The sequence below is a fragment of the Dipteris shenzhenensis genome, chromosome 9 (assembly GCF_047967505.1).
Source record: "Dipteris shenzhenensis isolate YYH24624 ecotype China chromosome 9, Dip_SZ_1.0, whole genome shotgun sequence".
In the NCBI taxonomy this organism is placed as follows: domain Eukaryota; kingdom Viridiplantae; phylum Streptophyta; class Polypodiopsida; order Gleicheniales; family Dipteridaceae; genus Dipteris; species Dipteris shenzhenensis.
The window spans coordinates 11,761,688-11,833,776 of record NC_141604.1 but is presented as its reverse complement, the minus strand read 5'-3'; the positions used below and the strand labels follow the sequence as shown (position 1 = coordinate 11,833,776).

At 41.2% G+C, this 72,089-nt stretch overlaps 2 protein-coding genes across 2 annotated transcripts; one reads left to right on the top strand and one right to left on the bottom strand.

Annotated features, from left to right (window-relative positions):
- The first annotated feature begins 4,561 nt into the window (after positions 1-4,561).
- Positions 4,562-8,590, top strand: LOC147898201 (putative protein phosphatase 2C 50). The gene is made up of 5 exons (XM_087378869.1): positions 4,562-4,817; positions 5,140-5,444; positions 5,529-5,673; positions 7,493-7,748; positions 7,897-8,590. The coding sequence occupies exons 1-5, from the start codon at positions 4,562-4,564 to the stop codon at positions 8,402-8,404; spliced, it is 1,470 nt and encodes a 489-aa protein (XP_087234995.1). The 3' UTR covers positions 8,405-8,590.
- A 16,360-nt stretch (positions 8,591-24,950) lies between these two features.
- On the bottom strand, positions 24,951-51,587 carry LOC147898200 (protein kinase and Mad3-BUB1-I domain-containing protein). The gene is made up of 21 exons (XM_087379708.1): positions 51,398-51,587; positions 51,156-51,215; positions 50,927-51,071; positions 50,688-50,845; positions 50,526-50,613; positions 50,376-50,424; positions 50,233-50,293; positions 50,010-50,148; positions 49,841-49,887; positions 49,696-49,742; positions 48,552-49,606; positions 43,448-43,558; positions 43,264-43,348; positions 42,591-42,694; positions 38,047-38,118; positions 37,870-37,959; positions 37,593-37,750; positions 37,399-37,450; positions 37,177-37,311; positions 25,894-26,015; positions 24,951-25,700 (listed from the first exon to the last, which is right to left on the bottom strand). The coding sequence occupies exons 1-21, from the start codon at positions 51,520-51,522 to the stop codon at positions 25,511-25,513; spliced, it is 3,093 nt and encodes a 1,030-aa protein (XP_087235834.1). The 5' UTR covers positions 51,523-51,587; the 3' UTR covers positions 24,951-25,510.
- Positions 51,588-72,089: the final 20,502 nt, after the last annotated feature.

The window sequence follows — 72,089 nt, the reverse complement described above, 5'->3', positions numbered from 1 at the left end:
CATGACCTCAATCCCATATGCAATAAACTCAGTGCATAGCTCCTCATGATCTTTTGCTCGATTGTTATGGAGCTTCAATGCTATGTCCTTGACACCGCCTCTAGTGAATAGGGTGCAAATGGTAGGGCGAGGTGAGTGTGATAAGTCCGGGGCTGGTTGGTTGGGAACGTCATACAAGCTACGTGCGTAGGTGTGTCAAACTTGAGTGTCAGTGAGGGTTAGAGGTGATTTCCGCTCAAGGAACTTGCATCAAATGGAGCTACTTTACACTTAGACGTATAATGACACTCCAAAAGGTAGGGCCATGGTGGGATCCCCACCTTGTTTCAAATACAAACGTGGTCGCTTCTCATAGAATGATGTTTTTTATTTTATGGATTTTGTCAGCTTTTAATACCGGACCAACTGTCTAATGTAGAATAAACACTCAATACCCTCTTATGTAGAACAAGCCCTCAATACTCGAGGGCCTTGATATTTAGAAAGGCTTCTTTTTAGTTTTACACTTGATTGGTGCTAGCAATTGACACTTAATCCCAACATACACACAAGCAGATGCTAGGACTTATAGTTACATAAGCTATCAAGGTACTTCTTTTGTTTTCAAAGCCTATTGAGATGTACATCAGCCCTAGGCTATGAGCATGAAGAGATGCTGGGGATCTTGCATGTTTCTTCAAAAGGATTCAATGGGATCCCATGTGTGCTCACTCAATCTTATCGCTTGTGTTTCTCCAATAGGGTGACTACTAGCACATCGATTCTGCTTAATACCTTAGGATAGTTGATTCAATGGGATCCCATTGTGCTCACTCAATCTTATCGCTTATGTTTCTCCAATAGGGTGACTACTAGCACATCGATTTTGCTTAATACCTTAGGATAGTTGATTCTTGGAGACAAGCTTGCAACTTCTCCCTACTTCCAAGTCCTATCATCTCTAAAAGAATCCAACTACAACTCATTTTGATTAAGAGGTTAGTTGTCTTATCAATTTGACTGCCCTTCTTAGTTGAGCTACCTTTCCTATCCATCATAATGGACATGAGAGTGGTGCCATGTCCCGATTGACTCCTAGAATTTGTTTGTGATTGTTTCCTAGAATCTACCATGATGGTTATGGTTACAAACGTTGTCTCAAGTCTTTAGCCTATGAGGTCAACTCTTGAATCAATGCCTTGAATCATCTCAAGGAACAAAAACCTACTTCATCAAAATAGCTATCGACGAACATCACCAAATGTTCTATAATTTTTGAATCATGAATGATTGTTGGATATCTTTAAGAAAAGCAAGCTAAAAATAGCATCCAAGTTATAAAATTTCATGCTAAAAATGAAATTCTATGACAGCCAAAAGAACACCTAGCAACAACAAGCACCATACCATCTAGCCTCCACCATACACATATGATTGCATTGATCTTGTCCTCAAGCATTGGCACAAGAGGTGGAAGCCTTGTTCTTCAAAATAAATATGGATGAATTCCAAAAAATTGCTATATATTTTTGGAATCATGAATAATTGTTGGATATCTTCAAGAGAAAACAACAACAACAAAGCCTTTAGAGTTTGTCAAACATGATGAGACACACTTGAAAACGAACTATAATATGTTGGAGCACTTGCAAATATTATAGCTACTTGTCAATGAGACCCTTACGGTGTAGAGGTAATAGATGGAAAGCCAAGCATCACTCTTCTATCTTTTGATATGTATTAGATGATGTAAGGGGAAAACCACTAATACTCATGATCTTAAGTGGGTATTGTCTAATATTTTGGACCCTTGCATGATAATCTTGTGCTTGAGGAGGTAAAACATAGTTCTAGTGATAGCAATGCTAAAGAAGATTTATCAATATGAGATGTTTTGCAAGAACTATTATGATCTATTGCAACAATTATGGACTGTTTGTCAAAATTGGTGTATGTTGATAGTGTTGCAATGAAACTTTATTTTTAGAAAAGATTTGTTAGTATAAAATATTTACAAAAGCATTACATGTTGTGATGAATCTAATTTCTTTTTAAAACTAGTTATTTATAAAAAGAGGTGCAATGCAACTACTTATTTATGGAAAGAGGTAGAATGTGCTACATTGATGGATGTACTTTAGAAAGTTCATGTTCACATTACTTTCGATTCAATAATAATACACATTAAAAGTGAGAAAAAAATATTGCACATTTATATCCACACATCAATTAGAAAATGTTGCATCCATGTTAAAGAACGTTGAAAAGACCACTCTCATTTAGGTCACCTGTAGCACATATGGTATAGAGTCTATCCAATAGTGTTTGAAATCATTTGGAAATGGATGACAACCCAAAAAATATCATACTCCTTGTCATCTACATAATATCGATTTACACTAAATTTGATAGTGTTCGAAATCTAAGTGCAATGGGTGACAAGTCAAAAATTTTACATTCCAATTTCACCTGTATGAGCATAGTCTGTAGGTTATGCAACCTATCGTGCAACCAAGTCCATGAAAAAAACAAAAAAATGAATAGTTATAAACATGAAAATACCATCCTTAGTGTCATGGACTTGGAGTGGGAGGGACACTTAGTGGGCCACACATGATGGTGGTTCGATAGCACACACAATGACACAACACAAAATTACTAATGATTGTGATGAGATTGAGGGTATTGCAAACACAAAGGATCATGATCATACTAACTCCCATTTTGTGGATGGGATGTGCAAATTTATGGAGGCTAAAAAGAGGTCCATCACATGAGTACATGCCAAGCATGCCCATTTCCTAAGCATGTTAAAAAGACATTCAATGTATTAAAGACAAGAACTATGAACCAAAACTATCAATTGGAACTATGAACTTTTCATATGTGTAGTTTCTAAACATTCATGTAGAACTTATTGAATCATAAATGATTACACCTCATAAGTCCCTAAAAATATTCTTGTGAAAAATTTATAGGAATACTATTTCATTGCATCTTTATAAATACAACCATTTGGCCAAGGTAGATAGATGTACACTACCTAAGTATGCTTGCTCTATATATTTCACAAAAATATTATAGAATCATCTAGACTTAGCAATCATCAATGACTCAATGCCCAACTTGTAGAATTTGGATTGTAAGTTGCTCTAAATACCCAAGATATCATATAGCTCACATGCCATTAGAGCATTTCAAGTAGAAAAGCACTTTTACTCAAACTGACACGTTGTGTTACTTTTTTACAAAGTTGTCTTCTTGTAAATCTTCCCTATTCTTGTTTTAAGTGCAAGGAAAAGCTGAAAATTATACAAACCAACCAAAGGTTGCTTGGCACCATGTATCTCGTGGCACTTTATTAGTTATCCATTTCAATCTTTCATTTAAAATGATAAAACTATTGAAATAGACAAATCTTATGCTCTTATAGATTTGTCCCTATTTGACATCATGTTTTGCACTTGGATCTTGTTTGCCTCGAGTCAATAAGGGAAATTTGTCATGTGTCTTGTGATACATATGAATTGTACATAAATAAGTTAATATTAGTAGAGATTCATGTATGTAGTGACTCACAACTGATAAGAAAAGAGTTTGGCAATGCTGGTGACAAGAATTACTTGGGATAATTACAAATGGTGGCGGTGTGGTACAGGAGAAGCGGCACAGAAGGTACAAGTAATAGGTGGTGTAAAAGGTTAGTTAAAAGAGGTGGGGAAGGGGATCGCGCATTTAGTGATGTGATGACTCCTTTGGGCTTGGAGATTCTCAACTTGTCTATTTTGATTTCAAAAATATGGCCTAAGGATGAATACTAGTAGAGATTCATGGTGTCAAATGTGTAGATTCTCAAGCAACCAACAAGGTACGCATGTTTGGCAAAGCAATGGTGGGTAGGGCAATGATGGTGAGAGGCAATTACTGGAGATATAGTTACAAACTGTCAAGGTCACGACTGGTGGAGATCAGATCTCCACCATCTGATCAAGGCGGCCTAAAGTGCAGAATCTACCTCCTCAAAACAGGCGGACCAGACAGTGGGCCAGTAGCCATGTGGCGACGTTCCATCCCTCTCTGCTTCCCTTGATAGCTGGAAAGGGCCATGTGTCACCGTTTTCGATCAAACTCCGGTCAGATTCCGATTCCTGGACTTCGGCCGATCGTCGGGATCCTTCCTATGTCCTCCCTGAAATGGACTCCCCAAGGCCCTTTCCAACTCGATGAGTGTGTGGGAGATCTCTACTGGAAACTATCAAAGGTGCAAGTCAAATGTGAACTACCCCCATAATCCCTCTATGCATGACTATGCCATAGTGACTACGCATGACTACCCCGTGATCCCATAGTGACTATGCATGACTACCCCTATAATCCCATAGTCCCATAGTGACTATGCATGACTACCCCCATAATCTGTATGCATAACTAACCCCATAATCCCACTATCCCATAGTGAGATGCTCTCTCTCGAGAAACTCCAATAGGGTGGATGTGTTGAAGATGATGACCTTAGTTTGGTGAGAAATGGAGGGGTGAGTTGAACTATGTAAGGGGAAGAGGAAATGGTAGTTGATAGAGGATGGCAAACTGTCATCTTCTTCCTCTTCCTCTTCCTCTTCTTCTTCTAAGCTTTCTCTGTTCAACCATCGCCATAGCCATCGCCATAGCCGCCGCCTCCTCCTCCTCTTACCTCCTCCCCTCCCCTCCCCTCCATCCTCTCCCTCCCCCCCTCTTCTCCCCCCTCTCCTCTCCCGGCTCTGCTTCCCTCACAGGACGTCGCCCTTCCCAGGAGGATCGCCTCTTTTCTGCTCCTCGAATCCAACTTCCCTCCTCTGGTACCATCGCATATGCCCGCCGCCCTCTCATTGAGTAATTCACGCGCTTTGGGATTCTCGATCTACGTTTGGAACGAAGAATTGCGCGAAGGGGACAAGGAGGGCAGAGAGAGAGAGAGAGAGAGAGAGAGAGAGAGAGAGAGCTCCCCTTCTTGGATGTGATTGATATTAAAGAATCGACGTAGAGACAGAGAGAGAGTTCGATAATCGAGCTCCCCTTCTGGGGTATGATTGATATGAAAGAATCGATTTACTTTTCAAACGGAGACATAACTCTGGTTCGAGTAAGAGAAATCATTCCTGTCCTTTTTATGGCTTGCAGAGGGGAACCTATCGCACCTCAGAAATGCGGGCTTGTTTGCCGTTTTCGACGGCCATTTAGGTGTTGATGCGAGTGAGCTTGCTGCCAGCTCTATCAAGCAACGGTTTCTTCATCACGTCTTCCATTCGTTCGGGAAGCTGGGGTCACCGACGCTGTTGTCTTCTAATTCCGAACTTCTGGGCCGCCAGTCTGATGGAAACACGATTACTTCCAACTCATCCGCCGCAGGAATACCTTATGGCGGAAAATTGCTCGAAGAAGCCCTGCGTCGTGCAATTTCAGATCTCGATTCAGCGTTCCATGAGGTGAGGCACTTCAATCCTGATAACACTCAGCCTCAGGTTGGAGCCTTTTGCCGACTTTAACCCCTGGACCTGACGCCCCAACAGGAAGCAACCCAACGGGGTCTTCATTCAGGATCAACCGCGTGTATTGCATTGCTTGTGGACAGACAAGTCCTTGTCGCCAACGTTGGTGACTCCAAGGCACTCATTTGTTCGACCTGTGCAGGTGCAGCACGCAAAGAGAGATCTGGTAAGCATCCCTCTTTGTTTTTAAAAAAATACTTTCCTCCTTGTGTCTGTCCTATTGGAAGTCGGGGTTCGTTTGGTACTGATCCATTTTGCTAAGTTCAATATGGTAGCATAGCAATGAAAAAGTTAAGACAGAAATGGGCAAACACGAGATATTGAACTCTTTCAGAAATGGGCAATACACGAGATAATAAATGGTAATTAAAGTCTTTCGAAAGAAAGAAGGCACGTTTGTTCTGAATGCTCTGAATTTTTTGCTCTTATTATGTTCTGAGGGGGACTTTTAACGGGCTGATAAAACCCCAAATACTTGTCGTCTGACCGATTTAACATCCAGCCAACCGTTCCCTTAATTAGTCCACTTGCAGGTTCACCATAAAGACACAAAATATATCTTGAAACACAATCAGAAAGATTACTTTTTAGATATAAGATACAAGGTAGGATTTGAGCTAGGAGTCTACAGGTTTGCTGCTACGTGGATGTGGGTGCATATATGAAAATTTCAAAGCTTCCGATTTCATATGGCTTTGATAGCGCTTGGTAAATTCCTTCAATCTCTGTGTAGATGAATTAAAGGTTGAGGCTTTAGTCATGGTATTTGTTTTTTCCATTTTCACTTTTCTCAGGTGTAGTCATTCACAGATAGTCTTTAAGGGAGTTTGAAGCCAGACATGGTCTGTTACGTCGTGTGACGTATCATGAACTGTTGCAAGGCCTCAGGGAATCCTGCACGAGAAGTTATACTGTCAGTGAAGAGAGGGAAGGAGGCAGCCTACGGCCCAAATAATTGACATACACCTTTTCATTAGAGTTGGCCATCTCCATGCTTCCTTCTTGTGCTAATAGCATCGGGGACAGCCTTTCTCCTAATTACCTCTAGCAAATAGTCTGCCATAGAAGTCGCACTTGTAATTACCAATCTCTCTGTGGGACAGCCAGCACCCCACCACAATACGTGGCAGCATGCATTAGCATAGGTTCCAAGCCCCGTTTTACTTCTATTCAACTCGACACATTCCCACACATGTTGGGACCCATAGGCCCCAACACATGCATGCCTCACAGGGTGTCAAAATTACCAGCTACTCAACACCCGCAAGGGCCAAACACCAATAAGGCTGCAACCTGCAACAAATATCTGCTCGGGCTAGTCATCATGAACTTGCCATAGGAGGTTCACTTACCACATGTCACAATCACTAACCTATTCAAGTAGCCAGCTGATGAAACTTGGGTTTACTGCCACTTGTAGCCAGCGGATGGAACTTGGGTTTAATGCCACTTGTAACCCTTCTCATTATTGCCTGTAAGAGGGACTTCTCGGAAGAACAATTAGCGGGTCTAGGAAAAAATATCTTTGTGGTGTCCTTTCAAGGGCAACCTCTCATGTGGATTTATTGGGGTCCTAGAGATCCATAGGGGAGTCTGGACCCTGTGCTAGTACATGCAGCCATGCAGTAAGGTGGACTCATGTATGCAAACTGATTTGTGATATTTGGTGGGTAGATTGGGCTATAATTCCTACATTCAATTTTAGAGAGGATGCCCACACATTGCTTGACAGCCCAGGGGTGAAATCCTTGGAACTCAATCTTACCCGCACATGTGATACACATGTGATAAATGGCCACATCTGGGGTTACTATCCATACAGGGTACCAGATAGCACGACAGCCTGTGGACTCGCATCCGGCAATGTGGCAATATGTCGCACGTCATGTAGAGCAAATTGTTAGGTTTTGAAACTTGCTTTGGTTATTTTACATTAACGTCAGCATGTTTTTACCCCCTTCTTACAAAAGTTTTCTTTTTGGCAGGTAAGGATCTAAATGTTATGGATCAGCGTCTAACGAGGTCAAAAAAAAAGAGGCATCAGATGGCAAGAGGGAATTTGGAAGCGGCTCTTCCTGGGGGCTTATGTGCTCTGGAATTAAGTGATGATCATAGGCCTAGTAGGTCAGATGAAAAAGTTCGAATAGAGGCTTCTGGAGGTTTTGTCACAAGTGGTTCTCTCTCACGTGTAAATGGGCAATTGGCTTTGTCACGGTCCATTGGTGATATACAGTTCAAAAGGTGTCTTATCCTCACTTGTTTGTAGTTTTCGAGTGACATCAACTCTAATTGAGTTCATTGGCTCATCAGTTATAGATCTCGTGTGGAGACTTAGAATGTAACCATAAATGCCACTTTTTGATGCTAACTTTTTGCCTGTCTGGTTCAGGTACGGTGTTACTTCAGAGCCAGAGCTTTCAGGCTGGCACCATATCTCTAAGAATGACAAGTTCCTTGTTCTGGCCTCAGATGGCATATTCGAGAGAATGAGCCCGCAGGAGGTATGCAGCGTGCTTCATGCAGTCGAGATAGGACAAGATATCATGGGAGTAATGGGTGGATTGGAAGCAGATCCTTCATTGGTTGCATTACCTCTTCCAGGACGGGAACTTGCAGAATCCAAAGCAATTCAGGATTTGCCCAAGGTTGGAGCTGATCTGCATTCTGCCACACCTGTTGGTCATGTTGTGACCATGGATGAAGGTTTCAGTGAGGACAGTACAAAGTTAGAAGGCTGGAATGCTGACACGCTTGCAAGAGCGTTTTTGAGAGGTAGGCCTGGTATGGCTCAGGTCATGGCACAGATCCTTGTAGAAGTTGCCTACCGTGCAGGAAGTATGGATAACCTATCAGCAATTGTCATCCCACTCAACCAATTAGTGTCTGAATATCCTTGATTGTCCAATTAATTATATTTGTAATCATTCTATAGGGTGGGGGTACCGGATGATAAAACTAACACCGAAGTTTAGGACAGATTCCCAGCAATGGTAAAAGGTGGGACTTTAAAGGTTGTCTGCATACTAACTTGGAAAGGCCTTTAAAAGCATCCAATTATAGTTTAATACAAGATTCTTAGCTCAGCCGGCTCATTCATCTGAAATAAGGCCCTGAGGAAGGAGGTTGACTACTCAAAAAGTGTCTGTAAAACATATGCCTCCAATAATGACTTGTTCTTCTTCGACTAGGAATATGTTGATTCAAGAACAAGGGATCATTTTAACCATTTGCAGGAGGTCGACCATTACCCATTGAATCATTTGCAGGAGGTCGACCATTACCCATTGAATCAGTCCAACAGAGCCTTTGTTCCAAGGCTTTTTCAAGTACAATGTAAACATAAAAAACTTCTCATTCAATTTTCAAGTACTATATTATTATTGAATGATCTGTAAACATCGACACTTTCTGAGTTTGTTCACTTCAAGTAGGAGGTGTATGTTCCCTTTAAATTTTTCCGACCCTAGCCTTGGTAGTAAAATCTCCGAATACTCATGTTGCTTATTATCTTATCATATAAAATTGGATGAACGGATTAAGAGACACTTGCGTGTGCATAGATTGTATAGGGGCCCCCCTTTTACAGGTTAGTTTTGGATCGTAACTTCTATATAGATGGTATACCTTTTACAGATTAGTTTTGGGTCAGTCATAATCTTCGGTGCCTATCTTTATCAGATCTTTCCTGGACCTTGGAGCAGCCAGATAGAAACTCAGTGTGCTGCTATGTGTTCCAACTTACAATCAGGAAATTGGAACTGTATGGATCCTTGTGGCCTACAGAAATTATCAAAGCATAGAGAGCAGCACTTTCCGGTGGGTCTTTCTCTTCCATTGAGTCTCTTGAGTAACAAACATGCAAATGCATATGAACACAATTTTCATTAACTCGAGTTTTAAAGATAGGATGTTTAAATCTTGTGGAGCTCTTTATCTGATTCTGCCTTCTCATTTCATAGTTATCGGCGTCTCTTTGTTTCTCGAGGTGCGAACACTTTAGTGGGCCTTTATATGCTTGGTAGCCTATAGGTATTATGGGTGCTATAATATTATCCACGTCTCTGAATGCAGCAAGCTTTTGCCAGTCAAATGAGGACTGGTTAAATTTTGTTGGGTGAAATACAGGAATAGTATGTCCCCCCATACATTGAAAAATGGGAAATTCCCATTAATTAGTTGTTGGGATGAGAAGAGGGGTGAAAAGGAGCATTTTCAAATTTACATTGGAGAGAGAGAGAGAGAGAGAGAGAGAGAGCATTGAGCATTGAGTGAGTCCCCCCTTACTTTGTGTTTGCACTTTTTCCCCCCTTGAAAGCCTAGTGTTTGCACTCAAGTTGCCAGGAGTGCAAGGATGTATGTGTTCGCGCATGCACACGCATTGGTAATTGTGTGTATGCATATATGTGCAAATGTGTGGTGCATACATTCACCTACGCTTATATGATCCATTTGTATATGGGTATATTATATCCTCCATTTGCATGTGTGCATGACATAGCCATGATATTTATCTATGTCATTTTGAAATTTGATTGAGCATTAAACATGATCCCCGTGCTAGTAGAGCAGCCCGTCTGGCTAGCTTGCATAGTTAAACAAACTTTGTAAGAGTGTGTAGTGGAAGGCAGTTGCTCATAGCTACGTTTCCTTAGGTTTGCAACTCTGTCATGAAATGCTCCAACAAATTTGGTGCCAAACTTGGGCAATTCATCGCCGCGGGAGAGACGGAAAAAAGGGCTCTCCCCATGGGCATTTCAGGGCCAAGCTGCCTACAGCCAATGCCTTTGGAGCTTTTCTGTCAATTGTAGATTTTGTGTGAGTTGTTGCAGGTTTTTCTAGCCGAGCAGAGCATGGGAACAAGTTTGGTCGAATGCCAGAAAACACTGATGTATGCTCCGTGAGCATTCCACAGCACCGCGCGGGAATGAGCTCTCATGAACTCCTTGCTATTCTTCTCCCCTCTTCACTTCCTCACAGCTAGGGCTCAATGCACACACAACAAAAAAGTGCAGTTGGTGCTTTTGATTGCATTTAAGGGAGGTCTCACTTGTAGGGAAATCTTGATTGGTTTGCCCATCCAAGTCTATACCGGCAAGGCCCTGTAGGTTGTAATCCATGGCAAGGACCAGATGGCAACTTTCTATTGGCTCTATGGGAAATGATGCTCTAGTGTTGGAAATGGCACCTTTTTTATGGAGTTGCAAATCTGGGAATCAACCTGTTTCTCCCTCTCGAAAAATGTGCTAACATCCAAAAGTCTCCACCAGTTGTGCATCTTGGGCAACGTGGCCAAAAGCCAACGTCACTCATGGGAGTGATGCTGGCTTTGCAAGAGCGTTTGCCGGCTATCCTTGCTTTGAAGTAGAGGAGTTTGATTATCTCTTAACTGACGAGATAATGTGGACATTCTTGTGGAAGACAGAGACGTTCCCTTGTCCCTCGAAGGTGCCACAATGTTGCAAGCACTACTAGCTACTGTAGGAGCTAGGCAAGATCACAACCTCAAGGACTTGGCCCTCGGTGTTTTTGTCAAGCCGTGAAGCCACAAGTTTTTGGAAACATTCACAGACTTCTCTCGTGGTGATGTCGTGCTCTCCCTTTCGAAGAGCATCTCCGATTGCCCAGGGCATGCTTTGCCTTCAATTGTGACTCGGTCAAGGTTGACCTACATCAAAAACCAATACCTAAAAGAATCCTTGCCAGTGTTTCCACAAGGGAGTTGTCGCTTGAGAAGGTCGCCATGTCCTTGCACCGCCTTGGAATAGGGGGGCCTCTTCATCACGTAGTGGCCATGTACAGAGTGGGCAAGTCCGCTCTAGGAATGGTGAGGTGCACACCCATTGGTTTGATCGGAATCATAATTATTTGATGAAGATGCATGCAGTGGTGGATGCTGACATGCGGTTCCTAAACATCATTGTGGGGATACCTAGATGTTGCAATGACATCACAGTGCTCCGTAGTTCAACCTTGCTTTACAAGAGCCACGGTAGGACATATTCGTAATGGACCCAACTACATTCATGTGAATCACATCATTCGAGAGTACATTCTAGGGGGACAGATGGTATATGGATCTACCTTGTTGCTCATCCCGTACTTCCACGCCACTTAGTACTACTTAAGGACTACTTGATGATAGTACTTATGGACTACTAAGCAGCCCTTAAGACCACTTTTGACTACTGAGAAGTCTTAAAGGCCACAAATAGTACTTCTAGACCACTTAGAAGTACTGAAGGACCACTTAATAGGGGCTTAATAGTACTTCAAAACCACCTAATACATATGTAATTGACTATAATTAGGAGTATCTTGGAGTATTCGCATCTCCTGAAACGGAGGATGAAAAGAAGTTCAACTACAAGTTGTCATCCACTCGCATAGCGGTGGAGTGGACTTTTGCGAGACTGAAGTAAATGTGGGGTTCCTCCACCAAACTATGAAATGTCCTTACGTGGAATTCTTGCCTAAGATCATTGCCGCAGCTTGTGCGCTCCACAATAATTTCATAGATTATGATGTGGGGATGTCCATGTAGGGCTTGCTTCATGTACTCCACCACAAGTCCCTGCAGTTCAGACAGCAGCACCCTTGTGACATGCAATCTTTTAGTACATGAGAGTTGGGCTCACGAGAGCCTCTACCCATGTATCTTCTGTCATTTTCCTTTTGTGCATTGAACTTGCAAACCATCTTCATATCAAAGAATGTAATGAATGTTATAGCTTAAATATGGTGTACATTTCTCATGCTTAAATATGGTTATGTACATTGAAAATGGTTCTTTATGGTTATGCATTGTCAATTGATTGTATATGGTTATACATGAAAAATGGCTATAGAGTCGCATATAATAACATATATGTACATGTAGTACACGCATAGATATGTAGAGTCACATACATACACACATAGACATATACAGACACATAGTATATATACAAATAGATTAGGATATATAGAGCTCACAGTATTCATAGGTCTAGTATATTTATATCCTCAAAACATAGATCTTATATAGACACATACGGTGTATACACATAGATTAATATATGCATATAGGGAACATATACATATAGGTAGCATATACACATAGGTTAGAATACATATACTCCTACATGCATAGCATACATATATAGATATATAGAGTAGCACATATATACTCAAACATAGGTCTAGCATACATCCACACATAGAGTAGAATATATACACACACACATAGAGTAGCATATGTACCTACGTTGTGTACATATGTGTAGAATACATATGGTAGTATGTTGTTTATTGTACGTCGCTATTGAATCTTTATGTGGCATCTATGTTGCTTATTATACATGTGCATTTAATCTTTAATTTCCTACATATTCTTGTTTATGCTTATATATGATTACATAAATGGTTATTTATGTTTGCGCACATGCATATCTATAACTTTGATTTAGTTTTGAAAAGCTGCATGTTACTAGTGACAAAAGCATAGTTCACATATGTACAATAACTATGTGAAACATAGAAACTATTTTACAAATAGATGGAGTGACATTCTTAATGTATTATGTAAAGCAAACAACATGAAAGTTATAACCAATTCGAGACAATTACGCGGTGCAAATTCATAATATATTATGCAAAGCACAACTCCATACTAGGAGCTCGTAATCTCCACAAAAAGGCTATGTAACGGAGAGTCCATTCCATAACACAAGAGATTACTTATTACAACCATACTAAAATCCAAATGCAAACATCCTAACTCACATCCAAAGCCCAACCATCCATATAGAGATCTTCCAACCACTATGAACCCAAATCGGCCAATGCCGAACCATGAAATCAAACACATCATGAAACATCAAAAGAAGAAAAATGCAAGGTCTACATGTTCCCATCTCTACCCTGAAGTAGCAAAGCATCAATCGATTCTGAGATCCTACTCAAAGCTTGGCACATAGCTTATGTGCTCTCACGCTACACTTGTAGGCTCATCTCCTCCATTGCCTCCCTCCTTCGAAGCCTTGTCACCTCGTGCTTCTCCTTGGTAACCTTAGCATCCATGAATTGAGTGCTCCATGAAGTCTTGCACTTCTCCAGCATCTCCACCATATTTTTGGTCATGTCCACCAACTCCTTCAAGTTGCCAGCAATCTACATGGCCTTCTTTTGCCACACTCTTGTTGAGCCAATATCTTCATCTCCATCCCATGCGGACTAGTTGTCACTAAAAATTTGAGTGCCACAGCTTGCTTCCTCTACAAAACAAGAAAGAAAGATGGAAGTTAGAAAGCTTCGTTTTAAAATAAGAGAAAATATTCATGACATGCAAAGATGGAAGTTAGAAAACTTTGTCATATCCACCACCATGCCTCTTCATTGGAAGAGGATAAGCAGACTAGGGTTAACATCACGATCTCCGCCAAAGAAAGAGATGAGCTTTGTATAGTTCTTTGTTCGTGTCATCCATAAGAAGGCAAGCTTCCCTCCTCTCCTCAACCATCACATTCCAATAATAACTGGAGTGTCTAGATGGGATTGCACGTTTGTAGTCATAGATGCGATGAAAGAGGCCGCTCAAATTCTCCCATTTTGACTTGCATTGTGTCTTCAAATTATGGACTCTACAATGCAAAGGTCCAAAATATAGTGCCATTAGTCCCTCATGCGGGAACATATTCCACTCTCGCGGCATCCAATCTCCACCTCCTTTTTCTTTTCTATGAGGATAAGCACATCTCAAATTTGCCAGTTTTAGTGTCCTTGCAATCCTCATTTGATAGGGGCAACCTGCATGCCTTGCGAGTCGTCTGATGAGATGAGAATGGGTATGGAAGATAGACGAGTAGCTTGGCTAGCCAAGCTATGAGGGAGGTGGTTAGCAGGTATACCACCTATTGCTAGAGAGGGATGGAAAGGAGGATGAGCAGATGGAGTATTGACGGATAGCAAGCGAGAAGAAGATCCATGATAAATGTGAGTGGATGGAAAGGAGGGATTTGGAGGGCATGAGGGATTTGTCATTGAATGTGCATGAAACATCTAATCACTAGGAGGTGGAGGGCCAAATAACAAGTTTCTTGCAGCAATGATACCCTGATCCCCCCCAGCAAGACCTCCTCCATGAGAATCGCTGACTCCATGGCATGAAGAGGAATCGTCCTGATGCACAGGGTGGTTGTCCTCCTCATGCAAGGACATCTCACGTCTATATTGCCCTAACATGTGCTTGGTACAAACTCCTCATTCCCATCGCAATAGTCATCATACTCATTGAGATCAAACATGGAAGGCGTGGACTTATGATTGCATCGCTCGAGCCATGCAGAGAATGTTGGAGAAACAGAGAGGCGTGAGGGATGCTCATGGAATGTGGGAAGGTGTATTTCCCTCCCCATGTATTCATGCATGGCAAAGAGCTTGTGGCTCTCATTTGCATGCAATGAAGTTGATTGAAGGCTATAGCATGGTTGCAGTCGACTACATGGATGGGGATGAAGCCCTCCGTTTGGGGGCATGATGGCCAAGTGGCACGCCCAGCACCACATTAAAATTGGAGATTTGGGCGATATCCCCAAGAACCCCCTACACCATGATTGGTTGGTGGTGCATCCTCCCAAACTCGTCCCTAAGGGAAAATCCCATGCCATCTTTTAAAGCCATTGTAGGTGGTGCATGGGGACGGCCTCTAAGTCCGCTATATCAATTCTAGGTGGCTTAAAAAAGTGACCTCTCTAATTTTCTTGGATGATGAGCTATGGATTTGTGCATTAGCATGGACATTCTAGACCTCCTTGAGCTGCATGAGAGCTGAATGAATGTACTTGCTGGTAATGAAGGGCCAATGTACCACTTGGAGCATTGAAGGGACATAACAACAAAATGAATTAGATTCATTGGGCCTACCTCAATGCCTTATATACCCATTAATTGTGGCTATTGTTTGGAAAATGGTAAGCAAGCATTGAGCTCCTTCTTCAAAGTAGTACCTCTCTTGTTGAAATTTTGAGTTGTTGTTTATAATATGTCTCGCAATACCTGGCCCTTAATCTGTGTGAATATGGTGGAATCCCAGGATATCATAGCAACTCTTTGTTTTTTAGTGACATGATTGTTGCAACAATCATGCCAAGGCACGAAAGAATATAGTCTTTGTGGGAGAGCAAGGACCTTGTGTTCAATGCTTGTATGTCTAATTTGTGTCTTTGCACTTTGGTGAAGTATTTGGTCAAGTCTACAAGTGGATTTCAAGCAAAGTCGCTCAATTTCATTGAGGATGATGGTGACTGCGTTGATGTGTATTTTTTTAATATTTTCAAATAAGAACATATAGACAATGTTGTGTATATGAGGCGATGTGAAGGCCATGGTCTCGAAAGTGGTGGGCATTTTAAGGGGATCCCTTGACTAATCTTCTTGTAAGTGAGAGGCTACCTTTGCTTTCTTCCTACAATTGGCTATCTACAGTTCTTCAAGGCCCACTTGCTTGGTTACTTTATTCTCACCTTTAGTCACCTTTCTCTCAGAGGGGCTCACACAAGGGGTCTGGAACTCTTCCTGCTACTACTGTCAATAGGGCCATGGGGTCCTATCCACCTCGGGCTCCTTTGTTGTCTTTGTCTATCTTGTGGGGGGCTGACCTCTAGTGAGGTTCCGAGCTAAGTGGCCCATCTGCCTGCAAAACAAAGACACTGGCCTTATAACCCTAATATCTCCAACGTCTATAGAAGCGTTCCCCTTCGAGTGTCGTAAGGAGATTATCTTTGGATGGGACTCTAAGTCTGTACGACCAACCTGACCTAAGGACACCATCATATGCCATAAAATGAAGCTACAGATTCCATGAGAGACTCTAGTAGTGTACCAATTGCTCTTTCGATGGAAGAAAGAATTGCCCTATATTTTGACGGGAGCTCAGAGAATGGGAGCATCATCGAGAAGCAGGGGACGTGGTGGGTTGTATCCATGTGGTGCACTATGAAACCACAGTACCAAGGAAAGAGGTACACCAAGTGTGGGCCAAGGAGAGTAGGATTCTGCTCCACAAGTGCTAGGGTGTAAGCTCAGATGGAGAAGGAAGTCACCTCTCCCACAGATGGTGACCTCATGAATGTGGTCCCCTTTTAGTGTCAATCTCAACTAAATACAATATCTCACGTAGCTCCTTGTGGGCTTGAGGCCCCAACTCTTCTACCCACTTCTTCCTTGTCTTGAAGTGACTAATCTACTTGCTTCACTAGTTTCTTTTCAGGTGGAGAAAGGAAAACTTGAACGACAGGGGAATTTGAGGGTGTTGTCATAAAGCCCCTCTGGCAAGATCAATGGTCACCACCAAGATTCTCTTCCTCTAAAACAAAGCAAAGAAAAGAGCCGAAAAAGGCTAGCAATGGTAGGAGCAGGAAGGCTACTACAAACCCAAAATTTGACTAAAGGAAGGAGGAAAAGCCTTGAAAAGGGAGGCATAAGGCCCTAAAAACCCATCACAAGATCGGCCAAGAGACCCTTTTGCAAAACCACCCAAATGTGAAGACCCTTGTTTTGGAATTTTGTCCCAAAGAAGAAGCTTGAAACTTTTTCAAGAATAGTAGGGTCCTTTCGTAGTAGTTGTTTCAATGCCTGGAGTTTGTGTATGTAGTATTGAGCTATTCTTCATAGGGTCTGAATGAATCAAGGTGTGTAGCTGCATGAATGATGTAGTTGACTGAATGGGAGAGTTGTTGGTTTGTAGTTCATGCAAGATAGTAATTAATGGTTCCCACAACCTCTCTACTATCGAGAATTTCATGAAGAAAGAAGGAGATCCTATCTAGTGCACCATCGCAAATTTTTATATATAAAACTTTGTGTTTATAGTCCAATGAAGTGCAAAGGAATGCAAAGTCCTAGAAGCCAATATTTGATTGCAAGAGTTCAATGTTTCTATCTGTTGTAGAGCCTCTCACGTGTGACATCCTGCCTTTTAGTTTCCCTTTCTACATACAAACCCATGTAGATGATAATACTTAGTGCATTAGGATTTTCATTGTTTTGAAGAATGAGTTTTCAATGGACAGTGCAAAGCGTCTATCCTCATTCATTAGTTTCCATTGTGGGGATCCAGTATTCACTTGCATGCCAATAAAATAGAGTTGGAAATGTTATCTCCTCACAGTGTCTATCTTTGAAGATGCTTAACAAAGGAGAATTTCTCTGAGGGTGCAACCACATGAACTACTTGTTGGCTGGTGTATATACCATGAGCTAAAGTATCTCTATCTCGAGCTCAGCCTCTATTGCCCTGGGTGGGACTACAAGATCACTCGTGACTTGATCATGTCATAGTGCTTGCAAGCTTGTTATATGCTCTATCCAGACACAGTTGATCTAAACATTGTACATCTTGTATAAAGAAGATATGAGTAACTCTTTCAAGGCATGCTATGTTAACATTGGTCACACAAGCCCACTTACGGTGCAACCACGTGAACTACTTGTTGGCTGGTGTATATACCATGAACTAGAGTATCTATATCTCGAGCTCAACCTCTATTGCCTTGGGTGGGACTGCATGATCACTTGTGACTTAATCATGTCATAGTGCCTTGCAAGCTTGTTATATTTTTTGTATAGACAGGGTTGATCTGAACATTGTACATCTTGTATAAAGAAGATATGAGTAACTCTTTCAAGGCATGCTATGTCAACATTGATCACACAAGCCCACTTACGTAATTGTGGCTGTACTCTAACTTCCTCTTTATTGCTAGCATTATTGTTGCAGTGTCTATCATAAATCATGACAAAATATGTTGTGCAAAATTGTTGGGAGAGTCCATGACTTTATTTTGGTATAATTATTGTTCTCAGGTGGTTTTCCTTTTCCTTTTTGTACCACTATCTTCTTGTTCATGAATGCAATGTGCTACTCTCATTGTTGAGGGATTCTTGGCCATCATTGAATACCCTATGTTGTGCCTCCTAGTTGTTAAAGCGAGAGATCAAGGAGGTTCAAAGCACACTGAATCAGACATGAGAGGGAGATAGAAAATGTATCTCTCTTGCAATTTGTAATCAACAATACATGATAGGCTTCTTATATAGAGAGAACCTTTAAAATAGTCAACACATGTGGGATCCTCTCATCCACATTTCTCCTTGTGGATATCCTTGATCCATATCTTCACATCATGTAGTCCACATCCTAGGGTGGCTACTTTAGTACATTCCTTAGCTTATACCTTTGCTTGTAATTCATGTGCACATGGCACCATATCTCAAGACCTCCCCCATGATCCATTGGCTACCGCAGGGTGGTCAGATGTGAGTTTACATTCCATCACCTCCCCTTAGTGCATACCTTGCTACATAAGGTGGTCAAGTGTGGCTTTTACATGCCAATACCTCCCTTGAGTGCTTGCATGGCTACTTGCAGGTGCTCAGGTTTGATTACAAGAATATAGGCTAAAGGTGGAAAGGATTTTGCTTCTCAATACATGTTGTTGATGACGTTTTCTTCTTTGCTTGATGTAGCTTGATGCATGATGCGTTGTTCTTCCATGTGCCTTAATGCTTTATATGTGGATTCCATGCTTTGTGATATGATCATCTCACACACTTGTGCTTTTGGCATGCTTTGTGCATTCATGCATTGCTTTTCCATTTGTTGCAAAGGTCTTACCATGAGATTTGCTTTGCTTAAATGGCAATATCTAATTGCATACAATGGTTCTGACTTGGCAGTCACGTAGAGCTCAAAAAGATGATCACTTTTCCTTTTTGGAGCATGTGCAAATTCTTCTTAGATTGCAAGTTATGCTTGTCGAAGTTTTTGTGAAGAAGAGGCCAAAAAATAGAATAACTAGATAAGTCCAAAAAATAGGATAACTACTACATGTCCCAATAGGAAGGACATGCAGGACACTTACACAAACAAGGTGAATTTCATTCATAGGGCCTGCCAGCTTTGGTGAAGGGAGAAATGGACTTGTTAGGATGCTTTAATGGTTGTGTAAACCAAGGAATGGTCAGACCAATAGATGTAGTTGGATCCGTAGATGGAGGGATGGGCTAAGTGATTAACCCAAATTTGGTCTAGGGTTGAGCCATGTATTGTTGTGGTCTGTGTGATTATTCGTTGCATGCCGAAATTGTTCATGAATTCATGTATCAGTGAAAGACTTTGGGTTTGTTTGTTGAAACATATGTTGAAATCTCCAATGATGTATGTCGTATTTGAATTTCGCATGCGTTGTGCGGCCCATGAGGTGATGCAAGCATTTCATAAGTGTGGCAACACTTGATCTAGGTGACTTGTAGATGTTTATTACTGTGACGTTGCCAAGGTTTGTTTTTTTGAAAGTTGTGAGCAAGCATTCGATGCCATTGTTGTGAACAAAGATGAGTCCAAAAAATAAAATAATTACTGCCATGAAGAGATCAAACAATATGAAAGCAAACCCATTTCACAAACAATATCAAGAAAACAAAAAAGAAAATGAATGCACATAACAAATGACTGTATAACAATACAAAAGTATTCAGATACCTTTGAAACTCCCTCAAAATTTATGGATAGATACATCACTACAATTGAAGACACTCCAATACATGAATGCTTATCATGTGAGTGTTTACTATTTAAAAAGCAGCCAACATACATAAAGAGACATATACACTTGGATAGTGAACAGAAGACAAGGTGACCTGCATTTCATGTCAAAAAAGCATTGCATTTGCATAGAATGTAAAAATAAAAAATATATATAATATAAGACAACAGACTTGCTTGGTAAAGTTCGACCAAGTATCTTGATGCTAGCATTATACACACTCATTCAAACACCACTTTACAATTTTAACAATGTAGAAATTAACAAACAATGGACCAAGCATTGCAGCGTATACTACATTTACAAGAAAATATAGAGCAAGAAGATAAATAAGAAGAGCCCAATATAGATACTATTGATGAGATCTACACTAATACTTTGATACATAACTTGATTACAACTGAAGAAGTCATTGATTATGAGACAAAGATCAAATATGTGGCTCCTTGTGAGAACAACAAACCGATAGGATTATTTCAAGACAAGCACAGTGAAGATTTAAATTTCCCCACACTTTTTTTGGGCTTGCAAAGACAAATTGGAAATTCTAAACTAACATATCGCAACGTGGGAGTTGATACATGCATCCCTCAAGTTTTCACAAAATATACAAAACCTTTTCTTTAAATCAATTAAGGTTTTGATTAATCAAGTAATGGAATCTATTTGGATGCGCTTATGAAAAGGAGCACTATAAAATAAAACAAGTTATGCAAAGGAAGTTATAAAGACACTAATATTGAAGCTATTCTAACATAGGGAATTGGATACAAAGGATTTGAAAACCTAAGGACTTCTCCATACCACGAACACAAACTTATAAAAGATGCATTTGCAAGATGATAAGACAATTAGGGCCTCCAACATTTTTCATCATGTTATCATGTGCAGAAAAACTATGGGAACCCTTGACAAAATGTTTATAAAGTAAATATTCAAGCAAGAAGAAAAATCTTATGGTTCAAAAAACATAAACAATGAAATAAGAGAATTGAGAAGAGATAATCCAATAATTTGTGCACATTATTACACTCACAAACTTCAACGATTCCTTACTCTAATAATGAAAATTTAATAATTACTCAAAAATGTACTTGACTAATTTATGACATAATTCAAAGTAGAGGAAGCTAACACGAATATGGCATCATGTGGATACAAAATGCACCTACATATGGTGTCGTAACCCAAAGGCCCCCACATGGGAGGTTCCTTTGATTTAGGCCAATTCCACTGATGTAGGGCTGATTGCCACTAATATAGGGGAGGTGCCTTTCAAGGAATAAATTGGACACACTAACTCATCTCTACGAACGAGTGCAATTACTTGTATTTGACAAGATTTCATTAGTGGGAAGATGAAATATGAATTTTGCATACCTTCGCAGGAGAACCTTTAAAAGAAATCACACATACTAATTTGGAACTATGGATGTCATCTACTGTGGATATTTCTACCAAGACAAACCAATTAGAGATAGTTGGGTATTCAAACTAGAGAGAGACACATTACAAATGCTAGCAAGAACATATTGGCTAACAAAACCTGGCTAACAAAACCCTGATGTTCTAAACTTCAAAAAATAATGCGACAACAAGCAATTCATGCAAGCGCTCAACTCTTTCAAAAAGTGTAAACACACTTCCGAACAAGTACAATACATGAACCAAACTTGCTTATGTCAACTGCAAGAACATCATACTTTCCCTCACCTTTATTATACCAACCTTGAAATGAACAACACATCACGACAAAGTATTTAACACAGCAACAGGTAAAGAATACAATATCAAAGCAATTGATACCTTTAATAATAATGGTCCTACTTCATATAAAATATTAGAAGACCCTAAAACAACAAATGAACTAAGAACAACGATAAAAGTTAAAGAAGGAATGCTAGTTGAACTATGTTCAAGAAACTTTAATCAACAAGATGGATTGGTAAATGGTGCAGATGGTGTTTTCATGGGTATGTACACATATGAAAACAACGACATTGTATGGGTCAAATCTTGGAACCCACAAATAGGAGAGGAAACAAAACACACCAACTTACATGCATACACAACAAGCATCAACTACAAATGGATACCAATATTTTGAATTACGAGGGAAGTACAAATCGACCCCTCTAAAACAAGCATCCTCACTTGGCAACAATTCCCAATCCAATGAGCAGTAGCTAGAACAATTCAAAGAGCACAAGGCCTTACCATGGACAAGCTAGCTTTCTAACCAATAGGAATTCACACACATGGTCTCATATATATAGCACTCTCATGTGTAAACAAAATTGAAATCCTTTACTTACTCCAACCACAACATTTCCTTGTAGATAGAGGCAATCATCAAGAAATGAAAAGATTGCTAACTCAATCAAGATGGCCAAACCTAAATAGAAAAATGCAACAAAACAACGATAATATTATACTCATGCAATCTTTAAACACTAGATCATTACAAAAATATAAAGAAGACGCACAAGCCATAGAAACAGAAACACTTACAAACTCTGACATCATTTGCTTCCGAGACCAAAATTAAACTTTGTGATCCACATCTTCCAAGAAATTTCCAATGCATTAACAATCCTTCTGCCTGCACCCTAATACAAAACAAATTACGATTGAAAAAAAAGAAAAAGTCGTGCACTATGGAATTGAATTCACATAAGGAAAAACACAAAACATATGTAATTTCTAACAATCCAGAAACTACAAAGTATTCATTTAATTATTACAGAATCTACTATTATGTACTTTCAAAACAACCCACATTATATTAATAGGAGACTTCAACATTGGCATGCTGCAAGAAACGAAAGAGTCACGCACATTTCATTTGAAGTCAACATACAAGAAATAGGCCCAAAAAAGATGCTTTGGTACCAAGCATCATTGCTACAAGATACCAAAGTATAATATCAATGTTAGAACAACATATATGAATCTAATAATAAACAAGTCTTCCTCAACTTTTCTTATACTCATTTTCAACTACTAATAAACGATTATGTCTAACAAATGCGCAAATGGTGCAAAATTGATTTCCATTTATAGATTCACCACCTTATTCACAAATCCCTTAACAACCCATAGACATGCACACAGACACACACACATCTCACCCCCACGATGCAAAAGCCCTTCCATCTCTTACTCTTAGATGGGATCACACATGCACACATGCACACATGCACACTTTTTTGTGAAATTACACATGCACACACATTCGAGCGGGAGCGAGAGAGGGAGAGAGGGAGAGAGAGAGAGAGAGGCAGAGAGAGAGAGACCAAGGGAGAGAGAGAGAGAGCGCTGCTGTCGTAGGACGCACACGCGTGAGAGAGAGAGAGAGAGAGGGGGGGGGGGGAGGGGGGAGAGAGGAGCAGAAGAGACAGAGAGAGAGAGAGAGAGACACAGAGAGAGAGAGAGCGCACGAGAGAGAGAGAGAGAGGGAAGGGAGACACACACACACATAGAGATTCCACCCCCACCATGTACAAGCCCTTCCTTTCTCCCCCTAATTCTTGCATAATGGTCCTTGGTTTTCTTCACTGCAAAACTACCTTTATATCCTAACACTTTGGCACATCAACATGTTTGATTATATTTGATGTGACCATGCTTATAACCAAGTGAGCTAAGGGACTAGGTGGAAAGTTTGAAAAAATTAAAATAAAATTGAGAATATCATAGTATGTGACTAAGCACAATCACTACACAATATAGGTCTATACATCAAGTAAACTTTGTCATCCATTTTCCTCTCTCAAGTTATGATTGTTTCCTTCTAGCAGGGCCACGGTGGTCTTGCCACCTTGTTTGAAAGGGACTCTGACATATGGGCTTTTCACATTCTTAGATCACAAGTGTCTTTTCTCTTGATCGATCAGCTCGTAACATGGCGTGGGCTCTTCCAAAGCGGCTAGGTGGAATCATGGAGGACTTTTCTTTTTGCACTCTCTCAAGGTATTCATGGCGCTTTGATGCACCCGATTGGCTACAATGGTATCAATTTTTGTCTAATTATCCATATGGCTTGTTCTTCACAAGAGTTCTTCCTGGTTTTGATGTAATCGACCACACTTAGCAGAATTCTCTTTTCTGGAAAAGAAAACAAGATGAACTTCTTTCATGTAGCCTGCCTGAGATAGTGCACGGAAAAGGGTGCAAATTGAAAGCGAAGAGTGAGAGGAGAAGAAGAAGAAGAAAAGAGAAATAGAGAGAGAGAGAGACACACACACACACACATAGAGGGGGGGGGGGGCGGGGAGGGGAGTCAAGACCTCAAAAGTATTCTTGGGTGGTGAACCTGCCATGTAGACTGTCATTGCACTTTCGAGAGCTTTATTTTCTTAGGTTATTTTGAGGAACTATAAAGAGGATATTTCCTCAAATTTTCATGATCCAACCAATGGTGAAAGGAAAAGAAAGGATTTTTGAAAGTGATAAAATAAGTCACCACTTGGACATTATATATGTATATTATACAAAGGTATATTTATATCTATATCTATTTATTAGTAGTTCATATTTACTTACATATTCCTTGAAATAATTTGGATTTTTTTGCTCCCAAAAAATGACAAATTCATCAAAATATACTTTCTCTTTCGTTAAACTAGTGATTCTTTACCTATCCAAGGCAGGCCAAAAACAAACAAGTGTGCCTAAGCTCTACTCGTTCGAATTGAACTGAGAAAAGCACAACCAAGGATTCAGAGCAACATAGAATGCACAAAGATTTTATCTCTAGACAAAGAGTTTCAAAGGACACATGCATTCTTGAAAACTTCCATGAGGTCATTACTTATCACCCCAAAACCTATTTTCACATAAGATATACAAGGTGTAGATAGAACCTGGTTATTTGCCAGGAATAATAAGGTTAACCTGTTTACCAAAGAATAATTCTACCACATCACAACAGCTCCCACTCACTTACAATAGGCAGTAGTACATGGGGCATTGAAAGCCGCTTTGACCCACAGTAACTTTGATCTCACTGAGGAGCCAGTCGAACAGCTGGCCTCGTACAGTCACTCCTTAAATTGTTTACCATAGCCCATGTATGTAAAGTGCTTCCAAAAAGCAGACTTTGCCCCCTTGTGCATCTACGAATAGCCCCAACTATTATACTGACATGGAAGATTAAGGGCTTCACAACACCAGTCAAAAGGTTGTCAGAGGAAGATCAAGTGCACAGCTTCTAAGGACCAGGAGATACATTGGCAAATTTTGTATGGTCATCATAAATTACTCCAAGCAAAGACAGGGCACCCAATTTCTGTTTAACCACTGTCCAGAACACCTTTATCCTTGTCATGTATGGGTAACATTGCTCACCCAAGCTTTTCCATAAACACATGATTGTGCTGGTAAGATCCTTGTCATGTATGGGGAACACTGCTCACCCAATTATTTCCGTAAACACATGATTGTGCTTTGTCTTACCAGCAAACTCTTCAGTTTCTTTGGAAACTGCAAGTCACTCATAAGATAATCCTCAAAGACCTTTCGTAGAGAACAAAGCGAAGGATTCTCTTTGCAGCTTCTTACATTGAGCAATGCTGAAAATAACTGTGTCCAGATTTCACAATTGTGATACCTGCATCGGTAACGTCAATAAAATTCTAGTCAGAATAAACAGTACAAGCATTAAAGATTGAACGATTACATCATCCTCAAAGATACTCAGAGTGCTTCTTCATTGACTACTCCATTTTTTGTAATGTAATCATAGGTTGGACATGAACCAGAATGCCGATGCTTTGGCCTCTGAGAGTGGTGGAAAAATGGACCTTTTAAAAGCAGTCTTTGGTCGAAATTTTCGGGTTTCTTCAGCCTTCTTGTCTTCTTCAATCTCCATGTAGCTGCCATGCAACATGATATGCACGATACAGCAGAGCCCATAGGTATCAATCTGTGAAAAGGCAATAAGAAACAGTTAGCGAAAACAAAATTTATGGATAGTTCCATTAAACAAAACATATTGGACTACACAAGTTTGTTTTAAACTTATGGAGGTTAGGTAATTGGGCAGAAGGTGGACAGATGTAGGGAAAGAATTATGCTTTAGACTTCAGAAATGGTCTTTTGAATCTTTGGGCTGTAATAGAAGGGCCACTATTTGAGTATATACAGGCCTACAAGCAATGCCCAGCCAGATACATTACAAAACAGTTAGCGAAAGAATTATATACGAAGGCCGACATGTGGTTCAATGGCATCCAACCTTGAAACCAAATAACATGCTTATGACTGAAATCAAATGTAAGTACTCAAAGCAAATGTCTGCATCTAGGATGAGCTAAGACGAAAACAGGGAAGATAATTGCAAGAAGAGGCAATCTAGTCAACAATGGCTAATTTACTAGCAATCAAGTGCATCTCGTACGGATTTGTGACTCTAGCTCTTATCAGCCAGGGTTGCAGCCATGGATCTTACAACATGCAACCCCTTAATGGATATTTTTAATTCTAGGTGTTAATTAAGTTGAAATCTCTAGAAACATGCTTTCACATCTACATATATTTGATAGTATTAGAGTTGGGCATTCTTTCCAAAGATTTTCACACAATTGAATTAGAATATAGCCCTAGATTTAGGCTATGTTTACGGTTGTTAAGTTGTGTGAGAACCAGTGTAAATCTCCACCATGGTGAAACACTAGAACTGAGAGTACCAATATGTCGACTAAGCCTATTGAGAAGGATTTATACACAACCCATTGATTCAAGAGCAAGGCAATAGAGATGACAGAAAGACAGAAGAAAGGTGTGGATTGGGATGAGGAACCAGTTGATTTTTTTCAGCCTTTTATTCACAACAAATAAGCACGACTACCATGCATCTGGTAATATAGGTTTGTATATAACCTGAATTCTCCTAGGAAAAACTGTTTCTTTCAATTGAAAAGATCCATACCACTTCACTACAAGCTTGCACATTTTGTGTAACTTCAAACTGATTCAATTCTGGATATAACCCAACTCTGCTTGAAACTACAAATCTCTGCACTTCTTATCGGCTCATTTCGCATATTGGATTTGAATCTTCTTAAGCTGTTCCTTCAAGTTGCATAAGTACTTTTGGCATCTTCATAGCACATTGATTAGCAGTAGCAACTCTTTCCCCAATGTGTGGTTCAATCTAGAAGGATTTGACCAATATAATTTTGAAGGGAGACCTGTTGGTAGATGTGAGTCAAATTGTTGTACCAGTAAAGGAACGTATTGGGTCCAAATTCTAGGCTGATCATTTATATAGGGTCCAATGTTTAGGTTGATCATTTACGTAGGCTCACAACATACTGAGGATAGATTTATTGTTATGTACCTGGTCGGATTAGTGGACTCAATCCAGCACGGCTTGGGATTAAGGGAAGCAGGCTGACATGGGGCTAGAGGACTTGGAACAATAGCGAGGGGCCAGTTGGCTATATTTAGCCAAAAGGCTTTCTAAGAAGCAGGATGCTCTTCTATATACAAGGCTATTGTTTCAGTGTGTTACACCACTAATAGGTCTGGCTGGATCATGAGCCTAGACTCATCTTGTACACGGCAAATCATGAGATTTTGTGTTGATGGTTCCTAGTGGATGATTCCGGTAGTATGGAACACTTGAGCTATGGGCATAGCCTTGTGGGAATCTAGCCTCTAGCCCTCATGCTTGGGGGTGATTGGGAGGTAAGTCGCCTGCTGATCTTTTGCTAGTCATGTTGGGACTCCGTTTAGGCTTAGATACTAGCAGGGGTGTTTTAGCAGGTATCACAACCGCCCTCTATACAGTTGAAGCTACGAGGTATGCAAATTTGAATAGTGCCAACTTCCAAGTATGTAGCGAAGTGATTCTGCATGTTGAAGTGTTGGAGATTTGGAATCTAAGCAAATTATTGGAGTATGGTGCTGAGAACATTCTGCCGTAGTATTTACACAAGAAACCCTGACGGAGTGCTGAAACCTGCAAGGGGGGGACTTGCCTAGATTGTGAAATGATTAGAGTAGGAAATTGAGTGCTGATTGTTGAAAACAGAGCGTAGAAGCTTCCTGCATTGACTCGCAGGTCTTTAGTACAGGATTGTGAACGTTTTGCACTGAAAAACAGCATGCAATTGATTGGCTGCTATAGAAAACTCCATCGCAGTCTGAACTGGGTGGTTTGGACTGATAGTTAGGCATGTCATAATTGCACATACACTTGCCGTAGTTATTCTGTGGGAGGTTGAGGTGATGAGTTGTAAGGCTTCATCTGGGCCATGGCCAGGCCTAGGTGCAAGGAAAAGGCAGGCTGAGTTCAAGAATTGTTGCAGGAATTGCATGCGAATCTAGGGTAGCAGCAAACAAGGAGCTTACCAGTAAATTCACATCAGTCTAGGGGTGAATTTTGGTTCAAAATTGGCTGCTGCAGCATGGCACAGTAGGCAGTCACACTTGCAAGCTGGAACATGGGAGAAATCAAATTGCATTCTCTGCACACGCCGCACAGTCGCTCTTGCAGGCTCAAACATGGGCGGAATCAAAGCGCATTCTCCTAGAGAGGGCCTGCTAATTCGCTGATTAAATATTGGGCCTGTAGGCTAAAAAGCAATGCTAGGGAGCTTTTGGGGAAAATCCCACACTAGCTTCGTGGTTAAAAAGATTTTAGAAAGCTAGACAGCTTTTGAGAAAGATTAACCCAAAATCAAGGCTGATTTTAGAAGCTTACTGAAAGCATAGGGCCTAGATCTCTATAAAACCAGCAAACCATTAGTGCTCAGCCATAAGCGTGGATTCGAAGCTGGAACACCCTGTTCAAGTGCGATTTGCAGCAGCTACCTCCCACAGATCCACAGTACAGCCCCTACGCAGCCTTCTCTTCCTCTCTTTCCCTCAGTAGCTGCCTTTTACGCAGCAAATCAGACAGCTCTATTCTCTCTTTTCCCTCATCTACTTGCTGAATTTACTCTTCTTTTGCGCCCCTTATCCCTCTCCAATGGCTGAAGAAACTCATGCATGTGAGGAGTCCATGAGCAGCATACCTCCCCTTGAAGAGCCTCATGGAGAAGAAAATGATGAGTTGGATTTTGGAGCAGAGAATCTTGTGATAAAGGATCAACAAGCAGAACTAAAGACTGAGCTAACGAATTACTTCGACAAGCAGTTGAAGGACTTGAAGGACATGTTGACAGCCCTAAATCAGACCGTAGCAGTGCTACAAGCCATAGTTGCAGGCTTGGTAGCAGAGACAGGAGGAATGATTTCAGTAGCACCTTCTTTGACCCTCGAAAGAAGGAATGCACTCGGGCACTTCAACTTCGTTGAACCGGTGACACATGCACTTTTCTTTCCATCCCTTATGTGATTCCTTAAAAATCTAGATGGTAGAGGGGATGCTTAAGGGGAAAGCATTAGCTTGGTGGAGGAAGTTGAAAGAAATGTTGGTAACTCGGGCTGATTTTAAAAAATAATTTCGAGAAGAGTTCCTTCAACCCAATGATGAATTTGATCTCCTTTCAAAGTTTGCACATATTAATATGGATTCGACATTGTTTAGCAGAAATTTAGGGACCTACAACCCAAGGACTCGCATATGGATCCTACCACTTTATGTGGGTTCCTATTAATGGTTTGGTGAAGGAGCATAAACTCCAAGTGAAGAGTAGTAAGAACCTCGAGAATGCAATTAGATTTGCTAAAATCTATGACGACGCCATGGCCAAGGGTGGTTCTTCACAGAAACCTCAGGCTACCGAGAGTTCCAAGCAAAAGGCTTTCAAGAGGAAGAAGTATTTTCGACCTCCTAGGGCAAAGCAAGCCCAAGCCGCAAGTCCTTTGGAGACTTTGATTGAGGCAGCTGCAAAGCAAGTGGAAAAAGCCAAGCAAACCCTTCGTTACATAAAAGAAAGTTGTTGCTTCGATTGCGGAGAAAAGGGGCATGTGTGTTAGAATTATTATTATAATTCAGCAGTGACCAATGTAATGTAATAAGTAGGTTAGGGGCACTTTTCCCTCATTTAGAGGTTTTTCCCCCTAACCACAGTTAGTTCACTAACTACGGTTAGTGAAGGATAAGGTTTTGTCACTTAGACAAAACCCATCCCACTTCTTGTATTAGACACTTCTTCTATTGCAAGCACTACGTTCAGCTCTCTTGCTCTCACACTCTCTCTTTTTGTAACATTTGGTATCAAAGTAGCAAGACCTTGCTCCTAGCTTCCTTGCCCGCAAGCTTCAGCTCCCACAAGCTTCCTGCCCAGCTACCCTGCTCCCTGCTCTTCCTGCTCGTCGTCCGTACAACTTGTAGTCAGCAGCTCGACTTCCGTACTGCAGGCGTCACTTCGTCCGTATTGCTCCCGTACCAGCCTACGCTGACATTCTGTGTACAAGTACCTACTGCCATTCTGTCCGTACACTTTCCGTACAATATCCATACGACGTACAAGCTGACAGTCCGTACTTCACCGTACAACTGCGCCGCACGTGTGGCAACTGCAAGTCGTCCATACCATCCGTACTTCTGTCAATGCCGTACCGTCCGTATTGTCTGCGCCGTACAGATCTATACCATACAGCTCATGCGCCCGTACAGTCCTGCATTTCGTACGCCGCCACCATTCCGTACATCTACGTCAGCTTGTCCGTACTCCGTACAGTTGGTCGCCCGTACAAGGTGGCCGTACTCAATCCGTATCTTGTACGAAATTCATACTGTCAGTTCCGTACTATCAGTTCCGTACAAGTTGAAAGCGTCTGTACACTCCTGTTGCAAGGCCTTCTGTGCAAGTTTTATTCTTGCAGGTACTCTAGCAGTTGATTTTTTGGCAGGCATTGTCTGCAGATAGCCATTGTTTGGCTTAGATCTTGCAGAGAATTTGGGGCATTCCGTATTTATGGACAGATATTGCATTTGGGTTGCAGGTTGTCCAAGAAATTGGGGCTTTTGCAATTACATTGCAATTTTGCAGTGAAACTTGGGGCTTTTGCAGGCAGAGTGCAATTTGTGCAACATTTGGGGCTTTCAGACCATTTGCCCTCTTTTGTATGCAAATCTCCCACAAGAAATTGGGGCTTTTGCATTTCAGTTGCAATTTTGCAGGTAAAAGAGCATTTTGGAAGTTTGCAAACAGTTTTGGACTCAATACGAGTCAAACTGCCACCTTTAGCAGATTCTATTTGCAGATTTTTGGGCATTGAGCAGAGCATTGTGGTGCATTTTGAGCCTTTGACAAGCTGTGACAATATTTGTCACTGAGGGCAGATTTTCTTTGGCAGATTTTATTTGTGCATCTTACATCCCAAGAAGGGATTTTACTTGTTCAGTTAGCTGTATTTCTGAGTTTATCTGGCAAAAATGGCACAAAACAACTCAAATGAGGTGTTCGGGGTTCTCACACAAGAGGATAAGTTGGATGGCACCAACTACTCCTTGTGGAGTTTCATGGTTCACAATATCTTAGTTGGCAGAAATCTTTGGGATTATGTCAATGGAGATGAAGAAAGACGAGATACAACGCCTATACCTGTCACTCCTACAGCTGGAGGCAGGGGTAGAGGTACAAATACAGCATAGGTGATTGGAGCAACTGCTCTAGGAGCTCCCACAGCAGAGCAAAAAAGATGGGACTCTAGAGATGCACAAGCTCTTTCAGTAATTTCTCTTTCTGTCAAGAGGTTCATTATACCTCATATTCACTCACGCAAGACATCTATGGCAGCTTGGGTAATACTTGAGAGTATGTTTGCAGCAAGGAACGATGCCAGGGTTTCCTTTCTGAAGCGAGAACTTTCCCATACACATATGGAGGAGGGAGATTCCATGAATTCTCACCTCACAAAGCTTCAGGATCTCAGGGAATAATTGCTTAGCATTGATGAAGTCATTCCGGATTCAGAGATGATCTCCACCACTCTGAACTCTCTTCCTGAGTCCTATCTCGGTTTCCACACCTCACTGAATTTGTCATTGAGGGGGGGCAGCAATCCTCTCTCCTTTCACGAGTTGGTAGGACTTCTATTGCAGGAGGAACAAACACGCAGAAATATGGCAACCCGGTCTAGCGAGCATGCTATGCTCTCCAAGTTCAAGCCCAAGGGTAAAGGGAAGCATAAGCCACATGTCCATCAGCCCACACATCAGCATAAAGCTGATTCTGGGCAGCCTTCTTATAAGGCACAGGGTGATACAAACAAGCAGAAAAAGAAGGGCATCTGTCATTATTGCAAGAAGCCAGGTCATTATATTGGAGAGTGCAAGAAGCGCATAGCCAAACAAAAGAAAAGGGATTCCGGTATGGCTGTATCAGATGCATCAGGTCCACATTGCCATGATGGAGGAGATGTTGCAGCCAACTTGGTTGAAGAGCACTATGCCTTTTTGACTTGCACTTCAGATTTTTTAGTGGGTAGTTCAGATACTACAACCACTAATGATGATGACCCATATGCTTTTTTGACTTGCAGTTACGATCCTTCAAAAGATGAATGCTCTTTCAGTGTTGATGAGACACTACATACTTCGTATTTTGATAGTGGTGCTTCAAAGCATATCACTTCCAAGAAAAATCTGTTTGTAACTCGCATTCTTCACCCACCAAGAAGGTCACTTGTGCAAATAATTCTTCTTATTCAATGTGTGGAGTGGGAGATATTATTCTCACATCCACTGATGGCACAGATTTCAGAATTTCAGATGTACTCTATGTGCCAGGTATAAAGAAGAATTTGCTTTCAGTGTCCTCACTCAATAGAGGAGGATTTCAGGTTGTTTTTTATGATGACAAGTGTGCAGTCAGAGACAAAGAAAATGAATATGCTTTGAGATTGTCTGGCACTTTGTATCGGGGTCTTTTTCAGCTTGATTTATATGAAAAAAGATCCCATCTTGCATAATCAGTTAGCACTCCCACTGCTGCGATGCACAATGCGGAGTTATGGCATGCCAGGTATGGGCACATGAGCTATGGCAGCTTAATGACACTTCATAGGCATGATATGGTTGATGCATTACCTCCTTTGGAGTCGCCTCCTCCTCATGCATGTGAAGGTTGCATTCTTGGCAAAATGCATAGGCTTCCCTTCAAGAAGGATGGTGCAATGAAAGCTACAAGAAAATTGCAGCTTATTCACATTGATGTCTACGGTCCCATGAGGACACCTGCTTTTGGGGGTTATTTGTATTTTGTTACATTCATAGATGACTTTACCAACTATACTTGGGTCTATGGTCTCAAGGCAAAATCAGAAATGTTTATGCATTTCAAACACTTTGTGGCTATGGTTGAAAATGAGACAGGACTCAAGGTGCAAACACTTCGCACAGATCGAGGGGGGGAATACATGTCTCATGAATTTGAGACATTTTTGAAAGAAAAAGGCATTATGCATCAGCTTACAGTGAGGCTTACACCTCAACAGAATGGCAAAGCTGAACGGAAGAATCGCACCGCCATGGAAATGGATAGATGCATGCTCACAAGTAAGAAGTTGCCTCACAGGTTTTGGCTGGAAGGCCTCATGTGTGCCAACTATATTTTAAATCGGGCTCCTACAAAGGCTTTGAAGACAATCACTCCCTATGAGGCATGGCATGGGAGAAAGCCTTCAGTGGACCACTTCAGAGTTTTTGGTTGTGTTGCATATGCCCACGTGCCTGTAGAGTTCAGACACAAGTTGTCAGATAAGGCACTAAAATGCATTTTTGTGGGATATAGTTCACAAAGCAAAGGCTATTGTCTCTACAATCCTGCTACACGCAAGATTTTTGTCAGTAGAGATGTCATATCCTCTGAAAATTCTGCACATACAAATGCTGAATTTTCCGGCCTCTTCAGATGATGTGTTTGAGGAGATGCTTCCTATAGCATTTGGTTCCCCCGCTGAAAATCAGAATTTACAGCAACCTCCGCCAGCTCCACAAGTACAGATTCAGCCCCCAGCTGAATTGGTACAACCTCAGGGTGTGGATGAAGTTGTCAGGCAAGAAATTCAAGAGATACACGCAGCCAAAACAGTCCCGCATTGGTTGCTTCAGACTCTCAGGGAGAGTAGGCTTGAAGCTCCATTGCCTGGCAGAACTCGTAGTGCAGTAAGGCACATGGAGGGAGCTCATTCAGTTGAATCAGCCTATGCAAGTACTCTTCTTGATGAGGAGGAGCCTGAGACATTTGAAGAAGCAAAAGATAATGTGCATTGGATGAATGCCATGCACGATGAGTTGCAGTCCATTCATAAAAATCAGACTTGGGATGTTGTGGATTTACCACCAGGTAAGAATGCCATAGGTACACGGTGGGTTTTCAAAGTCAAAAGAAAACCAGATGGGTCCATTGATCGGTACAAGGCAAGGCTGGTTGCAAAAGGATATGCTCAAAAAAAGGGCATAGATTATGAGGAGACTTTCGCTCCTACATCCAGGATGACAACCATCACGTCAGTTATAGCCATGGCTGCAAATTTTGAATGGAATGTTCATCAATTGGACATTAAAACAGCTTTCCGTAATGGAGACTCGTTGGAAGAGGTTTATGTCAAACAACCTCCAGGCTTTGAAATTTCAGGAAATGCACTTCAGGTATGCAAGCTGAATAAAGCTTTGTATGGGCTGAAACAAGCCCCACGTGCATGGTATGCCAAAATTGATGCCTTTTTGACCAGCAAGGGGCTGCACAATAGTCCAACTGAGAGCACCCTCTACATCAAGAAGGATGGGGGGGATATTCTGGTCATCATTCTTTATGTAGATGACATGCTGCTCACCGGATCAAATGAGGAAGTAATTGCAGATTTCAAGGCCCAATTGAAAGCTACATTTGATATGTCAGACTTGGGCTTGTTACATTTCTTTTTGGGGATCCAGTTTATTCAAGAGAAACGTGGCATTGTTATGTCTCAATCCAAGTATGTTCAAAAGCTCTTGGACATATTCAACATGCATGATTGCAAGCCTATGTCCACTCCCAAGGAGCCGGGGCTGAAGCTTACAATGCATGATGCAGGTGAATCAATTGATGTCACACTCTATAGTCAAGCTATTGGATGCCTCATTTATCTCTGCAATACACGACCTGATATTCAGTTTTCAGTTTCTCAGGTGAGCAGGTATATGCACAGCCCAAAGATTATGCATTGGCAAGCTGTAAAACGCATCTTCCGTTACTTGCAAGGTACAAAGTCTTTTGGCTTGATGTTTCCCGGGGGGGTGACTTGCAGATGCATGCTTACAGTGACTCAGATTGGGCTGGAGACTATGATACTAGGTAGTCCACCAGTGGGAATTGTTTCTTTCTAGGACATGCTTGCATTTCTTGGTTGAGCAAGAAACAGTCTACAGTGGCTACCTCCTCATGTGAGGCTGAGTACAGGGCAGCTTTCACAGCGACAGTTGAATGTGTTTGGCTGCATCGTTTATTTGCTGATCTTCATCTTTCATTGGAGGGTCCTTCTCCAATTCTCACTGATAGTCAGAGTGCTATAGCAGTGGCAAAGAATCATGTGTTTCATGCTCGCACGAAGCACATTGAGATTCATTATCACTATGTCAGAGAGAAGTTGCATGCAGGAGAGATCAGTATGATCTATGTGTCAACACATGACAAAGTTGCAGACATCTTCACCAAAGCACTTCCACGTGAAAATGACCAAGATGTGAACTTACCCTACCTGTGATCAACCCATATATGTGTATGAGATCATTGGGTTTAAACACATTAATGTTGAAGAACAACCATACTTGCAACAAATTTAACCCACAATTGTGGTATGAACGATGAGATAACATTACCTTTAACTTTGGTCAAAGTGGTTGTCCTTACCTTACCTTCCAACTTCAGACATTGCACCTTCACATTGTTACAAAAAGAGGGAGTGTGAGAGCAAGAGAGCTGAACGTAGTGCTTGCAATAAAAGAAGTGACTAATACAAGAAGTGGGATGGGTTTTGTCTAAGTGACAAAACCTTATCCTTCACTAACCGTAGTTAGTGAACTAACTGTGGTTAGGGGAAAAAACCTCTAAATGAGGGAAAAGTGCCCCTAACCTACTTATTACATCTGCAGAAATCTGAAAACTATTCCAATGAGGAGCTCTGGAGGGTCTCCAACCTCTACTGCTGAGCTGGAATCTTCTGGCATTTCTGATTGTGTAACGAAAGAAGGGGATGCTCTTCTCTCGGTGCCCTTCATCAATCCACTCCCACTCCCCAAGGTCCCACTGCAAGGACCTAATGAGGGAGCCACCATATAACCAGAGTCACCAAGACCCGAGTGCCAGAAGGACACGGTTGGGATCTATAACCTGCAATCATGATAGGCGGAAAGGCAACCTCCAAAACAATATCCTCTGAAGATCTATGAAGTCTGCCTCACGACTGAACCTCAAAGACAAGGGCATCCTCCCATGAATCCTGCAAAGCTATAACCTGTAGAGGAACGTCCTCGTGAAAGCACCCAACCAAGTGGACTTTGTGATTGACATGTCATATGTATCCATCCACTCCCCTGGTATGGCTGCATCTATCTACTAAATCTTGACTGCACTCCCTCTGAGGTGACTGACTGATAAGAGTATCCGATCCTCTGGAAGCTTCCTGAAGACTTTCCAGGCTCCCACCGTGGAGGCAGGTTCCCTCTGCCACCTAGACCACTGCATATAATGTGACGCTCCTAGTGAAAAGCCATGCTCATCCAATATACAATCATTCCACATGATAGGCTACCTGTCTATTTTTTCGCGAGAGAAGGGTGGAACTCTCTGAAGAGTGCCTTTGAAGCTGTCCCAACCTTTCAAGATGGCAGCCATGAGAGGGGAAGGGGGAGATAAGTCTCATATAGCTACATGCCAAAAGCATATTGCTTCAGGTTCCCTTTGTGATATCCCCCCAATGCGCAAATAAATGTATCGACTTGTAGGCAAAAACGCATTTCAATTTAGCACACTTTGCTTGACACTATATGTACATGACAATAATAGCACCATAATGGTTTGTATACATAAAGCTGAAAAAGAAAAGAAATAGATGTTACTCATCATTCAACAAAAAGAAAAAGGTATAATCATAATCACTCATGGGAGCTACACAAGCTATATTGCAATAGTTATGGTTGACACCTGATAGGTCCATGGTCTAGAACATTGCATCTCAACGCAACGAAACCCGGAGGTCTTGCAATCACCCTCAAACTCCATGTTCGGAGGAAATAATGTCAAATCAATGCTCCGACCCCAATCAATTAAGCACAAACCCTGCAATAGAATAATGAAAGAAAGACGTCTTTAGAAACACTATTTGCATTATATAAACAACTTCATATTAGAATAGCTTCTTCTCACATTGTCCTTCCAACATCCTGGTCGATGTGGTGCCCAATTCTCCAAATTATCACTGAAATAATAACATAAAATGGCTCAACACTAGAAGAAGACATCTAAATAATTATTTTAACATGGCTATAGGACTTGCATACAGACATACAAATCAAACGAGAATAAATGCTTTATCAAAAAAATTTATTTACATGTTGCACCTTTTTGTTCGTATTAGAAGATTATCTGGCTTGAAATCTCCATGAATAATCCCAATTGAGTGCAATATTTCCAATATGCGCAACATCTCTACTGTGTAATACATGCATAAGAGTTCATCCATCCTTTGTCCACTTGCTAGATATGCGTTCACAAGATCCTAAGAAGACCACCCCAGACCATATAAAAAAGACTTAGCCGATATAAACTTATTCCAACCACCATACAAACTTTTACTAATATGTAAGACTTCGTTCACACTACAAGATAAGGATTCACCTGAACTGTTGAATGTTCTCCATGAGCACACACCATAATGCTGCAATCTGCATATGAATGCATATTCCAAGCACGGCCAAAGCTAGCCCTCTGTAGAACATTTCCATTACAATTAAAATCTCACACTTCATTCAATGCTTCGACTAGATTGACTTTAAAAGCCTTGCTACTATGTACCTCTTCTTGTGGAATGCGTTTATCTAGCTGTGAATAGATGTAATACTCCCATGGGCAAGCAGGCCTTTGAATCTACAAGAACCGAAGAGACAAATCACTTTTTTGAATCACTAGATGCCATTTGATTCTTTTGTCCAAAACTAAACAATGAAAGAAACTGAAAGTGTCATATAAGTATGTGAGAAAAGTTTACAACCAATGAAACATCTCAACAAGGAGACTTGTACATGTAGAATTTTAACAAGAAATTGAAATCTTTCTTTATTATATCATCCACACATTGTACAACCTAAGCAGATCTTATTTCAAATTTACACAAGACCTAGAATGATATACTAAATTCTCTATCTAATCACATCCTTTCAAAGATTTTTCTTCCTAGTCCTATGGTTAGACCGTCAGCCTCCTTCACATTAACAGCATTGTTCCTTGACTAGGTGTCTTTAATATAGCTGTCAAGGCCCTTCCATATATTAATGCATCACCATGTTCATGAATCTTACTTAGGTTATGTACAAAAGGTGCGGAAGGATGGCTACGTATGAGCTACACATATGTCAATAAATTCATTAGACATCATGGTACCCACTAAAGAGAGAAATAATATCCTATAGACCAATACATTGGCAATGATTTAAAAAAAGTTAATTGTGCAACTATCAACTACCTACAACGGTAGAATCTTCAAGAAATCTCTCATGAGACCTCCTGAAACCTCAAACCCTCCCCTTGTTTTCCTTTCTAGCAAGTATACGACCTCTTTATTACCTTTTAATTACACCTTATGCCCTTTCTTTAGCATCTTGTGTTATGTGTCCTACTCTCTCCCTTATAGTGTGAAAGAGAAAAGCCTCCCCCTGATCCCCCAGACTGCCATGTGGACTACAATAGATAGTTTGCTCGAGCTACTTGCATATAGGGCTGAGACTCCTCCAAGCCAATGCGCTAAGAAGCCCAATATCCTCATGATTTCTTTTTACCAGCCAATGTTTCAATAGGCAAGAACCTAAAGACTTGAAACCCTTGCCCCAAGCCCATCCCACCTATTATAAGCCTTCTTAAAGTCCATCGCAAGAGGTTGTGACTCTTATCGTGCGCCCACTCTCAATGGCCTCTAAGAAGCTGAAGATATTGTCTAAGAAGCTCCACTCTTACACAAAACATAACTATGTCATGCATGATGTTTGGGAGAATGGGATGCAATCTCAAACTCAAGAACTTAGCTAAGACCTTGTAGGCAGTGTCCAAAAATGTCTACTATCCCCTCCACTTGGGAATTAGGCAAATTCATAAGAAAGAAAGAAAGTTTATTTAAAGTCTTTAAGATACCAAAGGGCCTATGAGACTAAAGAAACAATGAGCTAAGGGGCGGAGCCACTAGCCAGGCATCAACAGTGTTCAACACCCATGACGAATACAAAAGAAAACCCATAACACTTATCATAACGGCGTCGATACATAGGAAGAAAACTCTCCGAGCTCATAAAGTGGGAGCCGAAGGAGGCGTCAACCCTAGGAGGGGGGCCTCGTTCTGCGAGGTTGCTATGGTGGCATAAAACCTGTGATGGAGCACTGGCGGCAATCATCTACATGTGTAGTCTGTCACGGTCTCCTGGCTATAGCCAAGCGGCAAACAAGTGCCACCATCAATCCTGTGGGTCGTGTATCTGGTCTGATGAGCATGGAGGGAAGGTCCCCTAGTGTGATTTGTGCCTCAATCCACTGACGAATCTTTGGCTCTAGCTCGGATCCTCGTCGTTGCGTTTCCGGGAGGCCATTCAACTTAGGGGAGATCAAGACACACAGCCGGGAGCATGATCCTCGCAATCGCTCCCTCTGTCAAACGGCCTCACGGATGAAGGGCGCTAAGCATCTTTGGTCTCGATAGGACAAGAAACTTGATAGGGATCCGAAACCATCCCTATAAAGCCTATGATAGCGACCTCTGATCTCGTAGTACACAAGGCATCTAAAAGCGAAATGCTCCTCTAACTCGATCTCCCAATAATAGCATGAAGTGTAGCTGACCCTTTCTAGGTATGCCCTTCGCCCGACCACTCTCAATACGGAGACGGCGTGATGAGACCCAGACTTGCCTAATCGATATCCTCAAGAAGCTGAGCTTCACAAGGAGCTCACGAGGTGCCAACTAAGTCCTGAATGTGTGTAACTGTAAGAGATCTCTAAGTGGCGTGGTTCACCTCATGATATGTGAGCGGGATAACGAGGGCCTCGACGGCTGTATTGGAAGGAAGGCAGCCTATCTATGTGGAGCCCTAGGCTCTCAAACCATCTACCCGTAGATGCATACCAACACCTCTGGTCACCCTCTACCGCCAGTGCCATGGAGGAGGATAAACCCAACCAAGGAAGCATGTGTCGCCCTATGGTGCAAGATCTATCTATCTAATGTGGTAGAGATATGTGATGACCTAAAATGCTACATTGACCTATAGTGGGGATGCCCCGAACTGAGCCAAAACTATCTAATGTGGGATTGAAGGCTCACTGTGAACACCGTGAAAGTATGAGAGCTTGTAGCCTCTCAACTCATTCCCTATCTGTCTCTGATAGATATGGCCCTTACTAGTCGGACCAAAGAAAGAGAGGATTCTTGGTCCAAGGGTCCTGGAAGTGAGAATGAAAGCATTGTCGCTCGAGTCTGGAAAGCAAGGCATACCTCCTGCTCAGTTGGGCATGTAATGTTGGTTTCATCATAAAGATCGGGGCGAAGAAAAGGACCCCCAGTTACGTGAAGGATACAACCACCTCCACTAGCCACCCATCCAAGGCGAGAACCTATAGCCTCTCAACTCAAGCCCCCAATCTATCTCTCATAAATTTGGCCCCCAACCAGGGCTTCCATACATACCTGCTGGTTGGAAGAATCAAAGAGAAGAGTCTTGGTCCGAGGGTCTTGGAAGTGGAAATGAAAGCATTGTCGCTCGATCGCACCACAGCAGGGTGTCCCCCCTGCTCAGTCGGGCCTGTAATGCTGGTTGCATTGTAGAGATCCAGCCGGAGAAAAGGACTCCTACATATGTGTAGGATACAACCACCTCCATTGGCAGCCCATCCAGGGTGAAGTGCTCTCTGTGCCCGGGAAGTGTTGAAGATCATGACCTTGGTTTTATCAAGGTTGACCTTCAAGTCATGTGTATCAGAGAAGGTATGGAGTGCATCTAAGTGTCGTCGGAGACCCTCTGCTGAGGAAGATAGTAAGACCATGTCATCTGTGTATAGGAGAATCAAGAGCAAGGATCCGGCTAGAGAGAGAGAGACAGAGGGACACGTGGCCAAAGTAAAAAAATCTTTTCAAAGCATGACAAAGCAAGGGGCCTATCAAGTCCTAAAACTGGTTGGCATCTCACTATCCATGAAAAAAGCCTCAAGACGCACATCACCGGGGAGCCTTGGCCCAAACCTCCTCTCGAGAGACCAACACCTACGATGAAGTCTCCTCCACCTTGAAGAGTTTGCCATGGAAGGCAGCGGTCGTCTCCAAGTATTCATGAGGGTTCGTGTGCATCTAGTCTTCCTTGTCTGAGTGACCCAGCTAGCTTCTTGTTGACCTCAACCCCATACTCTAAAGAAATTGAGGGGTCATCATGTGCCCGACTAAGTCCATCTAGCTAAGAGGAGTAAAATGAAGAAAAACTAAGGGGTCATTCAACCCCCTACACAGTTTGTTTAGCCAAGTGGAGTGGAATGAGAAGTCCACAAGTCTAGCCTCAAGCTGCTATAGCTCCACTTTGGCACAATTGTATCTATCTACCAACCAAGGAACATCTAGATATTGCTCCCTCAATCTCCCAATGGAAGCTAAGTCATGAAAAAGAATCCACTCCTCTCAGAGGGACTCACACTTACTGAGGGCCTGGCCTACTCATGTAGTGCCACACTATTGCTCTGAATGGCTTCTGCCATCCACTATGCTGAGCCAACTTGCCAAACAAGATACCCATGGTCCAAATCTAGGTGAAGGCCTCCCCATAAAGGTAGTATGGGATCCTCACCCCTCTCAAGACGACCACTTGTGAGGTTGCTCTAATCAAAGTACATGATTAGAACACTATGAGACATTGTAATTTGTAATACTAACTAGAATTCCCGTGAAGCCTTCTCTCTGTATGGCCCAATCTCCTACATACAACTAACAACCTCTCTAATCATATCAAAGCAATCTCCGCCTAGACTGTTGCAAGCATAGCCATTGACCCTAATCATAGCAAAGCAATCTCCGCCTAGACTGTTGCAAACATAGCCATTGTTAAAAACATCATTTTTCTCTTATTTTACAATATTGGAAGACTAATTGAAAGATAAAAAATGGGCTCATATGTCAAACTGAAAATCTACAACCACCAGATACCTACCTATCATTCATCATGGATTGATGGATTCATGTTTTGAAAAAGAAAAGATTTAGCGGTTTGATTAGCAAGCTACAAACCTTCAGAGCCACCATTTTACCATCATCTTGCTCATCATACGCCTTGAAAACTTGAGCAAAGATTTAGCGGTTTGATTAGCAAGCTACAAACCTTCAAAGCCACCATTTTACCATCATCTTGCTCATCATACGCCTTGAAAACTTGAGCAAAAGCACCTTGGCCAATACATCCCTTCAAAATATATTTCCGTGAACCTGTGGCAACACGATACATCCAACAGCTTCACGAACATGGTACATTTCCCTCAACTTATCTTAGATTACAAGAATAGCAACAAATGAGCAGCAAAAGTTACTAGAGTTGGTTTTAAAATGCAACCACCAAAAGAAAGGTGACAACATATTTTTAATTATAAATTGAGGATCTAAGCAGAAATACATTCATTAAAAGTAACAAATTTCTTGCAATTGAATTCCATCCATACATGACTTCAGCATTACAAGATTCAAGAAATAAGTATGTGTCTAAAACAGGGAGGGACTTGTGAGCAACCCGTTGACACGACAGGCTTTCAAAAGAGGCACATAATGAAAATGCTTGCATGTAGATAGTTGTGAACTTTTGCAAGCTAGGGGAAAGATGTTAGATTCCAACAGCCAACGAGAGCATGTCTCTTTTGCTTCATATTCTACTTAATGTGCCTTGGAGTTAGACAAACCAAAAAAACACATTTGCACATGCATTTTCGATAAATATTAGCAAACCTTGTTGATACGAAAAAGCATATGTACAAATAGCTATACAAAGTCTTACAAGACAATACCCAGCACCAATTCTTTATTGTGAGATGTGCTTCTTAAGGATGATAGACTAACTCCATTGTACTTCTCAATGTTGTTGTAAAACCCCTGCGACGAATACAACATCCCATGTTATTGAGCTGCAACAATTAACAGATGACTGCTTACATACTAAAAACAACAAAAACCTCCATGATTCTAAGTCACCTGGTAGGCCAACAATGGTGGTGTCAAATTACTCAATAGCTTATTCAAAACGTGGATGTCCCATGGATTCACTTTATGAGCTGACATGGCATCTTCCATTGATAGATCCACCTAAAAGTCGACATGTAACACAAATGAAACAAATCTCTCTCTCTCTCTCTCTCTCGCTCTCTCTCTCTCCCTCTCTCTCTCTCTCTCTCTCCCCAAACAGGAAATTAATGTACAGCTATGGCATGCAGAAATACCTCGGGGAAGACATATCAATGTTCAAAAGGCATCTAATCTGCAAAATCAGGACCAGTTCACATGATCTAGAGGTGGACAAGGGTAGGTGGGCAAGACCCAGGGTCCCCACATAAGAAAGTACCTGCAAAATCTGCCCCACAGGGGAAGTGGAGAATGAGCAGCATGTACTCTTGAGATGTAGAGCCTATGCACACATCAGAGAAGGTTATGGGACAGCAGAAATAATCTGAAAAATCTACTGGAGCAGCCAGCCAAAAAGCTAGGGAGCTACTTCAAAGAGGTTTTGGAACACCACAACAAGGTACAAGGACTAGCACATAAGCTAGCCCAACAAGTACTCACTGCATAAGAAGTGTGTAATATTTCTGTCACTAGATGTAAGGGATCACTATTTTTAATAGTGATCACCACTCGCATCGATTCTGAAGGGTCTCATGCGGACTTTGATACAACCATATCATCTCTCTCTCTCTCTCTCTCTCTCTCTCTCTCTCTCTCTCTCACACACACACACACTTTTTTTTTTTTTTGTGAAACTAAGAACATTCTCTCTCTCTCTCTCTCTCACACAAATACACTAGACTCATCAATTAGTTCATAGACATGAAAGTGAAAATATTGCCAAAATAAAGGTCATGGTATCTAGACATGTCACAAGCAAGCTCACTTTATCTTGAGGGGAAGGAATAGGAGCTAGTGCCTCATACAAATACCTATTTTGGGATTCAAGGATCGTAGAGAAAAGAGTCATAGAGGGGGGGGAGCGGGGGAAACTTTTTAGCCTCTAAAACAAATGCTAAAAAATACAAATTCCAAATTTTAAAATAAGGAAATTTTTGTACAATATACTAGTATAGTTATAGTAGTTTTATAGAAATGTCAAGCTTGGACACCAAGGCTTGTTAATGAATCCAAGCGAGAGTTGAAGCCAAGGCTTGTTAATGAATCCAAGCGAGAGTTGAAGCAATACAAGACAAATTACTTGAAGAGAATTAAAACCTAAGCTCCAACACCACATACCACCCTATTGTCTGAAACAAGTAAATGTCTTAGAAAAGGAAAGCTCTTTGATACCCTTGATACCCCAACACTGGCTAAAGCATGGGTGGAAGGTATGGATTGTTGGTGAACAAATGCCTTGAAACTCCCCCTTCTCCAAAAAAAAGGACATCAAAGAGCTTGTGAGACAAAAAGTTCTAAACATGATATGGCATGAATGAAAGGAGAAGACGGCATTCTACATCACACAGATCAATCATGTGTCAACCTCTCAACGACAAGAATACCTTGATGAAGGTATATCCCTCTGGAAAAGGCACATATGAGAATTACTGATATGAGCTTGAAGTGGAGAAATATAGGGTGTTTGCTGATTTGTATGGTGGTTATTTCGAGCATTAATAGAAGTTCCTTTTCTTTGGAAAAAAGAGAGGATAAAATCAATGTCAAGATCCGCTCTCTAAGTGTCTTACCATTTAAGTAAAATAGAAGAAAAGGGAGTAAAGCAGCAGCTGCCTTAGTGTCTCAGGTATCATAGAGAAGAACAGATCCGTCCCAATGGTTCACCTTGGACTATAGTTTAAAAGAAAGAAGAAAGATGAGGTGATACGATTATGCATAGATTATCATGCTCTAAATAAGCTGACAATTAAAAATAAGTATTAAATGCCCTGCATTGAGGAGCGTTTTGATTACCTTCGCAAGAACTATGTATTTTAGTAAGATTTAACTTACATTTTGGGTGTCACGTGATTAGAATTCATCCTAATGACATGCTTAAAACTAGATCTAGATTTTGAAAGGTCCATTATCAATTTCGAGTAAGGTCCTTTTCATTAACAAATGCTCCGGCTAGGTTCATGACCTTGATGAACAACGTGCTTAGACCATATCTACACACGTTTGTAGTAGCCTTTTTTAAAAATATTATTGTCTTCAGTAACACTAAGCAAGAACATTTGGAGGATTTGAAGTTAATCTTCCACTTGCTCAAGCAACAAAGGGCATTAACAAACGCCGCTCCTACATTCATGACCTTAATGAACACTGCTTAGATCGTATCTAGGCAAGTTTGCAATACTCTTTTCATATCTTCAGAAATACTAGGCAAGAGTATTTGAAGCATTTGAAGTTAGTCTTTCAATTGCTCACGCAACATAAGTAGTAATCCCCAATTTTGAGGCGAGAATGGGAAATTGGATCGTACTCACTATGTAATCTCAAAAGTTAAAATCTAGAGTCATTTGGTGGCAAGGTTAATTTGGGAAATTATAAAAGGATTCGACCTAAGAATACCCGTGATTCCATGGGCAAGACAGTAACACACATGTACATCCAGATGCCATCAAAGATTGAACATGCGGGATGCAGAGGCCCTCTCTATGTGTCATGACAAGAGAAATCACTAATTTGTGATTAATAGACATTAGAACATTATTACAATGACACGCCAATTAATGGTGTGACATGTGTTTGTATTTATGATGGACACCAACCGAAATGTTATGGCGGTGGATCATCTGAGTAGACAAGGCCTGTCGAGCTAAAGCCGTTGCTTCAGACGACACCAAATTTGGACATGTAACATTTATTTTATTAATAAAGACACACCCACATGTCTAGGTCCTAGAGGCAATAGGAAAGGAAGGGTGCATTAGAGTGCATTGAATGGTAGATGCATGGGTCATAGGCTAGGGGTAGGTCTAAATGGAAAGATGGAACTTGAGTGATCTCGAGGGACATTAATGAAGGGGTATTCATTTGTAGCATTCTCTCTATCACATTGCATTCATACTCTCATGAGGGCGCTCTTCCCCTTTTGGAGGCCAATTGGCATTCAAATTCTGCATGGATTGCACACATTCGCATTCTTGCAAGTCTGCACCTTCACATTTGGTATCAGAGCGGTGATGACCCACCGCAGGGACAAGAATAGGAAGAGTACGAAAGAGGAGAAGGAGCAGCGAAGAAGCGAACAAAGGAGAAGGTGGACAACCAGGGCAGGCTGCAGACAACCCAACCTATAACGCAAATATGGACAGGAGGAACGTCGGCAAGATGACAAATTTGGTTATCCCGCATATTCAGGTTGCAGGGATGCCAATGAGGCTCAGACAATCGTTAAAGATCTATACAAGACCAACATGCGGCCAGAATCCTATCCCTCCAAAATCAATTCATCACCATGCATGTGGAGAAGGGGACACGATGCACAATCACCAAAGGTAAAGGTGGTCAATGATCAACTTGCAATAATGGGTCATAAGGAGGACTCAAGTCAACTAGCATGCTTGTCATGGGAAAGCTGCCTTGTAGCTTCAAGGGTCTTATGACAACAATTACGGATAGAGAGCAATCCAAGTCAATTATTTTGAACTGTTCTATTACAATAGCAGGCAAGCGAGCAGAGTATGATGGAGATAGAAGTGACAAGGCTTTCTAGGTAAAAGGAAAGGCGGTAAGAATCACTATAGTTGGATCATTAAAGAACAAAACGAAGCTATCCTTTCTAAAAACATAAAGGTTGCAAAATTCCAACAAATTGAGACCCATACCAAGATGACCATCCTAGGAGGAGGCCATATTAAACAGAATTACAAAAGCCCCCATGCAGTAAACTATCTCTACCACCTTTGTAAGGAAATCCTAAACGATTTCAATGTAATGATTTTTGGCTTAGAGAGACCATTAAAGGCACCTCACCGCGGGTGACAACCATCACCCTTGAAGCTTTGGCAGATGGTAGACACAAACAAAAGATAGACCTTGATTATTCAATTCCAAAATACCAAGAAGCTGTTGGCAGCCCTCAGGAAAAGGATAATGCAAAACCACACTCGAAAATGAATCTTTGTGTAAATTGAATATGTAACTTACGAGGTAGAAGGCTGAAGTTAGGAGACAGTGCAAGGTGACTCTGAATATTTGGAGTGTTTGTTCAAATGAAGAGCCACATATAGGCTTTATAAAGTCGCATGAAAAAAAACCTAGCACGAAATACATATTGCCAAATATGATCTTTATCAATCAGCCTACACTCCACAACCTTCTTTTAAATATTCCTAAGGCTATTGATAGCTTTTCATGAGCACCAATAGTGACGAGGTCGAATATTTTAAAAAGCAGTCACATTCATAAGAATAATAGATGGAAAATTAAGGCATTATCAGATGGTCCTCTGAAAGATCTTCCAAAATTGCCCCAAAAACAAGACTCTTTGGGCTCCTAGACCATCGAGCTATATCTCAAATGCCATGCACAAATGAACTTTTAGGAGGTGTACCCTAATGAGCATTGAGTGGAACTTTGTGAGAGCACACATGGTGAAAGACAAGCATAATACAACACTTCTGAGTTGTCCTTTGTCTTCAAATGAGCATTGAGTGGAACTTTGCGAGAGCACACATGGTGAAAGACAAGCTAATACAACACTTCTGAGTTGTCCTTTGTCTTCAAATGTGCAGCATAAGCCTTGATGATTCTGTTATCACAATTGCGCCATTCTGTGTTTCTTTGGCTAGCAGCAACTGCAACAAGCCTAAGAATTTGTTTTCTAAAAACTGGTGCTAAGGAGCAGCTCTGATACGAGGTGTGGAATGGGAGTAATGACTTCCAGGTTCGAATACAGGATGAAATTAAAAGTATTAATCATTATAATATGATGTCTGGCAATCACTATGTTGCACTGCTGCCAGCAATTGCTTGAAAAAGAACCATAGTCTCTCATTTTGATCACTTTACTTCTCTAATACCAAAAGAGATATGAACATCTCACAGTAAAACTTGAGCTTTATTAGCATTAAGACAGCATGAATATTCATTGCAACCTCATTACCAGAGACTAATGTAAGAAGATTACCTGCGTCCTATCAAGTCCCTCCTGCAAACTGGTCGACAGTGCATCTTTTGAAGGTTCAGACTTTTCCATCCCCGCAGCCCTAATCATTTCTTTCTTCAACAGTTTTATTGAGTCCTCAGTTTTCAAACTCACAACAGCGCTTTCATTATCTGCATTGCCATCTGATTCAAGGTTCAAGCCTCCTTCCAGCTTGCCATGATTTTGAAATTGAGAATCTTTGTTCGCATAAACCTGCAAAGCGCCTGCAGAACTTGGATAGTTCCGTAAATGTGTTTTCTCATTCCGGAAGGTGCCTTTCAACTGTGACCATTTAGGTATTATAGGTTCATTAAACATGGACATAATTTCTGATAGAACCTCTTGTGTGTGAAATGTTGTTTCGACAAGTCCATCATGATGTATGGAGTCCATGTTTTTCAGATTCTCATTATCGTTCGGTCGTAAATCTCCTTCTAGAAGCTGCCTCAAGGCAACTGTCTCATCTGAGGCACCTTCAGATTTCTCGACATTTTGGTCATCATCTGAACTCATGTGACCCTTACTATCATGGAAAGTTCTTTGATCCTCGAAGGATGAGAACTGCTCCTTTCTGTCTTGATTACTTGTTTCATGAGCATTCTTACTCAGATTTTCAAACAAAGGCAAAACCTCGTATTTTGCAGCCTTTTTTCCATCTTCATTACTGCCTCTCTGATCAATTGTGTTCTTACTCTGATTTTTCAGTGGGCTAGAAATAGGCAGAACCTCATACATTGCAGCCGTGGTCTGTACCAAAGGCTTCTTTTGGCTCATCGTGCTGCAATTTGTTAGACTCCACCTTTGTGTTCGTCGACTGAGGAGACATTCCTTATGATCATGCTCACAACAAGCATCTCCCAATAATCCCATGTATCCAGGTACAACTGATAGAGATGGAACTGCCAGGCAAGCCTGGGATTCATGGGATCCATGCCAAACTTGCAGTCTAACTTCTTCGAAGCAGTTTTCGATCCCGTTACACATTAAGAGCGATGTATTGTAAGCCAATGCTTGTTGTGTCGGTATAATAGCTGTGTCTACACAACCGATCCTTCAGCCAGTGAGACAGAGAGACATGTTGGCCCAACTTTACTAGCTTGTGCTGAAATTCTGAGTTGCAACTTACCAGGATGGAGATTTCTATTCACCATTTGTGACTTTGCAATACTGTTTCTGCATCAACAAAAGGCCAGACCTATGTGTCTTTAGTTAACTTGAACAGCCCCCTTAAATGTGTGTTGCTACAGACAGATCACTGGCTATCTACTCACAGTCTAAGGTCTTCATCATTGCTTGAACCCCGTTCCTTAAGTGTAGACTGCCATAATGGAAGTTGTGAGAGTACATACACTAAAAGATGGGCATTGAATCCAGTCGTTAGCAATAAATAAAATTAAACGTATCGAAAAGCTCCAAAAAACTCACAGCAGACTTTTAGACCTTATTGCATGATCTAAGAGGCTGAGATAACTCCTCCTGTACTTTGCATTTTGGAGATGTGATGCCTGCAGCCTGAGGACGCTGATACAGATCTCTTCCATTGATCGGAAGCTCTCTCAATGCATGTAAAGATCGCGCCCTGAGCTCAGAACTCACCAAAGTCAAATGCCGATTATGTCAAGTACAGGCACTTAGCAAAACTTATTTGCAAGTTGTTGCTTACTTTGAATTTGGAGATGGACAAGTGCTGATGAACCTCTCAATATCCTGAGCTGCGTGTTCACCTGGAGACCATAAAATATATTAGGCATACAAGCATCGATAGAAAAGAAACGAGAAGTTCCCAGTCTGATTAGCATGACTCACCTGAACGGGTAAGATTATTGTTCTTGCTCCACACTGCAGGGTCCCCTTGCTGCAAGGCATCATAAAGGTATGACGATAGAGATTCTCAATGCTCATTAGTGTTGAAATCTATAACGTGACGTACACTCACGGCAGCTTACTACCCGGTACCTTTTTCAATTGGCGCTGGGTACGTTTTGCCATGCGCTCGAGAAAGCTTTTGTGCTTTGCTTCCAGCGACTGTAGTGGCTTGGCCTGCCTGTGCAGGCTATTGTATTAGCTAATCTCCAAGGCAGTCTTTGAAAATCAACTTAAGCTGGGAACGCACAATACCTTAAAAGACCACGCTCATAGATATCATTTGCCTTGGAATATTTTCTCTGTATTTCAAGATAAGTGGCATAAGCTTCATAAAATAACGAATAGTCTTGTCCGATTTGCTTTGCTTCCATTGTTGGAAATATATTCTCATCCTCTGCACACAAATCTGCCTGTAGGCACACACACACAGTTGGTTAATTGCCCCCGTAGAAGGTAAGGAACGGTACGCCTGACAGTTCAAGGCAACTCACATATCGGATCCAAATTCGTAAGAATCTAATATCGCAGCGGCATCGTTCGTCCTGCGAAAATGTTTTAGTACATAGCTCCAGCAACAGACGTAGGACAGGCTTTGCGCTTTCTGCAGGCAAAGCTTCCCGTAACCATTTGATACACCTGCAACATCTCAGCCCACCTTTTGTTACATATACAGGCTTAGCATCCCCTGCGTCTACCACTGACCAGCATTCATGTACTCACCGAAGCCAAGGTCGCAGAGGGTCATCTCCAACGTAATTATCGATGTCGTCAAGCATTCGCCTGTGAAATGGGCAGAGCTGGTTAGCGGATGGGCAAAAGACCGCAGAGCATGTCCCATATTAGTTTGTGTAAAGGCAGAACAGCGAGGGTCTTTAGAATTGGAAGGTCATGGGGTGCATAGAAAGCTAGTGAGCAGAGAAATTCATGGCGAGCAAAACGAATTGGAAAATTTCATGACAGACCGTAGATGTTGGAAAGTGGGAGAATTGGAAGAGGAGGAGGGATGGGAGACGAAGAGGTGAGAGAGAATGTTGGAGATGGAAGGCATTGCAGTGGGATGGTGAGCAAGGGCGACTGATTCCGCCATGGAAGCTTGCAAAAGCTCTGCCGCTGCTCTCAAATTTGAAAAACGTTCTTCTTTTGTATAAAGTTGTATTTGCTGCTTCTTCTTCTTCTTCTTCTTTGGGAACATTGGGGCACCATATTTCAAGTTCTATAGCAACAATTACCCTCTTTGGTTGGGTCATCCTCTAGTGTGGAGTTCCAATCACTCTTCAAAGAAAACAACAAATCACAACACTGGAGAATTTGTAGATTTTTTAGCTACAATATTACTAAATTGCCTACAATTTTGCATATTTTACAAAATTGAGGAAATGTTTTTAACGAGTGAAAATGAAAATGTTGCAGGTTCATTGTATATAGTTTGCACGTTTTCTGTGAACATCGGAACTTCCAATATCATGACAATCATTCACCACTTGGAAACCACCCCACTGACGTCCTCAACACCCAATAGTGGGATGTAGATTATATGCTCTCACACATACGAGAATGAGGATTTTCCACAAACCCATAGCATGTTGCCCAACGATGGGCATAGGGTAAGCCAACCAATCACCGAACGCATGGGTAGCCAAATTGGGCTACCCAGCGATAGGCACAGGGTAAACCAGCCAATCACTAACTGTTCCAAGGTGCCTCCACCTATACCAAGCCCAACAGGTGCCCAGTCTACACTGGAACGCCTAATGGGAACTTTAGAATTTTTATGCAGGCTCGGGTGGGCGGTGTGTATGTAACCCACCCATCCGATTTATTTAGGTGCCCCAACAACGTGTCGCTTCTTGGACAGCTTTGGTGCCTTATGCCTAGTTAAAGTTAAGAAGGAATAGATAGTGATTTCATTGAAAATTTAATTCCCATGAAATGAATACTTTAAGGACTTTTTATAACTAGATACAAGTTCAAATACTATTTAACTTGACAGTGATGACCAATGGGAATGCTACAACTGATTCAAAACTATATAGCATTAGTACTTGTTTTCGGCTCTTAAAAACAAGAAGCCATTGAATGGACACCATCGTGTAAAGATATACCATTTCGTGCAAAATAATATTCAATTTTTTCCTGCTAGGATCAATTAAGACATAATATAATGGGTCCACTGGAAATGGAATGGTGTTATTAAGATTAATTTTAATATAATTGAAGGAGTTATGTTGTTTACTAACATAAGATAACAATTGGTGGGAAAGGGCCCTGAGTGTGGCTTTCTTCTAAGCCATAGCATTTCTAACAATTAGTTATTTTGGGAGAGTCATAGTGGACTTAACCTATGACTACGTCGCAAATACAGATTTCTTTCCATGAAGCCATAGGTTGTGGCAAAGCATGGTCTTACTGAACATCATGCCTCTTAGAAGATGGCCCTATTTATGTTAAATATCTTCATAATATGTTAAAATGCTTGGAAACTTCACCCACTTGAAACTAGATCCACATATCCAATCTGATAGGGTGTAGTAGAGTCGAATTTCAAAATGATAGCATCGAAACAACATGAGAAGATGGATAATGTCAAAGAGGACCAATGTTTTAAGAAGTGTAGTTAGTAAGTTTTTATGTCTAAACATTTTTTCAAGTATTGCATCCTCTTGAGGAATATTTGCACATCTGAGCTATGTTTAGATTCAAACAGTTCATGAATGCAAAGACATGTATTCACCTCCTCTATTTGATTTGAGGACTTTGACTTTTTGCTAGGTTGCTTATTGTGCTATCACTTGCCAAGTCATTGATGTTGCTGCATCGCTTGCCTTATCGGTCAACATTGTTGCTAGCTTTGCAATTGTGTAGCCCACCGGATGGTTTGTTTTGCCTTTGTGCTTTGTTGTGTCATAGTCAGCATCTCTGTAGTGTTGTTCATTGCCTATATTGGTGGTTGCCCCCTTTGTGTCGTTGTAGTTTGCCTCGTTTCAACACTTATGGTAGTAGTCACGTCCGCTTGCACTAAGGTATGCCTATGTCATTCTTGCTTTGCTCTTGTGCTGCTTGTTTGGTTGGATGTCATTTATTTCATCATCCTTACCAAGCATCTCATTGTAGTCATTGTAGAGTCATATTGAGCATCGGGTAGCTTGCCTTTTTTGTCTATTGTGTGTTGCCTTTGTGTGCTATTGGTCATCTTTTTGTTGTTGTATGCATTGTGCTTTGTTGCATGAATGAGCATTGTAGTTCATGTTAAATGCCTCACGTTGTACTTGTGACTATGTGTTCGTAGCTAGCTTGTAGCCAATTCCTTCTGTGTCTTGCCTGCCTTTTCTTGTTTGTTGAATGTTGAATTACCTTTGTGCTTGGCTTTGTTGTCAAACTTTTGAAGACTTCTTGCTTGCTTATAGGTTGACTCCGAGGGCTACTACTTTGTTGATATACTAGCTGTAGCTATGTCTTTAAGTATACGTCTATCTGGATGTAGGCTGAGAGCTTGTAGCTAGGATATCTTTACGCACAAGTCTATCTACCTGTAGGTTGATAGCTTGAAGATAGCTTGTAGCTAGGCTAGGATAGACTTTTTTTGTGTGTGTGTGTGTGTGTGTGTGTGTGTGTGTGTCCCTATCTCTTTCTCTCTCGATACATCCTCAAGACTCTTAAAGGAAAATGAGCTGAAATGTATGAAAGTGAACAAAAGTCACTCAAGAAGATGGTTCACACTCAAACACTCAGAACTCTCAATCACAATCTCTTCCATGCTCATAAGGATTGTAACACCTCAGTGGAATGCAAGGCAGCTCTGATACCATGAGCAAATATGAAGACAGAAAGGAGAAGAGTGGAATGAGGAGAGAGGATAGAACTCGAGAGAGCACCACAAATGACTACCTGTACACTATATTAGTTGAAATGAAGGTTTAGGGCTAGCCTTTCCAACCCTAGTGCCTTTATAGTACTCTTTGTGTTAGTGCTATGCACAGTATGAATATGTACATGATGTTAAGATAAATCCTTAATACAACTATACTAAAAAGACAGGATTAATTGACGATGTACTCTATCCTGGCAAGAATCTCTCTTGTTAGTTGGACGAGTTAATGAGAAGAACTTGATAATAATCTTTGATGGAGATGAATGAATGATAAAAAAGGATGTCAACTTGTTGGAAAAGGGTGTTAAAGAAGGAAGGTTATTAAGAATGATAGCTTCAATTTGGTTTTGAATCCAAAGGCAACGTCAACTGAGTACCAGCCAATGCCAAATATAGAAATATGGTGCAAAGATATGGACATCTAAATTTCTTTATCTTAACATAGCTCAATAAAATATGACAATTACTCTTGCATGACTCAAATTTATTGGAAAATTTGTAAACAAACAAGAGAGCTTTGGTAGAAGCATAACCAAAGCAAGAGTTGATCTTAAATTGATGTATGGGGTTATGCACGAATTAGACGCATCAATGGTGCAATATACTACTTGAATTTTATCACTGACTTACAATAGATCCTACTACTTTACCAAAGAAAGTATGAAATCTTTGATAAGCTCAAAGAATTCAAATCCATGGTTGAAAATCAATTAGGGAGAAAAGGCAAAGTCCTTAAATCAAATAGCAGAAGTTGATACATATCTTCAATATTCATAAAATTTTGTCAGTGTCATGGGATCAAAAGATAATGTATGTGTGTAGATACCACGAGACAGTGAAGAAACATATGCTTCAGATGGAGTCCATTAGATTTTTGGTCTCAATAGCCATAAAAAGCAAATGGAATATGTATCAATTAGATGTCAAATGTGCACTTTTAAATGGCCACTTGGATGAAGAAGGCTGCATGCATCAACCTCAAGGATATGTTGAGAATGGAAAGAGATTTAAGTATACAAACTGAAGTAAAGTATCTATGGCTTAAAGAACGTACCTTGAAGTTGGTATAGCACAATTCAAATAGTACTTTGCTAATCTTAGAATAAAGTTCAAGGGGAAGACATTACCATTTTCTTTTTTTTTTTTGAGATCATACAGTAGTAAAGCTCAAACAAGACTTTTTGCAAAGGTTGACATGAAAGACCTTAAACTCTTGCATTTTTGTCTTAGTATTGAATTTTCAGAGATAGAGATTGGAAAATTTGACATGAAAGATCTTGGATTCATTTTTTATTGTCAAGAGATGGATGTAGCACATTTAGGAGTCAAGACAAGTATTATAAAAAATTACTAAAAAGGTTTCATATGCAAGACACAACCACGCCAATGAATATTTGAAACTAACAAAAGATGAAGAAAAGGCAACCATGAACGAAAAAGTATCAAGACAACTCATTGGTTCTTGAATATACAAGACAATCACAGTGCCATAGGTATGTTATGCCATTAGCTCATTGGCCTAGTTTACATTAAATCCAAAGCAATTACATCAGAATGCCTCCAAAAGAGTCTTAAAGTACATAAGAGGTATGTTATGCCATTAGCTCATTGGCATAGCTTACATCAAATCCAGAGCAATTATATCAGAATGCCTCCAAAAGAGTCTTAAAGTACATAAGAGTATGTTATGCCATTAGCTCATTGGCATAGTTTACATCAAATCCAAAGCAATTACATTAGAATGCCTCCAAAAGAGTATTAAAGTACATAAGAGGTAAGACACTTTGGAATATATACAAAGGACACCATATTAGATTGCATAGTTACTCTGATAGTGACTATGAGAGTGATAAAAATACAAGAAGATCAACACAAGGTTATGCCTTTTTCATTGGACAAGGGTCAATTTCATGGCTATCCAACATACAATCAACCATTCCTTTGTCTGGAATGTAATGATTAACCCTTGTTCAAACCCCAAAATCATCATTTTGAGGGGAGGCCTACTTCATGATGTTAACCTTAGGAAAGGTGTTGAGGAGAAATCTTAGGGAAGGTGTTGAGGAGAAATCTCAAGATCATGTGAAAATGTAGATATGCATTAATATTTAGAGGATGCTAAAATAGCACCATGGTTTCCTTACAAACTAATCTATTGGTCACTTGTGCACTCCTAACCATGACCTCTCTCGGCCACCTCCACTGTCTCCTCTCCTTTGTTCACTTTTCTTGTCTAAAAGTGCATATTTTAGGACGTAAGAGTATTGTGCCTATTATGTTCGTTAAGGTTGCTATTGCTTTCTCTTTGAAAACATTCTACAAGAAATAAATTTTTGAAATGAATTAGATGTCTAATACAAATCCTAAATTAGATGTAGACAATAGATTTCCTTTTGAGTTTCCTCTTTGAGAAGCTCATCCTTGGTTGCAACCTAATAATATTGTGTCATAGACTATAAACATATGAAATGTCATCCTTCAATCTTGCATCCAGCTGGGCTATCACTACTATTGATTCCAAATCTTATCTCGCATTGAGTACATGCATCAAAAGAGAGAAATGTTGTAAGAATTCAGATTGAAGCAACCTCAAGAATATTAAAGTCTGAATATCAATAGTCGTATTCATGTTGCAATTTGAGAAATCACGCACCGCTTTCTTTGACTTGTTACATACATGAAAAAATACATTCAAAATAAAAGGTAAAAACCCACTATTTGTAAGTTTGCAAGATAACTTTTATAGTTTTGGCACAATAGCTTTTTTGGCAATATATAGTTTTGTGAAATATCTTTTTTGGCAAAATAGGTTGTTTGGTAGAACAACCCTTTTTTTAAAAGGTAGAGTAGCTTTTTTTTCTTTGTTTTCTTTTTCTATCCAATAGATAACAATCTTTTCACCCGCAAGTATAAAGCCCATTAAGCAGGCATAAGGCATAAAGCCCCTTTGATAGGCAAAAACCCTTTGTGACGAAATAGCTTTTTTAGCAGTATATTTTTTTTTGAAATACCGTTTTTTGGCAAAACAAGCTTTTTGGCAATTGGCAGAACAACCTTTTTTACAATTAGTAGAACTGAGCAAGCAAGGAATTGTGGTAACCTTTAACATGTAGAAGCTAGCCTGTAGAACAGCATTGCATGTAAATAAATCTAAAGCAAACTCTTTACAGGATTCGATGTTGCAGAAAGATGTGTCGAGAGGATGATGTCAACCCAAACAAGGAAAGATATAGTGTTTTAATAGAATGTTAAACCAAAATTAAGGAATTTGAAGTCACTTCTTAAAGATTAATGAAGTTAATGCCAAATCACCCCATCATCGAGTCTGCCATTCGAGCCTGAGCCTTTCTACCAAAGACCACACAAACAAGTATCGAGTAGCCTCGATAACATATCAAGACTTTTTGCCAAGGATGGCTCACACAAGCATGAATAGACTACACTTAAATGGAAGGTATGTTAGGACACAAACATGCATTGGTGGCAACATTTGATTTCAAGATACAATTGGTATACGGTCATTAAACCGACCAAAAGAAACAAGATGGTATACAATAATTTACTGGCTTGACATGTATGCCAAGTTGAGACCAAGTGATTACTTCCATGAGCTCTTTTAATATGTTGTATCCACCTGCAAAGCATGGACTTCAATTCCTTGAATGGTTTTTGGCAAGCAATAGGATAAAGAAAAGCGTTTGTAGGTTGATCAATCAGCGAGGAACTACTTAAAGAAATGACAAAGATATGGAAACAAAGAAGGAAAGATGAAATTTTTGAGGCCAACAATCAAGGTTAATCCAAGTCACCTGACATAGATATGAAGGCATCTAGATGCCTGTTGAGACATCTCAAACTTGTGTTGGTGTATGTCAGCCACATCTCGAACCTCTCCCATCATTTTCCTTGTAATCTACAACATCCAACATCACTAATAATACTCGTTGTCACTCTTCACATGCATCAATAAAAAGATGCCAAACACTCAATCAATGGAGATGTCACTACATCACCCATTTTCCATGTAAATTTTGCAATCACCACTCATGTTGGTAGCAAGGTGCAGCATAACAATGCAATCCTCAAGCGCATGAGAGCAGGATATAACTTTCTACACTTGAGAAGAGTGTTGTCACTCCACCCTGCTCCTGTTAACATGAGTCAAGGGCTTTTGATGAACCAAAGAGGCTGCTCATGAATTCCTTGAAGCAAACAAGAGCTCTCGAATTAAGATCAACAACTCTGGTGGTGAGCCAGAAGCTATTGCAATTATTCAAGAAATTTTGAGATTCTTTGGATTGAGCAAACCTACCCACAGCTCTCTAAAACTTAGCAAATACCTCCCAAATGGAAACTTCATCCCTTCCTTTCTCCTAGCACACCAATAAATACCTTCAAACTTCCTACGTGAGGGGGGTGGGCATTGAATAAGGGCTCAAAGATATAGCTGATCTTTTTATTGCTACTTTCTCTCCTATATGTGTATCAATCGCCGAGCACAACCCCATAGCTTCCCTTTCCTATGAATTCCACATCCCTTATCACATAGGATTCCACTTTCTTAATCAATCTCACAATCTTAGAGAAAGTAGTTCCTCGCACAATTGAATCATCTACCACCACAACTTTGTTCCCTTTCAGAACTGCCTACACAAGTGCCAGCTTTAGCTTCACTCCAAAGCCCCTGATCTTCTAAGAAGGCTCTATGAAGGTGCATGCCACCTAGTGAGACCTAATTGGACCTTGCTAGAAAGGCATCTTGGCCTTTGCTACATATCCTAAGGCTACAAACCATAGCTTTTGGCAGCTTCACCAATCTGGAGGAGTTTAACGCAGGGGAAATGGGTTGTCAAATAACCTAATAGCAGATGTTTGTCAGCATGCAATCAAACTCTGCGGCCTTAATCTCTTCTTCAATAATTTTACTGGAAGGCTTGAATGGTTTTGGGCTATGTGCAAACTATAAAAGTTGGATAGTGGGTTCTATTCTAGATGATCTTTACAATGAATTCTCGGTCCCAGTGTCAACAACTTAACTAGTTTATTGAAGGATGCCATCAGTAACTTGACAAATCTCACATAGTTGTTGCTCTACGATAATAACCTCTCTAGGGTTTTACCGAAGACTTTATCGCAAAACTCCAACTAGCTAATTGCTCTTAACCTTGGTGCATAGGCTCTATTGATGTGGATTTTGCCAACATGACATTCGTGGAGGAATTAGACATCAACATCAATCTAGCTCCATTCCATGCTCTCTGGAATCCCATAATTGACTACACAAGAGCTCAATTATCCTACTTGTCATCGAGCCACATCGTATTATTTAAGGAATCACCAATTCAATACAAATGTACTTACCTTTTGTAATGTCGTTAAGAATGTCGCGAGTCATCTATATCTATGTGCTTCTTTTTACATGGATCCAACTCTGAATGAGAGATGGTTCAAATGAACTATCGATGCAAATATATGTTGTTGCTGAATGGAGGTGGTAGCTTTTGGAACATCGTAGGAAGAAACATGCAATGCCAAGCCTCCTTTATTCTAATCAATTATGGTCAGCTACTTTGAAAGGCTTAGGAAGTACCTCACTCGTTTTGAGAAAGGGTCCATTCGATTTAACGAAAGAATGCACTTGTGTTACTAATGGGTTCAAATTGCTTGGAATAGCTCCACATGCATCCTAACGTATCCAGCAGACTGTGCTACTACACAGGGAGTAGTCGCCAAAATCGGGCACAAGTTGAACAAGTTAATGGTGGTAAGTAGAGCATCAACATATACCGCTCGCAGGCGAGCGAGTAGGAATCAGTGATAAATGCCTTTCTGGTGCCCTTCATAGCCTCTAGTGTCATTCGAGCATTGGCATAGGTTGATGGTAAGGTAGAGCACTAACATACTATTTGCAGTGAGCAAGAATCCCATGGCAGCTCTAAATCAAAATATTTTGTGATAAATGCCTTTCCGATGCCCTTCAAGCTAGCCTCTAGTTTTGTTCGAGCATTGGAGTAGGTTGCAATTTTTGTGCCCAGATAGCTTAATAAGACTGATGTGAGGACCCCTAGGATGAGCCTAAGGATTAGATGTAGGGGTCTCACTTTTGTCCCATGCACACATTGGCACAACCAACCCCGCACGGCCTTGCCATCGAAGGAAAGTAGAGGCTGCATGGGTCCTACGGTATTCTGATGGCCAAAAAACAAGCCTTGCATGCACAATGCATGCATATCCATGCATGGCGACCTCTAGTTGGCATGCCCTCGCATGCATTGGCCAAAGCGTAGTAAATGCTCTGGCACATGCTCCATTTTTTTAATCCAACTTGTACTTTCATTGTGAAGGGGTGCTTCATCAGAAGTCGTGAAGCTCCTTCGTCAGAAGCTGTGAAGCTCCTCTGTTGTTCGTGAGGCCTCTATTGACACGTAAGTGATTGGTTGGCACCTTCTCCTTCTCATCTGTGCGCACCTCAAATGTCTATGTGTCAATTCCATTTGTGCCTGGAACATTAAGATAAAAGAGGCACTAAGTGATTGGTTGTTCTCCTTTGTGAGGCCTCCATTGATAGGTAAGTGATTGGCACCTTCTCCTTTGTTTGCAAACCTTCTCATCTGTGCGCACCTCCAATGTCTGTGCATCAATTCCGTCTATGCTTGGAACGTTGAGAGATATATGTCTGTGCTTGGAAGGGAGTGGAGGGGCAATGGGAGCCTCTGTCGTAGTTGTACACAAATTCTCCGTAGCTAGGGGCCAAAAATTCAAAAATAGGCTCCCGAATGTTGAGTCCAGCCCCTATATTGATTATAGCTACCCCAGTATGTCGCTCCAAAAGCTTCTTCACGGTGGCTTCGTCCAGGTCCCAGGCCTCAGCTAGTGTTGGTAATCGATCCCTATGCTTTCCTATACGACGTCCTGGACTATGGTGACCAATAGCAGGCCACGTCCCAATCCTAAGCTCACTGATCAACAGGCTTGTGCTGAGACTTATCATTCCATCAGATGGAAACAAAGAGGCTGAAACCCACAACAGCAGCTAGAGGGGTTGAGGCATGGAGGGAGAGAGGCCTCTCAGGCTTGGAGGACCAGAAACCACTTGATAATCATCAAGCAACCGAGCAGTTTAGGGTCGCCTTTAGAATAGCTTGTACTTACAAAAGGCTCGAGATGCCCAATCATGACCTGTCAAGATTTACTTCCCCATTCCTTTGCATTCTAATCGTGGCAGGATTCATCTCGCTTGTCTGTATATTTGATTGCAAGCATATATTTGTATATACATTCCGTTTTGAACAATTCGATTGTTAGTAATGATCTAAAATATATTTTGTGATGAGACCCTCAGCCTTTGCTAGTCATGAATGTAGGGGTGGGCTATTTATTCAAGTCCCTTCACCACGAGGCATTTGCCGCATGGTGAAACAACCAAGTTATACACTTATGCGGCATGGGGAAGATGTGAGTTTTGCATTTCGTTCTTTGCAAAGAACCCTTTTAGTGTCTGCTTAAGCTTTCTCTCAAGTAATTGAATAAACATTGGTTTTGCTCTTCTTACTTCCTTGTATTAAAAATTTGTTGCTCAATACCTTGTAGATTCATTATGTTAGTTTCCTTGTGTAAAATTTAAGACTTGTAGGTTCATTATGTTAGTTTCCTGTAAGGGAAGGCCAAAAAACAGACGAAACATGGACTACTTAGAAATCATCTATGTCTCACCAGTACATGCAGAGGGAATTTCTGGTCTTTGTATTCCTTCACGAAATTGTGCACAGATATAAAACATGCCAGATTGCAGACCATGGCCCTGCAATAACAAAGATAAGGCATTGAACCAAGCCCTTTGTTAAAGCATTGAACCGAGTCATTCAGACCCAAAACATGAGATTTCAAAGATCAAGATTCCAAATTCTTGAAGTAGTGTTATATTAGTTTGAGGAGCGAAGGCTCTGATTGGATGGCACAATGTGGATCTGTCTTAAACTAGATTGCCGCAAATCCCCTGAGTTCCCAAAGGTTTTTGGAAGCAAATTGAGGATTGATGCCCATCGCATGCGCAATCATGGACTACCTCCCACACCATATCTTCGTGTCGCACAAGTAAGAAGGGGTCAAGTCCAACCACATCATGTTGCTGCACCTAACGCTCCACCACCTCCTCCACCTCCCATAAACAAGGTGGAGGAAATGCATGGCCATCGGGTGCTTGCCCCATCGTCACCTTCACGCACGCCTCGTGTTCATGGTATGTGTCTAGCAATCTTGCTTTGTTTGGTGTACGATTCATCCACAAGGGTTCTAGTTAATGTTCTCTATAAGAGGCCTAGCCCTTTGGATGGAGTTCCCAAGACCATCATTGATGGCTTGAAGTGCGGTGGAGGGGTGAAAGGTTTGGTCGCCTATCCTTGCCTTCAACACCTATAGATCTATTACGGCCCAAGATACCATGGCTACAGCTTGAGAGAGCAAAAACTCATCTCCTCCTACAGCATATCGAGAATAAAAAATATCAATTAGTTAAATTAACATACATCGCCATAGCCAAGGACATCTCAATGTTTAAGTACTTGCTAAGCTTTGCAGTGCAGACATATATTTGTCAAGTTCATGCCGAAGTCTCTCTATCGCCATGAGTTTGTCGAGAGTGGGAGTGTCTGGAATGCAATGTCCTTCTTTAGGCACATGAGAGGTGTTGATTGCATCTCCGATACATGCAGCATCTCATATTTCACCATGCTCTCCTGATAATGATTTGTAAGCATGTTACCAACCGCATCATCAAAGTCTCATGTTACTAAGCCTTAGGAGTACATCACAAACCTTGGTTGTTCAGACCCATGAAAGTAGCTCCGTGTGAGCATAGTGTCCCGACAACAACCATTTCCAATGGGATGCCACACATTATTAGAACCTTTGCTTGGTGCTTGCAAAAATTCCCCTTACAAGACCAAGTCACAATCACAACATGCCCACTCACAATTTGCATTGTACAAGGTATATCTTTCACTATTTCTTGACATGCTATTGACTGTAGCTATGAGTTGATCACCTTTGAGAAAGGTGACGTGCTCGTATGGAATTACCTTTGTCCGATGGATAGCATTCTCGATTATGCCCTCAATATTACAGTTCCTTTTGAATCCCTTGTTCTTCACCATGTCAACATACCAATAGTACGGCAAGCACTTACACAACAACTTGTCCAAGAACCAATCCATACATCAACCAATGGAGCTCTTCCTCCCTACAAGAAATCTAGACTTTCACATGCTATGATACAACTCTATGGCACCATTGGTATCTTGATTTGCATGAAGCAAGCACCTAGTTGCCCGTACCCACATGTCTACATGCCAACCACACAACGAGTTGTATGAGGAAAGGTTTAATATTATGTTTGCATAAAGTTTTGTACTACGGCAGTTATTCAAGTGGGGCAACCATGTCTTTTGAAAATAGGCCATGAAGTCGGTCTGCTGTTCAAACTCCACCATAAAACTCGCCACCAAATCCCTCGCAATGTCCTCTTGGCTCTTTGTTAGTTGCTTAGGCAACCCACGCATGTTCATGATGGCTTTGAGGCTCTTGAACATGGCAGCTCTAGTGGGCCAATCATGTGCCTTCTTGACTAAGTTCTTTAGCCACGAACATCGGACGTGCCATAGGCATAGATATAGGTCTAATCCAAAAACTTGCCTGCAATGATAGATGTGTTACGACATTAAGGGAGGCAGTTTGATCTTATCATGCACACGAGCCCACATGTATCTTAGGGCATCCGACTCCGCTAGGGCGTCATCCACGATGTATGCATTAGGCTCCCATGACTTGTTGTGGTCAAGGATGCGGTTATGGAAAGCCATAAGCTAGCTCTGGATGTCCATATTTATAGCAGAGGAAGTGCATCCAAGTGTGAGGAACCCATTTCGATGCTTGTCAAATACCATCAAAGTGTAAAGATGGAACTGCATCCATTTCCAATAGCCTTTAGAACATTCATGGAGGATGGTCATACATCAAACTATAAACAAAGTGTAGACACGTACTTTGTATCGATTCGTGCCAAATGTCACATCCATTACAATGAGGCCACCATTACTGTATGTGTCTAGCATTTCTAGTTGCCATATTGTCTGAATGCCCAATATGAAAGGCCTTCCATTAGGAATATCCTGTTCACTATAAATGAACACATGCTCCACATTCATTGTGTCCCAAATCCTCACACTCACAGCATCATCGGTGAGATGCTAGAAAGTAGTTGAGCATTTGGAGAAGATTTAGGAGATTCGGTGGAATAAATCTATCTACATCATTTGACACCCATATGAATGATATTGTGGCAATTTGTTTTGGTCCAAGAACCTCAAGAAAGAATAGAAACAAAAACAGCTCAAACTTGATGATATAAACAAACGGAGCAACCACAATAGGTTTCAAGTTGATAGTAAGGCAATACAAAAGGGAACCACCATAGCAGCACGACCTCATCTCCAAGATTGATTATGTTGTAGGCACCAAAGATATCCAATGAATTAGGCATATAGTCTTGCATGAAAGAACCAAAGCCCTGTATGAATGCTAAGAGGTGGTTTTAGAAAGTTGAGAGGTCCAATGGAAAAGCTATTTTTCATAAGAAATCAAAAGGCTTTAAACAATTTCACACGACTGTTGCTTCTATGGACCACGCTACTATTGAAGCTAACATCGCGCAAGTCATCCATGCAAATATTGGGTGATTCACCAATCTCCAATTGAGACAAATAAGTGGCAACCACATGGGAGGAACCTAGGGTATGCATAATGGAGAAGTCAAATTCTTGTAACAACAACATCCAACAAGCAAGCTTACCTACAATGACTGGCTTGTTGATGATGAGATACAAAAGCACCAAGTGGTCCAAGTGTTTTGGGACATCCTTAGGGGGATCTTTCTACATGATTCTCTGGGAAAGGGGGAGCAGGTGGAGGGCCTATATTCACCTGTGTGAAAGGTGAGTTGGTTTCTGAGAAGGTATGCTAGAACTTGTTGATGGAGTATATCATCCCAAGAGCTTCTTTATCCATGGTGTAGTAATTCTTTTCAAGTGGGAGGAGTCATTGGGTGGCATAGTGAATGGGGAAATACCAATCATTCTTCTATTGATGCATGAGTACTACACCGATTCCTATGTTTGAAGCATCAATGAAAATGTGAAATAGGAGGTGGGGGTTGTACGACAGGAGCTTTACCCAAAATTAATTTGAGGAAGTGGAATGCATGGTTACACTTTGTGTTTCACTATAGTGTCTTCGTGTAAAGAACCGCATTAGTGGCATGGAGGTGGCATGGCTGCATCTACAAGGTATTGGAGCATGCTACTATGCCACTATACTTGATCCAAAAAATGAGCCAATTGTTTACTTGTTGTGGGTTACAGAGCTTTGCAAACTTGATTGACTTTGGCGGGTTCCAGAGCAATCTCATATTTTAAAATGATTGCTTACCACATTACCTTTGGATTTTGTATCACCTTCTGAATCTGAGTTAGACTCCTCCTCATTCTTCTGATCCGGCTTCTTCTTTCTGCAATCGTTCGCCAAATGGTCTAGCTCATCACAATAGAAGCATTTTTTCTTGTGCTTCCTCTTCTTGGAATGTCCTCTTGATCTCCACCAGAATCATTCTTCTTGGGCTTGCCACTGTTAGGCTTTCCCTTTCCTTTGCCAACAGTGCCTTGTCATTATCATTGTTGTTGTAGAGCTTCTTCCTATCTTCTTCTTGGAGCAATAATGGACCCAACTCTTCAAAAGTGAGAGGTTTTTCCCTCTGTCCTATTGTCACAATAGTAACGAAGCTTTTGAAAGTCAATGGGAGCGTCCAAAGTACCATCAAGGTCAACTAGTCAGAGTTTACCTTCTGGCCAATCGATGCTACCACCTTGACCTTTGTCATCGAGAGGTCATGTACTGAATCTCCTCATCCCATATCCATATTGTAGAGATGATGCTGAAGAGTCAAGATCTAGAATGTATTATCTATCTCATATAGATCCTTCAGAATGGCCCATGCCTCTACTGATATGTCGGTCATCTAGATGTGAGGAAGCACAAAGTTTTTTGTACTCCCTATGACCAATGCCAGGGCGTGGGAATCTCTATCTTCCCATGCTTTGAGTTCCTCTCTATCTATTGGTATAAGTATCCTCCCCTGTATGCATACAAATGAATATATACATGATCAACTTTGGGGATGTAGGCCACCTATATTTGTTACCTCTTTTTTTGCATCACAAAAAAACATTTAAATACAAGCAACACACTCTCAACAAAAAATTATCTATAACAGAGTACAAAATAAATAAATAGACTTTCTGAAATTATTTGAATTAAATGTGTTTATATGCATACAAATGAATATATGCATGCTCAAGTTTGGGAACGTCATTGCAGAGCCCTACTGCCTACCAAAAAATAGCATTTCCAAACATAAGGAAACTTGTGAATATCTCATCAATAAGGGTGAGGGCAATCGGTTGCTCTTGGTAACATTGGTAGTCAACCATTATGAAGCTGGGCACCTCTTTCAAGAAAAGGGATGAGCATTAGATGTTGACCTTATCACCATAAGTCTTGCTCTTCATATTTGCATTGTATTTAACTTTTTAGCACTATTATAAATCATCTCTAATGATCTAACATAATGGAATTTCTCCCTAGCTTACCTTCTGGAATAATAGAAGGTCAGACTACTTGAAGGTGGCCAAGAGATTCAAAACTTTAGGTGAATGCCAATTTATATTGTGGAATGATGGGGTGAAATGCAACACTCAGCCCATTGCTCTCAACATGTTGGATGCTACCATAATTGCACCAATTAAAGATCCAATTTTCTCATCCAAGTTCTCAACTTTTATTTTTAACACACATTCAACAGATAAGCTATTGTAAATAGGTACACTTAAATGATTTAATAGTGGTTGGTGTTAATTCCACATTGCATGAGTCAGTATGTGTTCTTTACAAGGAAAGTAAGATCTCTAGGTAGTTGGATAAGGTTTTTTTGATGAGCTGTGATAAGCATATAGCAGTCCAAAAGATCTCAAAGATAAGATGTGTGATCACTACTTTTGAGGGTGTTGAAATTGAAGTCCTTCTCAAAGATTCATTAGTGGATAAATTTTTGTAGCTATCCTCTCCATTTATTTACTTGCTTGAAGAGAACTCCCAATTCCTTATGTCTCAGCTCTTTACAAAGAAAGTTGAGGGTCGATTCCTCACTAATATGGTGGGTTTGTGACATGTTTTATTGCTACTAAAAACGACCTTTAATAGATGCTCTTTGCTATAACTTTTCTCTATGAGCAATCCCTTGATTTCTGTAAGAAAATAATACATCTGTGCTCAACAGATAACAGGATCTCGTATGCAAGAGATAGCAAGAGAGAAAACAAGAGAGAAAACAAGTAGAGTTAGCTGGTTCTTGCGTAGTTACACGAGAGTGGAGCATTGATATCTAACACCCCCCCTCAATGTCCACCCGCAAGTGAACTTACTTTTTCGGCCCAATGCCAAGTCGATGAAGATGCCTCTCCAGCAAGTCTCTTCCAAGAGCCTTTGTGAAGATGTCCGCAGCATTCTCTATAGTCGGACAATACACCAAGTCAACCTCTCCATCCATGATGAGCTCACGTACAAAGTGATATTGAATCTCAATGTGTTTTGTGCGAGCATGGAAGACCGGGTTCTTTGCAATCGCCATGCAACTCTGATTATCACATGATAACTACGTAGGCTTGTTCTGCAGTGCACCCATGTCCCCCAAAATCCTCCTCAACCACACTGCCTCGCAAGAAGAAAAGCATGCAGATTTGTACTCGGCCTCGGTAGAAGAAAGAGCAACTGTGGGTTGCTTCTTGCTGACCCATGACACAACTCTAGATCCAAGTGAGAAACAATACCCTATCATTGATCTCCTGCTGTCCACATCTCCTGCCCAATCCAAGTCACAGAATCAGGTCAAAATGTTGCCCTTGGTATAGGTGATGCCATAATCAAGTGTGCCTTTGATGTATTTCAACACCCGCATCCCTGCCCTCCAATGGTTCTCCCGGGGCTTATTGGAAAACCTGCTTAGTACACCAGTCACAAAACTAATGTCCGACCGTGTGTTGCACAGGTAAATCAAGTTGCCCACAAGCCTTTTGTACTTCGTTTCATCCACCAGTGGTGATGAATCCTCGTTTGAGAGCTTCGCGTCAACCTCCATAGGGGTACTAACTATCTTGCACTCAGCCATGCCAAATGCCTTCAGTATCTCTCCAGCATACTTCAGTTATGAAATGAAGATCCTGTTTCGGCTCCTGCCAAACTTCAATCCCTAAACATAAATGCATCAGTTCGAGGTCTGCCATTTCAAACTCTCTTCCTAGCAAATGCTTCGTCTACGAGATCTTCTCTTCATGGTTCCTTGTTATGACAAGGTCGTCCACATAAAGGACCATGATCATACACCTGCCTCCTTCTCTGAAGATATACAAATTTGCATCAGATGGGCTCCTCCTAAACCCGTTTCATAGAAAGTAGGCATCAATTCGCTGGTACCACGCTCGTGGGGCCTGTTTCAGCCCGTAAAGTTCCTTCTTCAGTTTGCAGACTTTACCTTCTAAACCGGGGATCTCAAAACCTGGTGGTTGTTCCACGTATACCTCCTCCTTGAGATCTCCATTTAGAAAGACAGATTTCACATCCATCTGAAACACGGGCCAACTTCCCTGGGTAGCTAAAGCCAAAACACTGCGAATTGTGGTTAGTCGAGTTGTGGGAGCAAAAGTATCTTGATAATCAAAACCATGTACTTGTGCAAATCCTTTTGCCATGAGCCAAGCCTTGTACTTATCCAACATGCCGTCGGACTTGTACTTGGTCTTGTACACCCACTTGGTTCCGATTACCTTGCATTTTGGTGGTTGATCCACAAGGTCCCAAGTGTTGTTCTTCATTATGGAGCCATACTCCGACTGCATAGCCTCCATCCACCTATCATCGCCCTGTGCCTCTTCAAGACACTTGGGTTCATCAGCACGGATCACTTTTATCATCAAAGCATAGTTGACCAAGTGTTCCTGCGCCCTTCTTTGGTCCTCTAATCTCTTGGACCGGTGGTGTTCGGATGGTTCCTTCTCAATGGCTGGAGATTCTCTGTTGTCCAAAAGCTACTTTACCCACTTCAAGAATGGCCGTTGCCGTTGTGGTTCTGCACGCTCTTCTTCATCTTCTTTGTCTTGAATCCTCCCAAGCACTGTTGGGGGAGTTCAGTCTACTGTTGGTGGCGGTACTGGATGGATATCCTGGTCCTGGTTGTCTGGGAAGGAAGCATCCTCCTCCAATTGATGCGGCTGTTCTGAGAAGACCACATCGTGACTTACAATTACCTTCTTGGTAACAGGGTTATAGAGATGGTAACCCTTTGCCTCTTCACTGTAGCCCAAGAAAATACACTTTCGGCTCTTCGGTTCCCATTTGGTCCTAGTAGCATTAGGGACATGCACAAAACAGTCACATCCAAAAACTCTGAAGTATGCAGCTGAAGGTTTCTTGCCAGAAAAGGCTTGCAGTGGAGTCATCCCATTCATAGCCTTCGTGTAGCTACGATTGAGGATGTAAATTGCAGTGTTACATGCTTCAGCCCATAAAGTCTTTGGCAAATCTTTCCCTCTCATCATACTCCAGCCCATTTCACAGATGATGCGCATCTTGCATTCTGCTACTCCATTTTGTTGTGATGTATGTGGCAGGGGTTTTTGCCTCTTGATTCCGTGACTTTTGTAGTAACTATCGAATTCAGTTGATGTGAACTCTCCACCTCTGTCTAATCTCAACTTCTTCACCTTCTTCCTCGTTTCTTTCTTGACCATTACATGCCATTCTTTGAACTTACTAAAAGCCTCGTCTTTAGTCTTCGGGAAGTATATCCATATCCTTCTACTGTAGTCATCGATCAGTGTCATGAAGTAGTAGGAACCACCCAAAGCTTCTGTCTCCATCTTTTCACAGAGGTCCGTGTGAACGAGCTCTAGAGGAGCCTTTGCCCTGCTGGCCTCTTTAGGAAAGGGATGTCGATGCTACTTGCCCATCATGCAAGCTTCACATACCTTGGGCAGATTTGAAATTTTTGGTAGGTCTGCAATCATTCCACTTTTATGCATCTCCTTCAAAGAACTAAGGTTTAGATGACCAAACCTCTCATGCCATAGCTTAGTGTTCTTCACATCTGCTCAAGTACTGAAAGCTGAGAGTTCGTAAATGTTGTTGTGCCGTGTACCTTTACCAATGACCTTTCCTTGAAGATCCAGAATCTGTGCACCATTCTTATCGAATTGAACTTTGAGGTCCCGATCTGTGATCGCGGAAATGGACAACAAGTTTCTCTTAATATCTGGCACATAAAGAACATCGGACAACTGTTTTACAACTCCATCTGACTTGAGAGCAATCGTACCTTTTCCTTTTGCTAGACATTTTGCATCATTGCCGACTGCTACTAGGATGTCATTTCCTACCGGCTGTAGAGAGGTACACCAATCCTTCCGACTAGTCATGTGGTGCGATGCACCACTGTCAATGATCCAAGGTTCATCCGTAGGTACATGAACTGCCTCCATGCAAATCTCCTCAATTGCGATGAATAGCTCTATTGGTACTGCCTGCGCACTATTGCTGGACTCTTTCTTTACTCCGTTGTTCTCATTTGCAATCTTCTTTCAGCACTCATTCTACTTGTGCTCTGCCTTGTTGCAATAGAAGCACTTGATCTTCTTCTTTCTCTTTTTATCATCAGAAGAAGATGGGTTACCAGAGTCCTTACCCTTACCTTTCTTTGATCCGGTCCAGAAAGCCAAATCTTCTCCAGTCCTCGTCTTTTGATGCATCTCCTCCTCTAGAAGCATCGTGCTGAAATCCTCAAAGTTGAGGGGCGGATTTCTGTTCTGCATATTCAGTGCCGTAACGAGACCGTCATACTTTGGTAGGAGAATCTGTATGTACCTTCATGCTAGATTCTCGTTGGTGATGGTGATGCCAATCGTAGTCATTTGATCGCGCAGATTCTTCACCCGGGTGATGAACTTCTCTCCCGATTCAGACTCAGACAACTTCTCGTTCACGAGTTGAGTCTCCAGATTCTAAATCCGCATCTGATTCGTGGTCTCGTACTGATTTTTCAAGATCGTCCATGCCTCCTCCATTGTGGTGACATGTTGAATTAATGCCATAACAGAATCACTAACACTGCAGACAATAGAACACAGCGCATCTACATTTCTTCTTGTCCACGTGAGAATCTCATCTGCAGTTGGTACTATCTGTTGTCCTACATTGGCTGGATCTGGTCTCGTAACCAGCCTCACGTCCACCCCAGTAGCAATGTCTCAAAGCTCGTATGCGCTTAGGATGGTCTTCATCTTGAACTTCCAGAGTGAATAGTTAGAGCTGTCCAACTTTCCGCTTTCGCCGAACGGTGGGATTTGTAGTCTTGTGGGCTGGGCCATCTCTCATAATCTGCTCACAAACAGAAACACACTACCAAATCTTCTTGCTAGAGTCTAGGCTCTGATACCATGTAAGAAATAATACAACATCTGTGCTCAATAGATAACAGGATCTCGTACGCAAGAGAGAAAGCAAGATAGTATGGAGAATCAAAATTTTGATTACTGTAGAACTGATACAATAGATGGTGCTGCCTCCCAACCATGTGCTCTTGTGAAAGAAGCTTTGATGGCATGCTGGAAACAGTAGAAGACGGAGGCTGG

What these genes read in the sequence shown, in the direction of transcription:
- LOC147898201 (XM_087378869.1), top strand. Translation starts at nt 4,562, where the DNA reads ATGGCAAACTGTCATCTTCTTCCTCTTCCTCTTCCTCTTCTTCTTCTA. An exon ending in AATCCAACTTCCCTCCTCTG is followed by an intron (nt 4,818 to 5,139) that starts GTACCATCGCAT and finishes TATGGCTTGCAG; the next exon opens with AGGGGAACCTATCGCACCTC. An exon ending in TCGATTCAGCGTTCCATGAG is followed by an intron (nt 5,445 to 5,528) that starts GTGAGGCACTTC and finishes ACGCCCCAACAG; the next exon opens with GAAGCAACCCAACGGGGTCT.
- LOC147898200 (XM_087379708.1), bottom strand. Translation starts at nt 51,522, where the DNA reads ATGGCGGAATCAGTCGCCCTTGCTCACCATCCCACTGCAATGCCTTCC. An exon ending in TACGAATTTGGATCCGATAT is followed by an intron (nt 50,846 to 50,926) that starts GTGAGTTGCCTT and finishes GTGTGCCTACAG; the next exon opens with GCAGATTTGTGTGCAGAGGA. An exon ending in CAGGATGTTGGAAGGACAAT is followed by an intron (nt 37,312 to 37,398) that starts GTGAGAAGAAGC and finishes ATTCTATTGCAG; the next exon opens with GGTTTGTGCTTAATTGATTG.